This window comes from Salmo salar, chromosome 12, assembly GCF_965601325.2.
Source record: "Salmo salar chromosome 12, fSalSal1, whole genome shotgun sequence".
Taxonomy (NCBI): Eukaryota; Metazoa; Chordata; class Actinopteri; order Salmoniformes; family Salmonidae; genus Salmo; species Salmo salar.
In genome coordinates this window covers 7,114,565-7,186,653 of record NC_138302.1, presented here as the reverse complement: position 1 = coordinate 7,186,653, position 72,089 = coordinate 7,114,565, and the positions used below count along the sequence as shown (strand labels likewise).

Genomic DNA, 72,089 nt, shown 5'->3' with positions numbered 1-72,089 from the left:
TTCCACAGGCCACAATCAACAGCCTGATCAACTCTATGTGAAGGAGATGTGTTGCGCTGCATGAGGAAAATGGTGGTCACACCAGATACTGACTGGTTTTCTGGAATTTATTTCAATTGACTGATGTTCTTTATATGAACTGTAACTCTGTAAAATCCTTGAAATTGTTGTGTGTTGCGTTTATATTTTTGTTCAGTGTATATAGCATTTGTAAGCACTGTTGGTCTACACCTGTTGTTTACAAAGCATGTGACAAATACAATTTGGTTTGATTTCGCCAAAAAACATGATTACTTGCCTCTGAAATTAAACCATCAAGTGATATATTTAAACAAATCCAAGTCTGTCATTGAACAACCCCATGCCACGATTAGATAGTAAAAAAAAGAATACATATCTTTCATAAGTTTCTTTAAACGACAAAAAGAAGCGGTCGCTGATTGGTTGAATTTCTGAAAATTGATATATAGCGTTTTGGAAAGAAGCGGTCGCTGATTGGTTGAATACCAGGGGCGCAAGATGTAGTAGTCAACAAATCACATGACAGAAATATGATGCCAAGTTTAAGATAAAGTGATCTGTGCATTTGAACAACAGCATAAATACACCTATTTCACAATTTTCATGTCAACAACCGAAAGACCACTGTTGCATATGCTGCCACTGTTCTGAACAAAATAGATTATACTATTTAGAAGGAACAGCCAGGTCGAGAATGAACGAGTGCACCAGGCAGAACGCAACCAGCATGCACATGCAATAAGTCAACACACATCATCTAACTGGGGCTAGCTAGCTAACATAATGTCACAAAGCATGATGCGCTAACCAGCTAATGTTCATTCTAAAATAACGTAATATTTCCCGAGTTAGATATGAGTTTAGAAAGACTTGATATTGGCATGGGAGCTAACTAGCTATCAGGCTGCAAAATAATCGACCAAAGTATTTCTCGATGTTTCTCAAAATTACTGTAGCTGGCTAATTAATTTGATCATGCTTTGTCATAGACCCGGTTTTATGCTGTTTTTGTCCACAAAATATGTCGCCCTGTCAACATCTGATCCTGGGCTGAATCAAAACCGGCCGTGATCGGGGCTTCCACTGGGCTTTCTGTCCTACCAGATCCGTAATGAGATGGTTCTAGCTAGTGTAAGCATCTGTCCTTTTTGGATGTAGTTGTCCGGTTTCTCAGGTCCCAGGTTCCTATAATGAGGTACTAGGTTTTAAATCAGACATTCAACAGACATTCGCCATTAGCCTATTTAAAGGTTGACAACAATTTACATCCCTCTATGATTACTACGAAGGATCGTTCACGAGCAAATGTTTTTGTTAGGGACCGGACATATAAAGTCAAGTGGTTGATTTGATAGAAATAAACGAATCAGAAACAATTTCATTTAAATATCTTGTTCGCCATAACTATTGTATTGAAATGCATAAAACAACAAGTGTTGATTTGATAGAAATAATCAAATCATATAAAAATGCATTTCAATCTTTTGTTCGGAGTAACTTTTTAATTGGTTGTGATAGAAACATCAAAACAAGTGCAAAATATTCTAAAAACATCTGGGAAAGATACTCAAAGAAGAAACGTATACTTTAGTTGGAGAAACAGAAAGTAAACAGGAAGGAAGATAACAGGGCGGATTGACATCAAGAAGAGGACAACAGAATGCAGACAATATTTAAACATTCAATGATTAATCCTGTCGTCATGGCTTCACCCTTTATTAAATAGAAAACCCCTGTCTCCTTCCTAGAAAACGTCAACCTTCTAAACGGTAAACCATTAGTCAACAGTATCTATTGAATCTAAATTGCTCAAACAGTATGCCAGATTAGGCTATACACTACACAGCACATTTCCAAAGCTTTGTGGAAAAGGAATTGAACCCCAGTGTGACGTTTGACAATGTCAACACTTCATTTTATAATCCACTGACAGGGCAGTTTCTGATACATTTCAACATTTATTTTTCAATATTTTCAATAAACTACTAACCTAAATAGTCCATATGCCACTGGGTGAGATACGTTTTCATTGTTTTTAGGCATAATTATGTCAGGTTTTATTATGTGTTGTTGCCTGTGTGTCTTGGTCAAAGTATTACTAGTCGATTTGCAGACTCTTATCCAGAGCGACTGATAGGAGCCATTAGGGCTAAGTACCTTGCTCAAAGCCACATCGGCAGATTTGTCACCTCGTCGGCTCGGGGATTCGAACCACCAACACTCTTAGCCACTAGGCCACCTGCCACCGGATTTATTTCCAGAAAATGTCGCCCTCATCAATCTGTCACCTAATGCTGCCCAATGGGCAGGTCAGCCCTGGATTAAAGTATCGGCTGTAAGAAGTAAGAGAAAACATTAAATTTATATTTTCATTTACATTTACGTCATTTAGCAGACGCTCTTATCCAGAGCGACTTACGAATTGGTGCATTCACCTTACGATATCCAGTGGAAAAACCACTTTACAATAGTACATCTATATCTTTTTTTTAACATCTGGTTGTTTTTAAATTACTTCTTATGACATTGCTTGCCAGAATAAACATTGTAATGGAGATTTCGTTCCAAACTGCGTTACCCACTCCAGTCAGCAGATGGCGATGTGCGTATTTCAGGTAATGCTTCTTGCGTGACGTATAATCTAGTGGACAGGAGGCTTCTTCAACAGCGACAACAGGATTGGATTCAACCACCTCGGTAGATTGCCTAGCAAACATAAAACCCGAAACGTTGAAGTGATTTAGACCATCTTGTGTATATTCATCTGTGTTTTTGACATTCTGTTTACGTATTTACTAGTTAACAAACCTAATTTGCTTGTTATATGACATTTGTTAATTTGTTAAATTGACTCTATCACTATTCTAGTCGCTAGCTAGCTAACATCCCCGACCATGAGTTCACAAAATTTCTCGCCCCTCGCTAAAGAAGATGTCTGCTGGACGGAGAAAGAAGCTCTGGGGCTGAACATCATCGTAAAAGAAGAAGAGGAGGACATTCCAGTGGATGGAGAGGAAGAACATTTTGGAGTGAAAGTGGAAGAGGAGGTAGAACCGTTTAGAATTATGAAAGAGGAAGATGAGGCTATAGCATTGAGAGAAAAGGATGATGATGTAGTGAAAGAAGAGGAAGAACCTTTTGGAGTGAAAGAGGAAGAGGAGGCTATCGCAATAAAAGAGGAGGACGTTTTGGGAGTGAAAGAGGAGGAGACTGAAGACGAGGAGACTGAAGATGAGGAGACTGAAGACCTGAATAACACCAGTGAGTATTATCTTTAAAAACAGAGGCATAAACTCTGGACTTGTTTAACTAATGTGTTTTTTAAGGGGTATTCTACTGTAGTTCTACACAGGAATATGTTCAGTACTGTAGGAATTGTTGAATAAGCAATCTTTGATTCAGCTTTAATATTCTAGATTGTGGCTTTTATCAATGTAACCGTCTGCATCATTTCCAATCCCCCATATATGTTCCTGTAAATGTATATAATATATACCCACACACACACAGTACCCTGTCAAAGGTTTGGACACACCTAGTCATTCCAGTTTTGTTTTTTTATTTTCTACCTTGTAGAATAATAGTGTGCCTTGAATTCTAAATAAATCACAGACAGTGTCACCAGCGAAGCACCCCACACCATCACACCTCCTCGTCCATGCTTCACGGTGGGAACCACACGTGCAGAGATCATCCGTTCACCTACTCTGCGTCTCACAAAGACACGACCGTTGGAACCAAAAATGTCAAATCAGACCAAAGGACAGATTTCCATCAGTCTAATGTCCATTGCTCATGTTTCTTGGCCCAAGCAAGTCTATTCTTCTCATTGGTGTCCTTTAGTAGTGTTTTTTTTGCAGCAATTCGACCATGAAGGCCTGATTCATGCAGTCTCCTCTGGGTCTTCCTTTCCTGTGGCGGTCCTCATGAGAGCCAGTTTCATCATAGCGCTTGATGTTTTTTGCGACTGCACTTGAAGAAACTTTGAAAGTTCTTGAAATGTTTCGGATTGACTGACCTTCATGTCTTAAAGAAATGATGTACTGTCATTTCTCTTTGCTTATTTGAGCTGTTCTTGCCATAATATGGACTTGGTATTTTACCAAATAGGGCATCTTCTGTATATCACCCCTACCTTGTCACAACACAACTGATTGGCTCAAATGCATTAAGAAGGAAAGAAATTCCACAAATTAACTTCTAACAAGGTACACCTATTAATTGAAATGCATTCCAGGTGACTACCTCATGAAGCTGGTTGAGAGAATGCCAATAATGTGCAACGCTGTCATCTAGGCAAAGGGTGGCTACTTTGAAGAATCTAAAATATATTTTGATTTGTTTAACACTTTTGGTTACTACATGATTCTATATGTGTTATTTTATAGTTTTGATGTCTTCACTATTATTCTACAATGTAGAAAATGGTAAAAATATAGAAAAACCCTAGAATGAGTAGGTGTGTCCAAACTTTTGACTGGTCCTGTATATTTAAACAAATATTTTTTCCTTCATTATTATTTTCCCTTAACTCTACCACTCCTCCATTGAAGTAAACTAATGGACAACAATAATTAGGCTTCTACTCACAGCTTCTACAATATACATTTTACTGACCGTATATTTTACTTTGGTTATCTTTCTTTAGTTATCCCCCGTTGTGACACATCTTCCCAAGCACCTCTGTGCAGTCAGACCGTTTTGATTATTCTGTGCCACCTGGGCCACAATAATATGCCCCCCCTCTCTCTGATTCTCTTAGTGTGACCCCCACCCCAGATGCTACTGCAGCCGGTGTTGCCAGCACTGCCACTACCTGGGTGGGTGGGGGGGGGGGGGAGTACCCCACCGGAATCCCCTCCGGCTAGATACGAGGTCGTCAAGGTTCTCTTTAACAGCTTTGAGAAAATCCTTGTATATTATGCTCTCCCATCCGGGGGCTTCGACTTTGTAGGACCAAACCTGCCAGGAAGCTCAGACTATTGAGTGGGTGGTGCTGCTTTAGTGGGTCTCTGACAGCGTTCACCTTTTTGTCTTGGCTGCGTAGACTACATTCATTAGGCCTGTAAAACGGATGAGGACTTCACCTTGGTGGGTGGGTCAGGTTGGTGTCTAGGATATAGGGTTGGCAGCATTCCTTCAGGACAAAAAATAAACCAACGTTCTATAGTTATTTAAAAAAGTATATCCCATCTCTGTGCAAAAGTGAAGACTCTCGCTCTGTCACGACTTCTGCTCACAGACACACATGGGCTCTGGCAATTGCAGCCATTTTCCATACTCACTCATCACACTTTCCCAATCACACAAACACACGGGCACCCCATCTTCCAACACACCCACACTCGCCACACACACACAGTGTATTCGGAAAGAATTCAGACCCTTGACTTTTTCCACATTTTGTTACGTTACAGCCATATTCTAAAATTGATTAAATTGTTTTTCCCCTAATCAATCTACACACAATACCCCATAATGACATGACAATACCCCTTAATGACATGACAATACCCCATAATGACATGACAATACCCCATAATGACATGACAATACCCCATAATGACATGACAATACCCCATAATGACATGACAATGCCCCATAATGACGTCAAAATACCCCATAATGACATGACAATACCCCATAATGACATGACAATACCCCATAATGACGTCAAAATACCCCATAATGACATGACAATACCCCATAATGACATGACAATACCCCATAATGACATGACAATACCCCATAATGACATGACAATACCCCATAATGACATGACAATACCCCATAATGACATGACAATACCCCATAATGACATGACAATACCCCATAATGGGAAAAAAAACCTGAAACTGAAATATACTGTTTACATTAGTATTCAGACCCTTTACTCAGTACTTTGTTGAAGCATCTTTGGCAGCGATTACAGCTTCAAGTCTTCTTGCTTATGACGCTACAAGCTAGGGCTGGGCGATATGGCAAATAAATTATCACAAAAAAGAAAATGGTGCAAGTCAATAAGCATTATAACTGTTAGCCTAATGGCACGTCACAGTTGAGGTTGGCGTAGGTGTTGTCTTACAAGTTACAAGCAAGAAAGACAAGTCTGTCTACGGTCTCCGGCTTTAAAGCTGCCCTATGGCAGGTCACTACGCTGCAACCTGTGCTAAAAACACGCTCTGAGGGGGAGCTGGTGGCAGGAATGCACAGGTAGTGCTTTACCAGGTGGCTGACTTGGGGATTATTTTTAAATGTTTTTGTGGATCTTCCACCAGTCCAGTGGATTGGTTTCACTGTCAGCATCAGGAGACTGAAGGTAGCAGCTGAGTTCCTTGTCTACCAGCTGGATTTCAGTATGACCTGTGGTGGTGGAGCATCGCTTCTTGAAAAAACTGCCCAGTGACTTTCTTTTTAGCTGTCAGTTGAGGTGAAGCAGCAGCAACGTCTCCCTGAGCTGGGCTTGGGTTTTATGTCCCTCATTGACCATCTCTGAGACAGCTCTTATGTGGCCCACCTTCTCCTCTTTGATGTAATGTGTTTTAAACGGAGGGTCGACCAACGAGGCTATGTCCAGGAGGTCATCTCTGGCTAGGCTAGGTCATCATATTTCTCATTCAGATAGTCCATGACTATCGTTTTGATGGTTTGGCTGAGCTCTGTTTCACCATCATCAGGTTTCATGACATCTGTATTGAACAGGTGTAGTACTGACTTCATAGAAGACACTGACATAAGACTCACCAGACAGAGCATCAGTGAATTCTAGGAGTGGGGTCAATGCCTGGTTGATGGACTCAATAACATCTATATCTGTATCGGTGGGAGCTAAGTGCCAGGTCTTCTGGTCTCTGGACAAGACCTGTGAAATGTCTTTCTCCTGCTCCAGTACTCTGTGCACCATGTTTTGACGTGATCCCCAGCTGGTAGGTGACTGTCACCAACTTGTGCTGGGGTAGGTGGTGTTCTTTTAGAGCAACTGTCAGGTCTCTCTTCTTTTTCCACCAATAGGAAAAGGCACCTACCACTTTCTTACACACTCCAATTGCTCGATCCACCCGTTTGTCTCTACTCACTCTCTCTAAGAGGAATCAAGAGATTTTAATAAAATGTTAATTACAATAATCCCTTTAGTTATGTACAAATGTAATATTTAACTTTCAGTTGGTGAAAAAAAAATGCACATTTAGTTTCATCTAACCAATCACTTCAATATACACAATTGACAAGGTTACTTACCAATGGCCAAGTGCAGACGATGTCCAAAACATTGCAGTCGGGTCCGTTTGTTGATTTGAGCGGCCTTCACCACGTTCGCACCACTATCCGTTGTAATGCAGACCTGTCTGTCTTGACTGAGTCCCCAGGAGGCGAGAGCGTCAATGAGCCCCTCTGCTATAGCTTCACCCGTGTGGTCATCGGGAAAGTATGATGTTTGAAGGCATTTATTTAGAAGATTCCAGTCTTTGCCAGTAGAGTGGGTAGATTCCAGTCTTTGCCAGTAGAGTGGGTAGATTCCAGTCTTTGCCAGTAGAGTGGGTAGATTCCAGTCTTTGCCAGTAGAGTGGGTAGATTCCAGTCTTTGCCAGTAGAGTGGGTAGATTCCAGTTTATGTCAGTAGAGTGGGTAGATTTCAGTTTATGTCAGTAGAGTGGGTAGATTCCAGTCTTTGCCAGTAGAGTGGGTAGATTCCAGTCTTTGCCAGTAGAGTGGGTAGATTCCAGTCTTTGCCAGTAGAGTGGGTAGATTCCAGTCTTTGCCAGTAGAGTGGGTAGATTCCAGTCTTTGCCAGTAGAGTGGGTAGATTCCAGTCTTTGCCAGTAGAGTGGGTAGATTCCAGTCTTTGCCAGTAGAGTGGGTAGATTCCAGTCTTTGCCAGTAGAGTGGGTAGATTCCAGTCTTTGTCAGTAGAGTGGGTAGATTCCAGTCTTTGTCAGTAGAGTGGGTAGATTCCGGTCTTTGAGAGTAGAGTGGGTAGATTCCGGTCTTTGCCAGTAGAGTGGGTAGATTCCGGTCTTTGCCAGTAGAGTGGGTAGATTCCGGTCTTTGTCAGTAGAGTGGGTAGATTCCGGTCTTTGTCAGTAGAGTGGGTAGATTCCGGTCTTTGCCAGTAGAGTGGGTAGATTCCGGTCTTTGCCAGTAGAGTGGGTAGATTCCGGTCTTTGCCAGTAGAGTGGGTAGATTCCGGTCTTTGTCAGTAGAGTGGGTAGATTCCGGTCTTTGTCAGTAGAGTGGGTAGATTCCGGTCTTTGTCAGTAGAGTGGGTAGATTCCGGTCTTTGCCAGTAGAGTGGGTAGATTCCGGTCTTTGTCAGTAGAGTGGGTAGATTCCGGTCTTTGTCAGTAGAGTGGGTAGATTCCGGTCTTTGTCAGTAGAGTGGGTAGATTCCGGTCTTTGCCAGTAGAGTGGGTAGATTCCGGTCTTTGCCAGTAGAGTGGGTAGATTCCGGTCTTTGCCAGTAGAGTGGGTAGATTCCGGTCTTTGCCAGTAGAGTGGGTAGATTCCAGTCTTTGCCAGTAGAGTGGGTAGATTCCAGTCTTTGCCAGTAGAGTGGGTAGATTCCAGTCTTTGCCAGTAGAGTGGGTAGATTCCAGTCTTTGCCAGTAGAGTGGGTAGATTCCAGTCTTTGCCAGTAGAGTGGGTAGATTCCAGTCTTTGCCAGTAGAGTGGGTAGATTCCAGTCTTTGCCAGTAGAGTGGGTAGATTCCAGTCTTTGCCAGTAGAGTGGGTAGATTCCAGTCTTTGTCAGTAGAGTGGGTAGATTCCAGTCTTTGTCAGTAGAGTGGGTAGATTCCAGTCTTTGTCAGTAGAGTGGGTAGATTCCAGTCTTTGTCAGTAGAGTGGGTAGTGTGGCTAATATAAGACTCTGATGTGCGACTAGACCACCGATCAGTATTAGTAGCAATTAAGTCAAATCTGGCTTGAGCTGTTCCTCAACCTTTTCCCTACACTCGGCGTAGAGTGCGGTGTGAGAGAAATGTTTGCTGCCAGGGAGCACGTACCCGGGGTCAATTAAATTCATAAGCCTCTTGAAACCTTCCTTTTCGACTGTGTTAATTGGTAGCATGTCCTTAGCAATGCAATGCATAGCGGCATGTGTGATGTCTTTTGTGTCTTTTCGATGTTCGCTCGTAGGGCATAAACACTGTCAGTGTTGACTGCTTCGGGTGAACATCCCTAGATTGGCTGGTGCTTGAGGGCCGTTTATCAATACCGTGGCGCAAACTCAAACTTTCTGCATGTTCCAAAGAGTGATTTTGCTTCAGATGGTGAAAAAGGTTTGTCGTATTACCAGACTTGGTAGCCGCCTGTCAACGGCACAATTTGCACCGGACATTGCTCTGCTCTTTGTCAGACTTCAAAAAGCCAAACCACTTCCAAATAACTGAAACAGTTTAACCCTTTTTTTATCAATCATTTCTTTGTTGGAAGCTGCTCCTTCTCCATGGCTATCACTGCCACCGTTTTCGCCTACATCACTCATTTTTCCTTGTTAATAGTGGCGACTCCACTCGGTGCTAAGTGGTTTTTAGTGGGTGTATACCTCTCCACGTGCATATTGTCACTTCTCCGCACGTTTCTGCTGTGTCACAGAGGTGAAATGGACTGCTGTATCTACGTTTTCCATAATGTCGATATAGAATAATTATCTAAATGTTTTTATATCGTTGTTGAGGGAAGTGATTACCTGTTATTGATATTGATTTATCGCCCAGCCCTACTACAATACACACCTGTATTTGGGGAGTTTCTCACATTCTTCTCTGCAGATCCTCTCAAGCTCTGTCAGGTTGAATGGGGAGCGTCGCTGCACAGCTATTTTCAGGTCTCTCCAGAGATGTTCAATCGGGTTCAAGTCCGGGCTCTGGCTGGGCCACTCAAGGACATTGAGACTTATCCCGAAGCCACTCCTGCGTTGTCTTGGCTGTGTGCTTAGGGTCATTGTTCTGTTGGAAGGTGAACCTTCGCCCCAGTCTGAGCTCCTGAGCGCTCTGGAGCAGGTTTTCATCAAGGATCTCTCTGTACTGTGTTCGGTTCATCTTTCCCTCGATCCTGACTAGTCTCTCAGTCCCTGCAACTGAAAAACATCCCCACAGCATGATGCTGCCACCACCATGCTTCACCGGAAGGATGGTACCACGTTTACTCCAGACATGATGCTTGGCATTCAGGCCAAAGAGTTCAATCTTGGTTTCATCAGACCAGAGAATCTTGTTTGTCATGGTCTGAGAGTCATTTAGGTGCCTTTTGGCCAACTCGAAGCGGGCTGTCATGTGCCTTTTACTGAGGACTGGCTTCCGTCTGGCCACTTTACCATAAAGGCCTGATTGGTGGAGTGCTGCAGAGATGGTTGTCTTTCTGGAAGGTTCTCCCATCTCCACAGAGGAGCTCTGTCAGTGACCATTGGGTTCTTGGTCATGTCCCCGACTAAGGCCCTTCTCCCCCGATTGCTCAGTTTGCCCAGGCAGCCAGCTCTAGGAAGATCAATCAATCAAATGTATTTATGAAGCCCTTTTTACATCAGCAGATGTGAAATAACTGCCTTAATTTTTCTGGACCCCAGGAAGAGTAGCTAATGGCGATCCATAATAAATACAAAGTGCTGTACAGAAACCCAGCCTAAAACCACAAACGGCAAGCAATGGAGATGTAGAAGCACGGAGGCTAGGAAAAACTCCCTAGAAAGGCCAGAACCTAGGAAGAAACCTAGAGAGGAATCAGGCTCTAAGGAGTGGCCAGTTCTCTTCTGGCTGTGCCGGGTGGCGATTTATAAGAGTACACGGTCATTTAAGGCCAGGTTGTTCTTCAAGATGTTCATATGTTCATAGATGAACCAGCAGGGTCAAATAATAATCAGTGGTTGTAGAGGGTGCAACAGGTCAGCACCTCAGGAGTAAATGTCAGTTGGCTTTTCATAGCTGACCATTCAGAGGTCGAGACAGCAGTTGCAGTAGAGAGAGAGAGAGAGTCAAACAGCTGGTCCGGGACAGGTAGCACGTCCAGTGAACAGGTCAGGGTTCCCTAGCCACAGGCAGAATAGTTGAAACTGTAGCAGCAGCACGGCCAGGTGGACTGGGGACAGCCAGGAGTCATCAGGCCAGGTAGTCCTGAGGCATGGTCCCTGGGCTCAGGTCCTCAGTGAAGGGGGGGGAGAGAGAGAGAATTAGAGGGAGCATACTTAAATTCACACAGGACACAAGATAAGACAGGAGAATTGCACCAGATATATCAGACTGACCCCTGGCACATGGGCAGCTGTGGCCCCGTCTGATGATACCCCCAGACAGGGCCAACCAGGCAGGATATAACCCCACCCACTTTGCCAAAGCACAGCCCCCACACCACTAGAAGGATATTAACAGAGCAACAACTTTCTACCCTGAGACAAGGCTGAGTATAGCCCACAAAGATCTCCAACTACAACAACCTTAAATTACATACCAGCTAGACAAAAAAAGAGGCCTTCAGATTCAATTCCTCCAACAATAAACTCAAATAATCAAAAGGAAAACAAAATCTAAATTCAATTCTAGAATCTACAATGGACTATCATCCTCCAGTGATGACAGTACCCATTACATTATCACAGAAGAGAACTGGGTAATAATAATATATAGTACCCATTACATTATCACAGAAGAGAACTGGGTAATAATAATATATAGTACCCATTACATTATCACAGAAGAGAACTGGGTAATAATAATATATAGTACCCATTACATTATCACAGAAGAGAACTGGGTAATAATAATATATAGTACCCATTACATTATCACAGAAGAGAACTGGGTAATAATAATATATAGTACCCATTACATTATCACAGAAGAGAACTGGGTAATAATAATATATAGTACCCATTACATTATCACAGAAGAGAACTGGGTAATAATAATATATAGTACCCATTACATTATCACAGAAGAGAACTGGGTAATAATAATATATAGTACCCATTGCATTATCACAGAAGAGAACTGGATAATAATAATATATAGTACCCATTACATTATCACAGAAGAGAACGGGATACTAATTATATATAGTACCCATTACATTATCACAGAAGAGAACTGGATACTAATAATATGTAGTACCCATTACATTATCACAGAAGACTGGATAATAATAATAATATATAGTACCCATTACATTATCACAGAAGACTGGATAATAATAATAATAATATATAGTACCCATTACATTATCACAGAAGACTGGATAATAATAATATATAGTCCCCATTGCATTATCACAGAAGAGAACTGGATACTAATAATATATAGTACCTGTCACAGTTGTCTAAAGGAGCAGACCAAAGTGCAGCATGGTTGTAGTTCCACATTTTATTTAATCCGTGAAACTTTGCAAAACATAAATAACTGAAATGACAAAACAACAAACCGCGACGCAGAGAGAAACAAACACTACTCAAAATATCATAACCCACAAAAACCAGAAAGAAAAACCCCTACTTAAATATGATCTCCAATTAGAGACAACGAGGACCAGCTGCCTCCAATTGGAGATCAACCCCAAAAAACCCAACATAGAAATAGAAAAACTAGAACTTAAACATAGAAATACAAAACACCCCTTGTCACGCCCTGACCTCTTCTACCATAGAAAATAACCTCTTACTATGGTCAGGACATGACAGTACCCATTACATTATCACAGAAGACTGGATAATAATAATATATAGTACCCATTACATTATCACAGAAGACTGGTTAATAATAATATATAGTACCCATTAGATTATCACAGAAGAGAACTGGGTAATAATAATATATAGTACCCATTACATTATCACAGAAGAGAACTGGGTAATAATAATATATAGTACCCATTACATTATCACAGAAGAGAACTGGGTAATAATAATATATAGTACCCATTACATTATCACAGAAGATAACTGGGTAATAATAATATATAGTACCCATTACATTATTACAGAAGAGAACTGGGTAATAATAATATATAGTGCCCATTACATTATCACAGAGGACTGGGTAATAATAATATATAGTACCCATTACATTATCACAGAGGAGAACTGGGTAATAATATATAGTACCCATTACATTATCACAGAGGACTGGATAATAATAATAATAATAATAATATATAGTACCCATTACATTATCACAGAGGACTGGATAATAATAATAATAATATATAGTACCCATTACATTATCACAGAAGACTGGATAATAATAAAATATAGTACCCATTACATTATCACAGAGAACTGGATAATAATAATATGTAGTACCCATTACATTTTCACAGAGGACTAGGTAATAATAATATATAGTACCCATTACATTATCACAGAAGAGAACTGGGTAATAATATGTAGTATCCATTACATTATCACAGAAGAGAACTGGGTAATAATAATATATAGTACCCATTACATTATCACAGAAGACTGGGTAATAATAATATATAGTACCCATTACATTATCACAGAAGACTGGATAATAATAATAATATATAGTACCCATTACATTATCACAGAGAACTGGATGATAATAATATGTAGTACCCATTACATTATCACAGAGAACTGGATAATAATAATATGTAATACCCATTACATTATCACAGAAGACTGGATAATAATAAAATATAGTACCCATTACATTATCACAGAGGACTGGATAATAATAATAATAATAATATGTAGTACCCATTACATTATCACAGAAGACTGGATAATAATAAAATATAGTACCCATTACATTATCACAGAGAACTGGATAATAATAATATGTAGTACCCATTACATTATCACAGAGAACTGGATAATAATAATATATAGTACCCATTACATTATCACAGAAGAGAACTGGGTAATAATATATAGTACCCATTACATTATCACAGAGGACTGGATAATAATAATAATAATAATAATATGTAGTACCCATTACATTGTCACAGAGAACTGGATAATAATAATATGTAGTACCCATTACATTATCACAGAAGAGAACTGGGTAATAATATATAGTACCCATTACATTATCACAGAGGACTGGATAATAATAATAATAATATGTAGTACCCATTACATTTTCACAGAGGACTAGGTAATAATAATATATAGTACCCATTACATTATCACAGAAGAGAACTGGGTAATAATATGTAGTATCCATTACATTATCACAGAAGAGAACTGGGTAATAATAATATATAGTACCCATTACATTATCACAGAAGACTGGGTAATAATAATATATAGTACCCATTACATTATCACAGAAGACTGGATAATAATAATAATATATAGTACCCATTACATTATCACAGAGAACTGGATGATAATAATATGTAGTACCCATTACATTATCACAGAGAACTGGATAATAATAATATGTAATACCCATTACATTATCACAGAAGACTGGATAATAATAATAATAATATATAGTACCCATTACATTATCACAGAGGACTGGATAATAATAATAATAATATGTAGTACCCATTACATTATCACAGAAGACTGGATAATAATAAAATATAGTACCCATTACATTATCACAGAGAACTGGATAATAATAATATGTAGTACCCATTACATTATCACAGAGAACTGGATAATAATAATATATAGTACCCATTACATTATCACAGAGAACTGGGTAATAATAATATATAGTACCCATTACATTATCACAGAAGAGAACTGGGTAATAATATATAGTACCCATTACATTATCACAGAGGACTGGATAATAATAATAATAATATGTAGTACCCATTACATTGTCACAGAGAACTGGATAATAATAATAATATGTAGTACCCATTACATTATCACAGAAGAGAACTGGGTAATAATATATAGTACCCATTACATTATCACAGAGGACTGGATAATAATAATAATAATATGTAGTACCCATTACATTATCACAGAGAACTGGATAATAATAATATGTAGTACCCATTACATTATCACAGAGAACTGGAACATAATAATATATAGTACCCATTACATTATCACAGAAGAGAACTGGGTAATAATATATAGTACCCATTACATTATCACAGAGGACTGGATAATAATAATAATATGTAGTACCCATTACATTTTCACAGAGAACTGGATATTAATAATATGTAGTACCCATTACATTATCACAGAAGACTGGATAATAATAAAATATAGTACCCATTACATTATCACAGAAGACTGGATAATAATAATAATAATAATATGTAGTACCCATTACATTATCACAGAAGACTGGATAATAATAATAATAATAATAATAATATGTAGTACCCCCACCACCACAAACTCAACATCCTGGATAATGATCCTGCTGGAAACACTGTACCCTTTTTTTATAACCAACAACTAAAGTCAAAATATTCCACAAGAAACACATGCTGGAGAAACTGTGGCCAATCAGAAGCCAACCATTCACAGACTGTATCTGGACATGCCGCCAATATACAACCTTCTGGGGCAGCCGTCATCTCAGAACTCAAACAGATTTTTTGTAAAAGTGGACAACAAATAACAGATAACATAATATATCCTGGAATTACTCCAGAAACACTCAACAACACAGACAAACTGCTGTGTAATATCTTTCTAGCCGCAAGAATGAAAACAAAAACGAGACACTGACGATCACCTCCAATACCTCCTGGACTGAACCAACAACATCCATCACCTCAAATACCTCCTGGACTGAACCAACAACATCCATCACCTCCAATACCTCCTGGACTGAACCAACAACATCAACAACATCCACGACATGGAAAAAATGACAGCAACAATTTACTTGAAACTGGACCCCTTTATTAATAACTTTACAAAATGGACATCATATATTAACTAGAAAACAACGGAACCTGTCCAAGCAACAGACCATAGATAAATCAAACACATGAAGGATGCACATGGGAAGAGGAATAACACACCAGGGTGAAGATGGAGGACCTCCCATCATCCTAGACAAATTTTTATGTTTAAAAATAAATCCTATTTGTATTTTATTAAATAATATAGGGGAAATTCTATTATTTTATAGTAATTGCTTAGAAAACATATTTTTTAAAAAATGGGGGTTATTATTTTAAGCCCAATAGAAATGAATGGTAAATCATGTATTTAGCAGGTGGTGAGGTTTCATTCAGGGTCATGTTCGTTAGTCCACACAGTAGCAAAAGGTTTTGCAACAGAAGACAAAAACCCTCCCCATTTTGTCCCTCCCAGTTTCGGCCCCTTTGCTTCAGTTGAATTTCTATTGAACATGACCCTGATCTCTCTGTTATACTAAATGATCTGTTTTTGACAGGAGAGAGGCCAGACACAGAGGAACCAGAGCCAGAGACGTCCAAACCAGCAAGACCACACCACTGCTCCCTCTGTGGAAAGAGTTTTAGCCAGTTAATGAATCTGAAAAGACATGAGAGAACACACATAGGAGATAAGCCTCATCACTGCTCCCATTGTGGAAAGAGTTTTACCCGATTAGAACACCAGAAAAAACATGAGAGAACACACACAGGAGAGAAACCTTTCCACTGCTCCCAGTGTGGAAATAATTTTACCCGGTTAGGGAGCCTGAATGAGCATAAGAGAATTCACACAGGAGAGAAACCTTTCCACTGTTCCCTGTGTGGAAAGAATTTTACCTGGTTAGCGAGCCTGAATGAACACAAGAAAATTCACACAGGAGAGAAACCTTTCCACTGCTCCCAGTGTGGAAAGAATTTTGCCCGGTTATGGAACCTAAAGGAGCATGAAAGAATACACACTGGAGAGAAGATATACAAATGTTCTCAATGTGGAAAGAGTTTTACCTGGTTAGGTGATCTGAAAAGACATAAGAGGACACACACAGGAGAGAAGCCTTAGCAATGCTCACACTGTGGAAAGAGATTCACCCGGGTTGGGAGCATGAAAATACATTCGGGAGCGAAACCTCATCAATGCTCGCAATGTGGAAAGAGATTTACCTGGTAAAAGCGACTGAAAGAACATGAACGAATCCAGACCTGATAAAATGTTCTCAATGCTCCCAGTGTGGAAAGATATTACCCAGTTAGGGAAAGACCATGAGGGAACACAAAGACAAAAAGCCTTACCACTGCACCCAGGGTGGAGAGCGATATCAAATCACATGGACCTAAAGTTCACAAGAGCACACACTCTGCTCTGACATTTGTTTTCTATATTTTAAATGTTTTTTTTTATGCCACATTAACTCAATTATACAGAATGTAATAAAGCATATATTGTATGTCTGTTTTAAATGTAGAGTATGTCAGTCTGAATGAAGACACTCTCAAACTCTGTCTCTGTGTGTTTTCTCTGTGTGTGTTTCGTCTGAGTGTCATTCCTCCAGCACTACAGATAATCAAGTGATATTTGGATGTGATGCATTTGCTCTATTGTTTACATCTGTATCCTATAGAGTGGCTATAAGGGAATAGTCTGTTCACATCTAGACAGGACATACAGGTAGTGGAGGAGTATTAATACCTGGGTGTTGTACAGGGACATAGAGGTTGTGGAGGAGTATTAATACCTGGGTGTTGTTCAGGGACATAGAGGTAGTGGAGGAGTATTAATACCTGGGTGTTGTTCAGGGACATAGAGGTAGTGGAGGAGTATTAATACCTGGGTGTTGTTCAGGGACATAGAGGTAGTGGAGGAGTATTAATACCTGGGTGTTGTTCAGGGACATACAGGTAGTGGAGGAGTATTAATACCTGGGTGTTGTACAGGGACATAGAGGTAGTGGAGGAGTATTAATACCTGGGTGTTGTTCAGGGACATAGAGGTTGTGGAGGAGTATTAATACCTGGGTGTTGTACAGGGACATACAGGTAGTGGAGGAGTATTAATACCTGGGTGTTGTACAGGGACATAGAGGTAGTGGAGGAGTATTAATACCTGGGTGTTGTTCAGGGACATAGAGGTTGTAGAGGAGTATTAATACCTGGGTGTTGTTCAGGGACATAGAGGTAGTGGAGGAGTATTAATACATGGGTGTTGTTCAGGGACATACAGGTAGTGGAGGAGTATTAATACCTGGGTGTTGTTCAGGGACATAGAGGTTGTAGAGGAGTATTAATACCTGGGTGTTGTTCAGGGACATACAGGTAGTGGAGGAGTATTAATACCTGGGTGTTGTTCAGGGACATAGAGGTAGTGGAGGAGTATTAATACCTGGGTGTTGTTCAGGGACATACAGGTAGTGGAGGAGTATTAATACATGGGTGTTGTTCAGGGACATAGAGGTAGTGGAGGAGTATTAATACATGGGTGTTGTTCAGGGACATACAGGTAGTGGAGGAGTATTAATACATGGGTGTTGTTCAGGGACATACAGGTAGTGGAGGAGTATTAATACATGGGTGTTGTACTTGACCAGGCTACAGTGGGGAGAAAGGCACAGATAAAGGCAGCACAGGCTCTACAGTTTTTTTCCAGAAAATAATCTGATCGGATCATTCTGATCCAGATGCCACAATATCACAGAATCCCAGAGGCTGTCACAGTGGAAGAGGAGGTAGAAGCTTTCAGAATGAAAAAGGAGGAAGAGGAGGCTGTTATAGTGAAAGAAGAGAAAGGACCTTTTAGAGAGGAAGAGGAGACTGGAGATCTGATTAACACTAGTGAGTACTATATTAAAAACAGAAGCACCAACTCTGCAGTTCAACTAATGTATGATTTTTAAGAGGCTTTCTACTGACGTTTTACACTTGAATATGTTATTCAGGGGTGCGTTCAGTACGACAGAACAGTGTTCAGCGTTTAGTTAAACAGTGTGATTGGTGTCCCAGAGATTGTGCTTTCAATTGGTCACATCCATATTAAAGGAGAATTGTGCTTTTCTTTTTTTTTACAACCAAATGTATATTTTTGATGTAAATGCCATGTTATAGAAGGGTCCAGACACTTGTTCTTGAGAAACTTACCCCAACCATTGATTAGGGATGGACACAGTTATTTGAATATTCTCAGCATTAAATAACCTTACATTCTCTGTAACATTTCTCCATACAAGGATACAAGGCTACAAGGATAGACCACGACAGTTTTTATGACAGTATTTCTGAGTGCACCCTGTAAAATAGACATACCGGTGGCCAACACACTTTTCATGCGTGTAGCTTCTTGTTGTCAGCCAATCAGAGCAGCTCTACAGTCAGAGACTCCATGTGTAAAAATCTGGATATTAGTCCTATAGTGAAATGTGTTTTACAGTTACAGTTAAGTTGGCTAAATGACAAGGAGACGGCTACAATTATCAACCAACAGGTAGGCTGTTGTAGACATGGACAGGTAATGCAGAAAAATAGCCTCAATTAGTCTTGCTAATTAGCCTTGCTAACACTACCAGATGAGATGATAGATAACCTATTGGGGCAGGTAACCTAGTGGTTAGAGCGTTGGGCCAGTAACCAAAAGGTCGAATCCCTAAGCTGACAAGGTGAAAATCTTTCATTCTGCCTCTGAACAAGGCAGTTAACCCACTGTTCCCCGGTAGGCCGTCAATCGTAAATAAGAATTTGTTCTTAACTGACTTGCCTAGTTAAATAAAGGTTATATGGAAAAACACGTTTGCTCAAGTCGGTTTGGCTTCTCTCTCTCTCTGTGTCAGAGAGACCGGTCCCTCTGCTCCTCCCCAATCCTTCTGTGCTGAAACAACAAGCAGAGTGCAACCACATTGAAGTAAAATATAAATAAGTTGCTCTTTAAAACGCATGTATTTCCACTATCCTGATATTAGATATTAATCCAATAGTGAAATCATTTCAAATGCCCTCTGCCATCAGTTCATTTCCTCCTCCTTGTTGTGCAGTATGGGAACCAACAACATCCATCACCTCCAATACCTCCTGGACTGGACCAACAACATCCATCACCTCCAATACCTCCTGGACTGAACCAACAACATCCATCACCTCTAATACCTCCTGGACTGAACCAACAACATCCATCACCTCTAATACCTCCTGGACTGAACCAACAACATCCATCACCTCTAATACCTCCTGGACTGGACCAACAACATCCATCACCTCCAATACCTCCTGGACTGAACCAACAACATCCATCACCTCCAATACCTCCTGGACTGGACCAACAACATCCATCACCTCCAATACCTCCTGGACTGGACCAACAACATCCATCACCTCCAATACCTCCTGGACTGGACCAACAACATCCATCACCTCTAATACCTCCTGGACTGGACCAACAACATCCATCACCTCCAATACCTCCTGGACTGAACCAACAACATCCATCACCTCCAATACCTCCTGGACTGAACCAACAACATCCATCACCTCCAATACCTCCTGGACTGGACCAACAACATCCATCACCTCCAATACCTCCTGGACTGGACCAACAACATCCATCACCTCCAATACCTCCTGGACTGAACCAACAACATCCATCACCTCTAATACCTCCTGGACTGGACCAACAACATCCATCACCTCCAATACCTCCTGGACTGGACCAACAACATCCATCACCTCCAATACCTCCTGGACTGAACCAACAACATCCATCACCTCCAATACCTCCTGGACTGGACCAACAACATCCATCACCTCCAATACCTCCTGGACTGAACCAACATCATCCATCACCTCCAATACCTCCTGGACTGAACCAACAACATCCATCACCTCCAATACCTCCTGGACTGGACCAACAACATCCATCACCTCCAATACCTCCTGGACTGAACCAACAACATCCATCACCTCCAATACCTCCTGGACTGAACCAACAACATCCATCACCTCTAATACCTCCTGGACTGGACCAACAACATCCATCACCTCTAATACCTCCTGGACTGAACCAACAACATCCATCACCTCTAATACCTCCTGGACTGGACCAACAACATCCATCACCTCCAATACCTCCTGGACTGAACCAACATCATCCATCACCTCCAATACCTCCTGGACTGAACCAACATCATCCATCACCTCCAATACCTCCTGGACTGGACCAACAACATCCATCACCTCCAATACCTCCTGGACTGAACCAACAACATCCATCACCTCCAATACCTCCTGGACTGGACCAACAACATCCATCACCTCCAATACCTCCTGGACTGGACCAACAACATCCATCACCTCCAATACCTCCTGGACTGGACCAACAACATCCATCACCTCCAATACCTCCTGGACTGGACCAACATCATCAACAACATCCACGACATGGAAAAAATGACAGCAACAATTTACTTGAAACTGGACCCCTTTATTAATAACTTTACAAAATGGACATCATATATTAACTAGAAAACAACGGAACCTGTCCAAGCAACAGACCATAGATAAATCAAACACATGAAGGATGCACATGGGAAGAGGAATAACACACCAGGGTGAAGATGGAGGACCTCCCATCATCCTCGACAAAAGCTCTTCAGGGTCCTGTTGGTTCTAGACGTTGTGCATCGGTACCACTTGCCGTCTGGTAGCAGAGAGAACTTTCTATTATTTGGGTGGCTGGGCTCGCGAGGGCCTCCTCGACCCGCCTGGGCAGGGCGTCTTGTCGGGGGAGCGCGGGGCCTTTCCTCTGACACCGCCTGCTATAGAGGTCCTCCATGTGAATGGGGGAGTGCTCGGCCCTCCGTTCCCGTTTCCTGTAGTCCATGATCAGCTGAAAGAGAGGTTGTAGAAGTGTTTTAGAAACATATTCTTATTTAAAATAAAAGTTAGACTAGAATGACACAATACATTATTTATCATTCATTTCTATTGGGCACAATATAATCTGAAACACAACCAAAACAAACCGGAAATGCGTACAACAAGTTTGTAGAGTAACAAGCTTAATGTAATCATTACGTGCTAGGAATATGGGACCATGTACTAAACACATACTAACCTTTAGACAACGGGGGTGCCAATAATTTGAACCCCTGTCTTTTTGAGAAGAAAACATATTACATGTTAAACAAAATCTCTTTCTCTGAACAATTGTATTTGTATAAAATAATATAATTTTCTTTGAGACTATAGTATAGCTCAGTATTTGCATAATTTATTTCATAGTATTTTTCTACTCATCTTTATCGAGGGTGCCAATCATTTTGGAGGTGCCCCTGTCTAAAAATGAGCAAAATCAAAAAGGGTTACTTTTGAGATATTCATATTTTTTTTGTTTAATAAAAGTATGTGCCAAATTGTGTCCATATGAGGAGTATAATTACTAGATGATGTCTGTATCATGTAGGGGTCATGGGGTCTGACAGTATAATGACTAGATGTTGTCTGTATCATGTAGGGGTTCATGTAGGGGTCAGAGGTCATGGGGTCTGACAGTATAATGACTAGATGTTGTCTGTATCATGTAGGGGTCAGAGGTCATGGGGTCTGACAGTATAATGACTAGATGTTGTCTGTATCATGTAGGGGTCAGAGGTCATGGGGTCTGACAGTATAATGACTAGATGTTGTCTGTATCATGTAGGGGTCAGAGGTCATGGGGTCTGACAGTATAATGACTAGATGATGTCTGTATCATGTAGGGGTCAGAGATCATGGGGTCTGACAGTATAATGACTAGATGTTGTCTGTATCATGTAGGGGTCATGGGGTCTGACAGTATAATGACTAGATGTTGTCTGTATCATGTAGGGGTCAGAGGTCATGGGGTCTGACAGTATAATGACTAGATGTTGTCTGTATCATGTAGGGGTCAGAGGTCATGGGGTCTGACAGTATAATGACTAGATGTTGTCTGTATCATGTAGGGTTCAGAGGTCATGGGGTCTGACAGTATAATGACTAGATGTTGTCTGTATCATGTAGGGGTCAGAGGTCATGGGGTCTGACAGTATAATGACTAGATGTTGTCTGTATCATGTAGGGTTCAGAGGTCATGGGGTCTGACAGTATAATGACTAGATGTTGTCTGTATCATGTAGGGTTCAGAGGTCATGGGATCTGACAGTATAATGACTAGATGTTGTCTGTATCATGTAGGGTTCAGAGGTCATGGGGTCTGACAGTATAATGACTAGATGTTGTCTGTATCATGTATGGGGTCAGAGGTCATGGGGTCTGACAGTATAATGACTAGATGTTGTCTGTATCATGTAGGGTTCAGAGGTCATGGGGTCTGACAGTATAATGACTAGATGTTGTCTGTATCATGTAGGGGTCAGAGGTCATGGGGTCTGACAGTATAATGACTAGATGTTGTCTGTATCATGTAGGGGTCAGAGGTCATGGGGTCTGACAGTATAATGACTAGATGTTGTCTGTATCATGTAGGGGTCATGGGGTCTGACAGTATAATGACTAGATGTTGTCTGTATCATGTAGGGTTCAGAGGTCATGGGGTCTGACAGTATAATGACTAGATGTTGTCTGTATCATGTAGGGGTCAGAGGTCATGGGGTCTGACAGTATAATAACTAGATGTTGTCTGTATCATGTAGGGTTCAGAGGTCATGGGGTCTGACAGTATAATGACCAGATGTTGTCTGTATCATGTAGGGTTCAGAGGTCATGGGGTCTGACAGTATAATGACTAGATGTTGTCTGTATCATGTAGGGGTCAGAGGTCATGGGGTCTGACAGTATAATGACTAGATGTTGTCTGTATCATGTAGGGGTCAGAGGTCATGGGGTCTGACAGTATAATGACTAGATGTTGTCTGTATCATGTAGGGTTCAGAGGTCATGGGGTCTGACAGTATAATGACTAGATGTTGTCTGTATCATGTAGGGGTCAGAGGTCATGGGGTCTGACAGTATAATGACTAGATGTTGTCTGTATCATCTAGGGGTCATGGGGTCTGACAGTATAATGACTAGATGTTGTCTGTATCATGTAGGGTTCAGAGGTCATGGGGTCTGACAGTATAATGACTAGATGTTGTCTGTATCATGTAGGGGTCAGAGGTCATGGGGTCTGACAGTATAATAACTAGATGTTGTCTGTATCATGTAGGGTTCAGAGGTCATGGGGTCTGACAGTATAATGACCAGATGTTGTCTGTATCATGTAGGGTTCAGAGGTCATGGGGTCTGACAGTATAATGACTAGATGTTGTCTGTATCATGTAGGGGTCAGAGGTCATGGGGTCTGACAGTATAATGACTAGATGTTGTCTGTATCATGTAGGGTTCAGAGGTCATGGGGTCTGACAGTATAATGGCTAGATGTTGTCTGTATCATGTAGAGTTCAGAGGTCATGGGGTCTGACAGTATAATGACTAGATGTTGTCTGTATCATGTAGGGGTCAGAGGTCATGGGGTCTGACAGTATAATGACTAGATGTTGTCTGTATCATGTAGGGGTCAGAGGTCATGGGGTCTGACAGTATAATGACTAGATGTTGTCTGTATCATGTAGGGGTCATGGGGTCTGACAGTATAATGACTAGATGTTGTCTGTATCATGTAGGGTTCAGAGGTCATGGGGTCTGACAGTATAATGACTAGATGTTGTCTGTATCATGTAGGGTTCAGAGGTCATGGGGTCTGACAGTATAATGGCTAGATGTTGTCTGTATCATGTAGGGTTCAGAGGTCATGGGGTCTGACAGTATAATGACTAGATGTTGTCTGTATCATGTAGGGGTCAGAGGTCATGGGGTCTGACAGGAGGCATGTAGAGGTCTAAAATGGGCCTAAAATGGCCACTTTCATCCTGATTTTCTCAGAAAGAGAATCTGAGATAACAAAAATATTCTCCGGGGGTGGAATCTGCCTTTTATCGTGTGGAGGTTTCATTCAGGGTCATATTCATTAGTCTACACTGTAGCAAAATCTGTTGCAAACAGAAGACAAAAACCCTCCCTGTTTCTTCCCTCCCCATTTCAGACCATTTGCTTCTGTTTCATTTCTATTGAATCGACCCTGATCTCTCTGTTAAACTAAATAATCTGTCTTTCGCAGGAGAGAGACCAGACTCAGAGGAACCAGAGCCAGAGGTGTCCAAACCAGCAAGACGACTCCACTGCTCTCTGTGTGGAAATAGTTTCACCCGGTTAGACAGCCTGAAACGACATGAAAGAACACACACAGGAGAGAAGCCTCATCACTGCTCCCACTGTGGAAAGCGATTTAGCCAGTTAGTGAACCTGAAAGAGCATAATAAATTGCACACAGAGGAGAAGCCTTACCATTGTTCCCTGTGTGAACAGAGTTTTAAACGGTTAGGGCACCTGAAAAGACATGAGAGAACACACATAGGAGATAAGCCTCATCACTGCTCCCAGTGTGGAAAGAGTTTTACCCGATTAGAACACCAGAAAGAACATGAGAGAACACACACAGAAGAGAAACCTTTTCAATGCTCCCAATGTGGAAAGAATTTCACACGTTTAGAACACAAGAAAGAACATGAGAGAACACACACAGGAGAGAAACCTTTCCACTGCTCACAGTGTGGGAAGAATTTTACCCGGTTAGGGAGCCTGATTGAGCATAAGAAAATTCACACAGGAGAGAAACCTTTCCACTGCTCCCAGTGTGGAAAGAATTTTACCCGGTTATGGAACCTGAAAACGCATAAAAGAATGCACACAGGGGAGAAGGCTTACAATTGCGCCCAGTGTGGAAAGAGTTTTAGGTGGTTATGGAACCTAAAGGAGCATGAAAGAATACACACTGGAGAGAAGATTTACCAATGTTCTCAATGTGGAAAGAGTTTTACCTGGTTAGGTGACCTGAAAAGACATGAGAGGACACACACAGGAGATAAGCCTCATCAATGCTTCCATTGTGGAAAGAGTTTTACAGAGTTAGGTAGCCTGAAAAAACACAGGGGACTGCACACCGGAGAGAAGCCATACCACTGCTCCCAATGTGAAAATGCTTTTACCCAGGTAAGACATCTGAAAAGACATGAGAGGACACACACAGGAGAGAGGCCTTTCCACTGCTCTCTGTGCAGAAATAGTTTTTCAGAGTTAGGGAATCTGAAAAGACATGAGAGGACACACACAGAAGAGAAGCCTTAGCAATGCTTTCAATGTGGAAAGAGATTTACCCTAGTTGGGAGCATGAAAATACATAAGAAAATTCATTCTGGAGAGAAGCCTCATCAATGCTCTCTGTGTGGAAAGAGATTTACCTGGGTAAGGCGACTGAAAGAACATGAAATAATCCAGACCTGATAAAATGTTCTCAATACTCCCAGTGTGGAAAGAGATTTACCCAGTTAGGGAAAGACCATGAGGGAACACACAGACAAGAAGCCTTACCACTGCTCCCAGGGTGGAAAGAGATTTCAAATCACATTGACCTAAAGTTCATGAGAGCACACCCTCTGCTCCGACATTTGACTTCTATTTTTTAAATGTGTTTTTTTTATTCCACATGAACTAAATTATTTATTTATTTAATTAATTACCATGAATTGAATATATAGTATGTCTGTTTAAATGTAGAGTATGTCAGTCTGAATGAAGACACTCTCAAACTCTGTCTCTGTGTGTTTTCTCTGTGTGTGTTTCGTCTGAGTGTCATTCCTCCAGCACTACAGATAATCAAGTGATATTTGGATGTGATGCATTTGCTCTATTGTTTACATCTGTATCCTATAGAGTGGCTATAAGGGAATAGTCTGTTCACATCTAGACAGGACATACAGGTAGTGGAGGAGTATTAATACCTGGGTGTTGTACAGGGACATAGAGGTACTGGAGGAGTATTAATACCTGGTTGTTGTTCAGGGACATAGAGGTAGTGGAGGAGTATTAATACCTGGGTGTTGTTCAGGGACATACAGGTTGTAGAGGAGTATTAATACCTGGGTGTTGTTCAGGGACATAGAGGTAGTGGAGGAGTATTAATACCTGGGTGTTGTTCAGGGACATAGAGGTAGTGGAGGAGTATTAATACCTGGGTGTTGTTCAGGGACATAGAGGTAGTGGAGGAGTATTAATACCTGGGTGTTGTTCAGGGACATACAGGTACTGGAGGAGTATTAATACCTGGGTGTTGTTCAGGGACATACAGGTAGTGGAGGAGTATTAATACCTGGGTGTTGTTCAGGGACATAGAGGTAGTGGAGGAGTATTAATACCTGGGTGTTGTTCAGGGACATAGAGGTAGTGGAGGAGTATTAATACCTGGTTGTTGTTCAGGGACATAGAGGTACTGGAGGAGTATTAATACCTGGGTGTTGTTCAGGGACATACAGGTAGTGGAGGAGTATTAATACCTGGGTGTTGTTCAGGGACATAGAGGTTGTGGAGGAGTATTAATACCTGGGTGTTGTTCAGGGACATACAGGTACTGGAGGAGTATTAATACCTGGGTGTTGTTCAGGGACATACAGGTAGTGGAGGAGTATTAATACCTGGGTGTTGTTCAGGGACATAGAGGTACTGGAGGAGTATTAATACCTGGGTGTTGTTCAGGGACATAGAGGTACTGGAGGAGTATTAATACCTGGGTGTTGTTCAGGGACATAGAGGTACTGGAGGAGTATTAATACCTGGGTGTTGTTCAGGGACATAGAGGTAGTGGAGGAGTATTAACCTGGGTGTTGTACAGGGACATAGAGGTTGTGGAGGAGTATTAACCTGGGTGTTGTACTTGACCACAAGCTACAGTGGGGAGAAATGCACAGAGCACATCTATAAGAAAAGGACAGCAGTGGCTTTACTGTTTTCTACAGAAAATAATCTGATAGGATCATTCTAATCCAGATGCCACAATATCAAGATCACAGAATCTGTGTTTTCAGAGCTTTGGCCTCCACTTCTCCATCTACTGGACAGGTTGTGTTACTACTTCTACACTGGAAACAGATGAGTAAACTACATTTACATTTACATTTACATCATTTAGCAGACGCTCTTATCCAGAGCGACTTACAAATTGATGCATTCACCTTATGATATCCAGTGGAACAACCACTTTACAATAGTACATCTATATATTTAATTTTTTTTTGGGGGGGGGGGGGTTAGAAGGATTACTATATCCTATCCCAGGTATTCCTTAAAGAGGTGGGGTTTCAGGTGTCTACGGAAGGTGGTGATTGACTCCGCTGTCCTGGCGTCGTGAGGGAGCTTGTTCCACCATTATGGTGCCAGAGCAGCGAACAGTTTTGACTGGGCTGCGTGGGAACTGTGCTTCCGCAGAGGTAGGGGGGCCAGCAGGCCAGAGGTGGATGAACGCAGTGCCCTTGTTTGGGTGTAGGGCCTGATCAGAGCCTGAAGGTACGGAGGTGCCGTTCCCCTCACAGCTCCATAGGCAAGCACCATGGTCTGGTAGCAGATGCGAGCTTCAACTGGAAGCCAGTGGAGTGTGCGGAGGAGCGGGGTGACGTGAGAGAACTTGGGAAGGTTGAACACCAGACGGGCTGCGGCGTTCTGGATGAGTTATAGGGGTTTAATGGCACAGGCAGGGAGCCCAGCCAACACCGAGTTGCAGTAATCCAGACGGGAGATGACAAGTGCCTGGATTAGGACCTGCGCCGCTTCCTGTGTAAGGCAGGGTCGTACTCTGCGAATGTTGTATAGCATGAACCTACAGGATCGGGTCACTGTCACTGGAGTCAATTTAACACAATGAACCTTTGGTTTTCAGATGTAAGAATGTTTTCTAAACCTCCTCACCTTAGTTACATAGAAATGTATTGGTATCTGACCGTCCGACTGGACCCATCTGACCGTCCGACTGGTCCCATCTGACCGTCCGACTGGTCCCATCTGACCGTCCGACTGGTCCCATCTGACCGTCCGACTGGTCCCATCTGACCGTCCGACTGGTCCCATCTGACCGTCCGACTGGTCCCATCTGACCGTCCGACTGGACCCATCTGACCGGCCGACTGGACCCATCTGACCGTCCGACTGGTCCCATCTGACCGTCCGACTGGACCCATCTGACCGTCCGACTGGTCCCATCTGACCGTCCGACTGGACCCATCTGACCGTCCGACTGGTCCCATCTGACCGTCCGACTGGTCCCATCTGACCGTCCGACTGGACCCATCTGACCGTCCGACTGGACCCATCTGATCGTCCGACTGGACCCATCCGGTTGGCTGGCCGACTGGTCCCATCTGACCGTCCGACTGGACCCATCCGGTTGGCTGGCCGACTGGTCCCATCTGACCGTCCGACTGGACCCATCTGACCGTCCGACTGGACCCATCTGACCGTCCGACTGGACCCATCTGACCGTCCGACTGGACCCATCTGATCGTCTGACTGGTCCCATCTGACCGTCCGACTGGTCCCATCTGACCGTCCGACTGGTCCCATCTGACCGTCCGACTGGACCCATCTGACCGTCCGACTGGACCCATCTGACCGTCCGACTGGACCCATCTGACCGTCCGACTGGTCCCATCTGATCGTCCGACTGGACCCATCCGGTTGGCTGGCCGACTGGACCCATCTGACCGTCCGACTGGACCCATCTGACCGTCCGACTGGACCCATCTGACCGTCCGACTGGTCCCATCTGATCGTCCGACTGGACCCATCCGGTTGGCTGGCCGACTGGACCCATCTGACCATCCGACTGGTCCCATCTGACCGTCTGACTGGACCCATCCGGTTGGCTGGCCGACTGGACCCATCTGACCGTCCGACTGGTCCCATCTGACCGTCCGACTGGTCCCATCTGACCGTCCGACTGGACCCATCTGACCGTCCGACTGGTCCCATCTGACCGTCCGACTGGTCCCATCTGACCGTCCGACTGGACCCATCTGACCGTCCGACTGGACCCATCTGACCGTCTGACTGGTCCCATCTGATAAGGCTGAATGATCATCACTAGTGGGTCCAGCGGCACAATAAGGCTGAATGATCATCACTAGTGGTTCCAGCAGCACAATAAGGCTGAATGATCATCACTAGTGGGTCCAGCAGCACAATAAGGCTGAATGATCATCACTAGTGGGTCCAGTGGGACAATAAGGCTGAATGATAATCACTAGTGGGTCCAGTGGGACAATAAGGCTGAATGATCATCACTAGTGGGTCCAGCAGCACAATAAGGCTGAATGATCATCACTAGTGGGTCCAGCAGCACAATAAGGCTGAATGATAATCACTAGTGGGTCCAGCGGGACAATAAGGCTGAATGATCATCACTAGTGGATCCAGCGGGACAATAAGGCTGAATGATAATCACTAGTGGATCCAGCGGGACAATAAGGCTGAATGATAATCACTAGTGGGTCCAGCAGCACAATAAGGCTGAATGATCATCACTAGTGGGTCCAGCGGGACAATAAGGCTGAATGATAATCACTAGTGGGTCCAGCAGCACAATAAGGCTGAATGATCATCACTAGTGGATCCAGCGGGACAATAAGGCTGAATGATCATCACTAGTGGGTCCAGCGGCACAATAAAGCTGAATGATCATCACTAGTGGGTCCAGCGGCACAATAAGGCTGAATGATCATCACTAGTGGGTCCAGCAGCACAATAAGGCTGAATGATCATCACTAGTGGGTCCAGTGGGACAATAAGGCTGAATGATAATCACTAGTGGGTCCAGCAGCACAATAAGGCTGAATGATAATCACTAGTGGGTCCAGCGGCACAATAAGGCTGAATGATCATCACTAGTGGGTCCAGCGGGACAATAAGGCTGAATGATCATCACTAGTGGGTCCAGCGGGACAATAAGGCTGAATGATCATCACTAGTGGGTCCAGCGGGACAATAAGGCTGAATGATAATCACTAGTGGGTCCAGCAGCACAATAAGGCTGCTGAATAAGGCTGCGGAGTCCAGCAGGCCTGTCTACACTGGACATTGTGGTTGACAACGTACTGATGTGTAAATATTCTCATATTTATTGTCTGCAGTTGTATTGATGGCATTTATATGCTTGTTATGTGTTTTATGTACATAGATCCGCATACAGAATTTCCCAGTGGGCATGATAAAGTCATGATCTTATCTTGTGTAGAGGAAAGTCTTGGCTGTAAGAGGTAAGAGAAAACGTATTTGTTCATTTTTCTAATGATTTGTTATGGTTTTCTTTTCTCCAGAATAAACACTGTAGTGAATAACGGCGTTACCAACTCCAGTCAGCCGATGGCGATGTGAGAATTTCAGTTGATGCTCCTTGTGTGACGTCTAATCTAGTGGACGGGACGCTTCTTCAACAACAACTCGGCTACTGATGCAGCCAGTTCCTTATCTTGCTAGTCAACATAAAACCGACAAAAATTCAAGCTCTTTTGTCCGTATTTGTATATATTAATCTGTGTTTTTAACGCAATTTTGTTTGCATATCTCCTAGTTAAATTGTGAAATAGCTTGTTAGATTTACTAATTCGTTAAGATTGACGCTGAGCCTAGTACTAGGCTAGTCGCTAATTCTAACTAGCTAGCTAACATCCCCGACCTAGGACTGAAGTTTAGTCCGCTATCCTCGCTCGACCATGAGCTCACTAAGCTACTCCCTCCCTGCTAAAGAAGAGGAGGTCTGCTGGACGGAGAAAGAAGATCTGAACATTGTCGTGAAAGAAGACGAGGAAGTGAAAGGCGAGAAAGAACCTTTTGGAGTGAAACACGAAGAGGGGGTAGAGGCTGTCACAGTGGAAGAGGAGGAGGTAGAAGCTTTCAAAATGAAAAAGGAGGAAGAGGAGGATGTTATAGTGAAAAAAGAGGAAGAACCTTTTAGAGAGGAAGAGGACGATATCGCAATGAAGGTAAAAGAAGAAGATGTTTTGGGAGTGAAAGAGGAGGAAGGAGAGGAAGAGGAGGATGTTACAGTAAAATACGAGAAAGAGCCTTTAGGAGTGAAACACGAAGAAGAGATAGAGGCTGTCACAGTGGAAGAGGAGGAAGAAGCTTTCAGAATGATAAAGGAGGAAATCACATTGAAAGAAGAAGATGAGGATTTTACAGTGAAAGGACCTTTTGGAGTGAAAGAGGAAGAGGAGGCTGTTATAGTGAAAGAAGAGAAAGGACCTTTTAGAGAGGAAGAGGAGACTGGAGATCTGATTAACACTAGTGAGTACTATATTAAAAACAGAAGCACCAACTCTGCAGTTCAACTAATGTATGATTTTTAAGAGGCTTTCTACTGACGTTTTACACTTGAATATGTTATTCAGGGGTGCGTTCAGTACGACAGAACAGTGTTCAGCGTTTAGTTAAACAGTGTGATTGGTGTCCCAGAGATTGTGCTTTCAATTGGTCACATCCATATTAAAGGAGAATTGTGCTTTTCTTTTTTTTTTACAACCAAATGTATATTTTTGATGTAAATGCCATGTTATAGAAGGGTCCAGACACTTGTTCTTGAGAAACTTACCCCAACCATTGATTAGGGATGGACACAGTTATTTGAATATTCTCAGCATTAAATAACCTTACATTCTCTGTAACATTTCTCCATTCAAGGATACAAGGCTACAAGGATAGACCACGACAGTTTTTATGACAGTATTTCTGAGTGCACCCTGTAAAATAGACTTTTCATGCGTGTAGATTCTTGTTGTCAGCCAATCAGAGCAGCTCTACAGTCAGAGACTCCATGTGTAAAAATCTGGATATTAGTCCTATAGTGAAATGTGTTTTACAGTTACAGTTAAGTTGGCTAAATGACAAGGAGACGGCTACAATTATCAACCAACAGGTAGGCTGTTGTAGACATGGACAGGTAATGCAGAAAAATAGCCTCAATTAGCCTTGCTAGCTAGCTAGCTTCTTTACACCGATTTGATGTAGTCAAAACAGACACTACCAGATGAGATGATAGATAACCTATTGCGGCAGGTAACCTAGTGGTTAGAGCGTTGGGCCAGTAACCGAAAGGTTGCTGGATCAAATCCCTGAGCTGACAAGGTGAAAATCTTTCGTTCTGCCCCTGAACAGGGCAGTTAACCCACTGTTCCCCGGTAGGCCGTCAATCGTAAATAAGAATTTGTTCTTAACTGACTTGCCTAGTTAAATAAAGGTTATATGGAAAAACACGTTTGCTCAAGTCGGTTTGGCTTCTCTCTCTCTCTGTGTCAGAGAGACCGGTCCCTCTGCTCCTCCCCAATCCTTCTGTGCTGAAACAACAAGCAGAGTGCAACCACATTGAAGTAAAATATAAATAAGTTGCTCTTTAAAACGCATGTATTTCCACTATCCTGATATTAGATATTAATCCAATAGTGAAATCATTTCAAATGCCCTCTGCCATCAGTTCATTTCCTCCTCCTTGTTGTGCAGTATGGGGGTTCTGAACAAACATGGACAAAAGCTCCAAAAACACCCAAAAGGAAAGGTCTTTAGATGTTGGACACATGAACTTTATCCGCAACTTTATATTCCATTTTGTTGCGACTCGAGCGATACCTCTCCGTCCATTCTACAGGTAACTGCCAAAGTAAGGAAACACTTGAGTAAATGAGAGATACAAAGTACACTATATATACAAAAGTATGTGGACACCCAGTCAAATTAGTGGATTTGGATATTTCAGCCACCTTTTGCTGACAGGTGTATAAAATCGAGCGAGCACACAGCCATGCAATCTCCATAAACAAACATTGGCAGTAGAATGGCCCTACTGAAGAGCTTAGTGACTTTCAACGTGGCACCATCATAGGATGTCACCTTTCTAACAAGTCAGTTAATCAAATTTCTGCCCTGCTAGAGCTGCCTCGGTCAACTTTAAGTGCTGTTATTGTGAAGTGAAAATGTCTAGGAGCAACAACGGCTCAGCCACGAAGTAGCAGGCCACACAAGCTCACAGAACGGGATCACCGAGTGTTGTAGCGCGTAAAAATCCTCTGTCCTCGGCTGCAACACTCACTACTGAGTTCCAAACTGCCTCTGGATGCAACATCAGCACAAGAACTGTTTGTTGGGAGCTTCATGAAATGGGTTTCCATGGTCGAGCAGCCGCAGCCAAGCCTAAAATCACAATGCGCAATGCTAAGCGTTGGCTGGAGTGGTGTAAAGCTCGCCGCCATTGGACTCTGGAGCAGTGGAGACACATTCTCTGGAGTGATGAATCACGCTTCACTATCTGGCAGTCCGACGGACAAATCTGGGTTTGGCAGATGCCAGGAGAACACTACCTGCCTGAATGCATAGTACCAACTGTAAAGTTCGGTGGAGGAGGAATAATGGTCTGGGGCTGTTTTTTATGGTTCGGGCTGGGCCCCTTAGTTCCAGTGAAGGGAAATCTTAATGCTACTGCATACAATAACATTCTAGATTATTCTGTGCTTCCAACTTTGTGGCAACAGTTTGGGAAGACCCTTTCCTGTTTTCAGCATGACAATGCACCCGTGCGAAGTCCATACAGAAATGGTTTGTTGAGATCGGTGTGGAAGATCTTGACTGGCCTGCACAGAGTCCTGACCTCAACCCCATTGAACACCTTTGGGATGAATTGGAAAGCCGACTGCGAGCCAGGCCTAATCGACCAACATCGGTGCCTGACCTCACTAATGCTCTTGTGGCTGAATGGAAGCAAGTCCCTGCAGCAATGTTCCAACATCTCATGGGAAACTCTTCCACTAGATGGAAGGCTTTCGAAGAGGCTTTTATAGCAGCAAAAGGGGGACCAACTCCATATTAATGCCCATGATTTTGGAATGATGTTGGATGAGTAGGTGTCCACATACCTTTGGCCATGTTGTGTATGTATTTTTTTGTTGTTGGTCTGTGTATGGTTTTACACATCGGAATGGTGGGACATAAAAGATACCTCAATTGGTGGGTCACGAAGCAAAAAAAGTTTATTTAAGCATTAACAAACACACTCTGTGTGACAGACAGACACTTTGGCTGGATCAGAGTACCCCAAAGGAAGGTTCCTTAGTGGCTAGATTATTAGAACCATAATCTACAGGTAAAGTTACAAGGTAAGGAAAAATGCTGCATCTTTTTGACTATTCGGATTCAGCCACTCACCATAAAGCCCAGGAATCCCTCAAGGTCGCTGATGAATTCTCTTGCAAAATTGGCATATATTCTGACTCCTAAAATCTCCCAGGTGGGCCATTCCATCAAACCTCATATATTCTCACTCCTAAAATCCCCCCAGGTGGGCCATTCCATCAAACCTCATATATTCTCACTCCTAAAATCCCCCAGGTGGGCCATTCCATCAAACCTCATATATTCTGACTCCTAAAATCCCCCAGGTGGGCCATTCCATCAAACCTCATATATTCTGACTCCTAAAATCCTCCCAGGTGGGCTATTCCATCAAACCTCATATATTCTGACTCCTAAAATCCTCCCAGGTGGGCCATTCCATCAAACCTCATATATTCTCACTCCTAAAATCCCCCAGGTGGGCCATTCCATCAAACCTCATATATTCTCACTCCTAAAATCCCCCAGGTGGGCTATTCCATCAAACCTCATATATTCTCACTCCTAAAATCCCCCAGGTGGGCCATTCCATCAAACCTCATATATTCTCACTCCTAAAATCCCCCAGGTGGGCCATTCCATCAAACCTCATATATTCTCACTCCTAAAATCCCCCAGGTGGGCTATTCCATCAAACCTCATATATTCTCACTCCTAAAATCCTCCCAGGTGGGCCATTCCATCAAACCTCATATATTCTGATTCCTAAAATCCTCCCAGGTGGGCTATTCCATCAAACCTCATTGTACATATTTGTTAATATGGTCCTCCTGACTACCAAATAAGATTGAGGTCAGAGAAGAGTTGATATCGCAAATGTTTTTCAATCCAATAAAACTTGATTTTCCCAAATCAGTTTTTGTAGCAGAAAATGTATGTAGGTGCTCTCTATTGCCTCGGAATTGATGCACCTGTTTATATGTTTAGATATACAGTGGGGTCCGAAATGATTGACTCTTGATAAAGATGAGTAAAAAAGATTGTAAAATAAATAATACAGATATTGAGCTATATTGTATGCAAAAAATTGGGTAATGATATTATTTTATACTAATACAATTGTTCGGAGAAAGATAATTTGATAAATGATTGAATCCCATGTTTTCAGTACCTTTCAATACCTCACCTTATGAGGGAAACAGCACTGAGACTTTTTCAAAAAAAAATGTATGTGATTGGAAAGGATCTTAGACTGTCTTTCCAGCTTCAGTTTGAAGGGACTGTGTTATCTGTGTTGGCTGTGTTGGCTGGCTCCTCTGAACAGTGTCCTGACGAGAGCACATTTTCCATGCCAGGCAAAATCACGCATCATTAGCTTATTGTTATGGATGTATCCAAATAAATGTCACTAGAAAACATCTTATCAAACGCAAACGCAGCTACTTTGCTGTCATTCTGTTTGACGTGACGGTGTTAGCCATAGTTGGCTAGCTCGCAAGCAAGGGATAAGAACGTTGCCAGCCAGCAGGGCAACGGAACATTTCAATTGACCGACTGGGTTGCATCCATAGATATCCAACTCAAAGACTTCAGAAGTGGGTGGCGTCTCCGGCAACTGAACCGATAGAATGAATGACCAGTCGGCTTGTCTAGCAGCCACGGATTTGTGTCGGGATTATATCTCATGGAAGGATTAAACAGAATGAAGAAATTCATTTAAAATAAATATTTTTATGAAAATATATCAATCATTATTTGAATATGTTGGTAACCCGTTGTATAAATGTGATGATGCCCTCGAAGCCAGTGTTTGGAGGATATATTGGCACGGTTTAGACAGAGCAACTGCGCCAATATAACTTTCAAACACCGTCTTCTCAGGCATTATCACTTTAACACTACAGCCACTCTGTGATGATGCACTCTGCTGTTCTACCTTTACATTTCAGTCATTTAGCAGACGCTCTTATCCAGAGAGACTTACAGTAGTGAGTCATTTAACAGATGCTCTTATCCAGAGAGACTTACAGTACTGAGTCATTTAGCAGACGCTCTTATCCAGAGAGACTTACAGTACTGAGTCATTTAACAGATGCTCTTATCCAGAGAGACTTACAGTACTGAGTCATTTAGCAGATGCTCTTATCCAGAGACTTACAGTACTGAGTCATTTAGCAGATGCTCTTATCCAGAGACTTACAGTACTGAGTCATTTAGCAGACGCTCTTATCCAGAGACTTACAGTACTGAGTCATTTAGCAGACGCTCTTATCCAGAGAGACTTACAGTACTGAGTCATTTAGCAGACGCTCTTATCCAGAGACTTACAGTACTGAGTCATTTAGCAGACGCTCTTATCCAGAGAGACTTACAGTACTGAGTCATTTAGCAGATGCTCTTATCCAGAGACTTACAGTACTGAGTCATTTAGCAGATGCTCTTATCCAGAGACTTACAGTACTGAGTCATTTAGCAGACGCTCTTATCCAGAGACTTACAGTACTGAGTCATTTAGCAGACGCTCTTATCCAGAGAGACTTACAGTACTGAGTCATTTAGCAGACGCTCTTATCCAGAGACTTACAGTACTGAGTCATTTAGCAGACGCTCTTATCCAGAGACTTACAGTACTGAGTCATTTAGCAGACGCTCTTATCCAGAGACTTACAGTACTACATTCATATTATTAAGATAGCTGGGTGAGACAAGAACATATCACAATCATAGCAAGTACATTTTCCCTCAACAACGTAGTTATCAGCAAAGTCAGTAGGGAGAGGAGGGGACATGGGGTTTATTTAAGATAGTCTTTAAAGAGGTAGGGTTTCAGATGTTTTCAGAAGATGGGGAGGGACTCCGTTCTGACATCAGGGGGAAGCTAGTTCCACCAATAGGGTGCCAGGACAGAGAAGAGCTTTGACTGGGCTGAGTGGGAGCTGCCCTCCAGTAGGGGTGGGAGGGACAAGACACCAGAGATGGTAGAATCAGAACGGAGTGCTCTGGTTGGGTTGTTAAGAACACTATTCTGATGATAATCCCCTATTGGAATTTGGCCTATAGGTATCCTCTATAAGGTCAGAGGTCACCATAAAGCAGGTCTTACTGATTGGTACATCAACCCATGGGTGTCCTGAAGTGATTCAAATGTAAAGTCTATTCAACCTCCAAGTCAGCCTTGATTTAGTGTTTTAACCCAGGGAAGGATGAAACAAGGAACAGTTAAGGCCAGAGTATTTAGGTCTGCCCTCCCTCCAGGAGGGTGGCACAGTGTTACAACCATGTAGAAGAGTCATTTAGTCTCTGCGGTCTCCCTGTGCACATCTAGGTTTAATACAACTCTTAAATATACAAGTTGTTCAGTAAAACTCTTAAATATACAGGTTGTTCAGCTAATTTCTTGCATCCATCATAGCCTGGAGGAAGGGGAGGAGCAGTTCCCCTTAATGCTCCATAACCAAGCACCAGGGTCTTGAAGATGAATCATTTTATTGAGGGATCTAGTCTAGATTAAACCTTGTAGAAAGACAGTTGTATCATATAGAGTTTTCATTCAGGTCTCTCTGTTTAAGCAAATACTCTGTTTGTCTTTTTAGCAGGAGAGAGACCAGACTCTCACCCTGACCGTGGGAAGAGCCCAGACCCAGAGACGACCAAACCAGCAAGACCATACCGTATGGTTTGTGGAAAGCGTTTTGGACACTCAGGGCATCTGAAAGTGCATGAAAGAACACACACTGGAGAGAAGCTTTATCAATGCTCCCAGTGTAAAAATACATGTTTCTCACCAGGGGACCTGAAATCACATGAGAGAACACACTCTTTAGAGAGGCCTTTCCAATGCTCTCAGTGTGGAAAGAGATTTATCCAGTCATCACATTTGAAAGAACATGAGAGAATACACACAGGTGAACAACCATTCCAATGTTCCCAGTGTGGAAAGAGTTTTACAAATGTAGGGAACCTGAAAACGCATGAGATGACACACACAGGCGAGAAGCCTTTCCACTGCTCCCAGTGTGGAAAAAGGTTTACCCAATTAGGGAACTTGAAAACACATGAGATGACACACACAGGCGAGAAGCCTTATCACTGCTCCCATTGTGGAAAGTGTTTTAGACACTCAGGGCATCTAAAAGTGCATGAAAGAACACACACTGGAGAAAAGCCATATCAATGCTCCCAGTGTGGAAAGGGTTTTGGACACTCATGGCATCTTAAAGTGCATGAAAGAACACACACTGGAGAGAAGCCGTATCAATGCTCCCAGTGTGGAAAGGGTTTTGGACACTCAGGGCATCTAAAAGTGCATGAAAGAACACACACTGGAGAGAAGCCGTATCAATGCTCTCACTGTGGAAAGAGATTTATCCAGTCATTGCACCTGAAAGAGCATAAGAGAAAACACACAGGAGAGAAGCCTTTCCAATGCTCTCAGTGTGGAAAGAGTTTTATCCAGTCATCGCATCTGAAAGAGCATAAGCGAATACACACTGGAGAGAAGCCATTCCAATGCTCTCAGTGTGGAAAGACTTTTAGCCAGATAGGGCAGCTGAAATATCATGAAAGAAAACATACAGGGGAGAAGCCTTATCACTGTTCCCAGTGTGGAAAGGGTTTCAGATACTCGGGGCATCTAAAAGTGCATGAAAGAACACACACTGGAGAGAAGCCATATCAATGCTCCCAGTGTGGAAAGGATTTTAGACACTCAGGGCATCTTAAAGATCATGAGAAAATACACACAGGAGAACAACCATTCCGATGCTCTCTGTGTGGAAAGAGTTTTACCCATTTAGGGAACCTGAAAATGCATGAGATGACACACACAGGAGAGAAGCCTTTTCACTGCTCCCAGTGTGTAAAAAGTTTTACCCAGTTAGGGAACTTGAAAACACATGAGATGACACACACAGGAGAGAAGCCTTTCCACTGCTCCAAGTGTGAAAAAGGTTTTAGAACCTCGGGGAACCTGAAAACGCATGAAATGTCACACACGGGAGAGAAGCCTTTCCAATGCTCCCAATGTGGAAAGAGTTTTACCCAGTTAGCGAGCCTGAAAAGGCATGAAGGAACACACACAGGATAGAATCCTTTCCAATGTTCTCAGTGTGGAAAGACATTTTCCTGGTCAGAAAAACCTGAAAATCACATGCGAGAAGAGAGACACTGTTGTGGGTGGCAGAATTTGGGGTGAGCTGTTGTAACTTCTCCAGGTTGATGCTCTGTTCTGTGATGAACTGCATTTCATAGACTACTACGCCTATTACCTGTCTGCACCCTAACACATTGTTGTCTGTAAGTGTTGCATTAAAAAGTACTATTATCACCTTCCTCTATATGAGGGGACATGCAACTATCTGCGTTATCTTTTTTTAGTTCTTCCCTGACTGTGATCAGCGAGACAGATCTCGCTTGCTTGTATTTAAGATATATTATTATCACACCTTAAATAGTCTCTGATCTTTGAAACTCCAGAATCAGTTCATAAAACACAGGCTTGATTTAGAAATGCATGAAAAAGACACCTGACTTGCTTTGGGTTTCTTTGGTTTATGGCCACATGAAATCAAATTGTATGAACGCTTACTCAAAAAACAGGCCTACTTTGTTAGCCGGACCTTTACGTCTCAGTGCAAAAAAAAAAAAAAAAACGGAACATATTTTAAATGTATTTTACTTTGATTCCTTTAGTCATTGTGTTGTATTTAGTTAATTTGTGTAGAAGTTATCAAGCTAAACGTGTATGAAAATGTGATGACATTGTTATGATAACAGTTGTTGACTGGGAAACCCAGAACCGAGCTGCCAGTGACGAGAGCCTACCAGACGTGCTAAATGCCTATTTATGCTCGCTTCGAGGCAAGCAACAATGAAGAATGCACGTCAGCACCAGCTATTCTGGATGACTGAGTGATAACGCTCTCGGTACCCGATGTGAGCAAGACCTGTAAACAGGTCAACATTCACAAAGCCACGGGGCCAGACGGATTACCAGGACGTGTACTCAAAGCATATGCGGACCAACTAGCTAGTGTCTTCACTGACATTTTCAACCTGTCCCTGACCGAGTCTGTAATACCTACATGTTTCAAGCAGACCACCATAGTCCCTGTGCCCAAGGAAGCGAAGGTAACCTTCCGAAATGATTACCACCCGTAGCACTCACGTCAGTAGCCATGTTTTTCTTCTTTGTATTATCTCTTACCAGATCTTTTGTGTTATATTCTCCTACATTCCACATTTCCACAAACTTCAAAGTGTTTCCTTTCAAATGGTACCAAGAATATGCATATCCTTGCTTCAGGGCCTGAGTTACAGGCAGTTAGATTTGGATATGACATTTTCGGCAATTTTTAAAAAAAAGGGGCAGATCCTTAAGAGGTTAATTATTACCTTTGATCTGATACATGTATAAACCCTCAGATATTAAGAGGTTAATTATTACCTTTGATCTGATACATGTATAAACCCTCAGATATTACTCGTTATATGATTTGTAAAGTATTCAATAGATTCATATAATTTGCATTTCTTGATTCTAACATTGAATGTAGTCGTTTTCTTTCATTCAGTAAATTTGTCGACGTGTTAGCGAGTACCGCACCACTTGCTTAGCGAGTACCGCACCACTTCCTCCAGATTTTGCTCACACCAAGGATCAAATTACTAGCCTGTTCAACCTCTATTTTGTATCGTCTGAGATCCCCAAAGATTGGAAAGCTGCCGCGGTCATCCCCCTCTTCAAAGGGGGAGACACTCTAGACCCAAACTGTTACAGACCTATATCCATCCTGCCCTGCCTTTCTAAAGTCTTCAAAAGCCAAGTTAACAAACAGATCACCAACCATTTCGAATCTCACCGTACCTTCTCCGCTATGCAATCTGGTTTCCGAGCTGGTCATGGGTGTCCCTCAGCCACACTCAAGGTCCTAAAAGATATCATAACTGCCATCGATAAAAGACAGTACTGTGCAGCCGTCTTCATTAACCTGGCCAAGGCTTTCGACTCTGTCAATCACCGCATTCTTATCGGCAGACTCAACAGCCTTGGTTTCTCAAATGACTGCCTCACCTGGTTCACCAACTACTTCTCAGATAGAGTTCAGTGTGTCAAATCGGAGGGCCTGTTGTCCGGACCTCTGGCAGTCTCTATGGGGGTGCCACAGGGTTCAATTCTCGGGCCGACTCTTTTCTCTGTATATATCAATAATGTCGCTCTTGCTGCTGGTGATTGTCTGATCCCACCTCTATGCAGATGACACCATTCTGTATACTTCTGGCCCTGCTTTGGACACTGTGTTAACAAACCTCCAAACAAGCTTCAATGCCATACAACACTCCTTCCGTGGTCTCCAACTGCTCTTAAATGCTAGTAAAACTAAATGCATGCTTTTCAACCAATCGCTACCAGCACCTGCCCGCCCGTCCAGCATCACTACTCTGGACGGTTCTGACTTAGAATATGTGGACAACTACAAATACCTAGGTAGTCCCGTGTGGCTCAGTTGGTAGAGCATGGTGTTTGCAACGCCAGGGTTGTGGGTTCGATTCCCACGGGGGACCAGTACGGAGAAAAAAATGTATGCATTCACTACTGTAAGTCGCTCTGGATAAGAGCGTCTGCTAAAATGACTAAAATGTAAAAAATGTAAATGGTTAGACTGTCAACTCTCCTTCCAGACTCACATTAAGCATCTCCAATCCAAAATTAAATCTAGAATCGGCTTCCTATTTCGCAACAAAGCCTCCTTCACTCATGCTGCCAAACATACCCTCGTAAAACTGACTATCCTACCGATCCTTGACTTCGGCGATGTCATTTACAAAATAGCCTCCAACACTCTACTCAGAAAATTGGATGTAGTCTATCACAGTGCCATCCGTTTTGTCACCAAAGCCCCATATACTACCCACCACTGTGACCTGTATGCTGTCGTTGGCTGGCCCTCGCTTCATATTCGTCGCCAAACCCACCCAGGTCATCTATAAGTCTTTATTTGGTAAAGCCCAGCCTTATCTCAGCTCACTGGTCACCATAGTAACACCCACCCGTAGCACGCACTCCAGCAGGTATATTTCACTGGTCATCCCCAAGCCAACACCCCCTTTGGCCGCCTTTCCTTACAGTTCTTTGCTGTCAATGACTGGAACAAATTGCAAAAATCACTGAAGCTGGAGACCTATATCTCCCTCAATAACTTTAAGCGTCAGCTGTCAGAGCAGCTTACCGATCACTGCACCTGTACACAGCCCATCTGTAAATAGCCCACCCAACTACCTCATCCCCATATTGTTATACGGTACGGTATAGAACAGAACCATTAACTCATGTTCTGGAATGCTCTTTAGGTTTTATCACCCAAAAGACATTGTAAATCTCCTGTCAGTGTTATCTCCCAGAGGCCCATCGTCAGTAGAACACAGACACAATAGTTAACAGAATCCTCTATTATGTTGAATAAAACAACCATTTGATGTAATAAAAGTATTATAACATAATCGTGCAATTTTTCCTCTGACACTGTATATATGTATTTTTCTATTGTGTTATTGACTGTACGTTTGTTAAACCCATGTGTAACTCATGTGTTGTTTTTGTCGAACTGCTTTGCTTTATCTTGGCCAGGTCGCAGTTGTAAATGAGAACTTGTTCTCAACTAGCCTACCTGGTTAAATAAAGGTGAAATAAATAAAAAATGTTTAAAAAAAAAAAAAAAACAGGACTGCTCTGTCTTGATAGCACACGTGACCCTCCTCCTGAATCGTCTTACCAGTCGACGCCGCCGGAAAGCTAGAAATTCCTCGGAGTAAGTGGAGACATTTCAGGCTGAGGAGTGAGTTTCACACATCCCCATGTGCTACATATAGAAAATATATTGTAAAAGAATGGAATTATACATACTTAATAATGAATGGGAAGGCTTTTATGGTGATTGTGACACCTGGTGGAAACTTGTCGTTTACCTTTAGAATAGCATAGAGAGTTATGGGTAAGATGTCATCAGTAGTACTACTTAGGACAGGTGATTGAAGCCTGATAGGAACTGGAAGACGCCAAGTAGAGCTACAGTTTAGTACCGTTTTCATTTGGATTTAAGTTACCTGCTACTTTATAATTTGTGTACCTTTTTAAAGGTGACCATTTTGCCATTCATATCAGTTGGAATCTGTTATACCTCACCTGGATTACAGTTCTTTCTTTTACCACTTACCATCCAGGAATCTGTGAGACAAACAATGGACATTCAATTCCAAATGTGATTTTCCTGTGTTTTATTTATATTTCCACACTGAGGTTGGAATAATACTGTGAAATTGTGAAAAAATGTGATAATGCCCTTTTAGTGTAAAAACTTTTTGAAAAGATGGCCTGAAATTTCAGCTTGTTTTAGTGGGAAGGAGTTTTGGCCTGAGTGGTGACATCACCAAGGTGTAAATGAGTTAATAGACCAATAAGAAAGAGTTCCAAATCTCTTTGCCAATAACAGCTATTTTTCTGTTTTCCCCTCCCCACTCAGACCACTCCTAGACAGTCATATTTTTCTGTTTTCCCCTCCCCACTCAGACCACTCCTAGACAGTCATATTTTTCAGTTTTCCCCTCCCCGCTCAGACCACTCCTAGACAGTCATATTTTTCAGTTTTCCCCTCCCCGCTCAGACCACTCCTAGACAGTCATATTTTTCAGTTTTCCCCTCCCCGCTCAGACCACTCCTAGACAGTCATATTTTTCTGTTTTCCCCTCCCCGCTCAGACCACTCCTAGACAGTCATATTTTTCAGTTTTCCCCTCCCCGCTCAGACCACTCCTAGACAGTCATATTTTTCTGTTTTCCCCTCCCCACTCAGACCACTCCTAGACAGTCATATTTTTCTGTTTTCCCCTCTCCACTCAGACCACTCCTAGACAGTCATATTTTTCTGTTTTCCCCTCCCCACTCAGACCACTCCTAGACAGTCATATTTTTCAGTTTTCCCCTCTCCACTCAGACCACTCCTAGACAGTCATAGGTAAATTGTTGCTTGAGAAATTGTTCTTTGCTAAGAAGCTATTTTTGTTTATTTTTGACCATTTTAATTGAAAACAATCCCACTAAGGTACTTCATTGTTACTCAGAAAGAATTTGATATAGAGAGAAAATGGCTGCATTGGATCTTTTAATACCGAAACACTGGCAGTGTGCCTGTTTTGTTGTTGTTTGAACCGCAGATTGCCCTTTTAAGTGTAGTAGCCTACCAAATAACAATAATGCACAATTAAAGTATATCCTACGAAGCACTACAGCCACTCTGTGATGATGTGCTCTGCTCTTTTATTGAAGGATCTAGTCTGGATTAAACCTCATAGGAAGACAGTTTTATCATGTGGGTGGAGCAAGGATGGAAAATATTTTTGGTAGCACAGATTGTTCTGGCAATTCTCACATAGAAACTTAATTGGGAGGAAGGATGTTTGACATGCTTTTTACATTTATATTCCAATTATTTGGGGTGAGAATCATGATGGAAGTGGAAGGTTTAGGTAATTTTTAGGCCCATGCAGAGCCTTTAGAAAGTATTCATACCCCTTGACTTATTCCACATTTTGTTACGTTACAGCCGGAATTCAAAATGGATTTTTTTAAAAGAATTCTCACCAATCTACACACATTTTTTTTAACGATTTATTGAAAATTAAATACAGAAATATCTTGAAAGTATGCATTATCACAGTTTTTGATTTCGGTTTCAATTTAATTTTAAACATGAAATTAAGAAATATGTATGTATTTCTAGCTTTTTAATAAAAATGCAAAAATAAATATTTGCTGTTGGGACAGCATTATGTAGGCCCTAACAGTTTGTCACTGTTATAGTGCAATTCATGTATTGTTTAGTGCTGTGTTGTGTAGTGGCTTTGCTGGCATGTATCTAAAAAAACTATTCTTTTATTTTGCCCCACCCAGATTTACATGCTAAAATCGCCACCCGCGCATCACCAACGGTCACATCACGTCTAGATGTGAAGGAAAAAAAGACAAAAACAATAATGAATGATTCCTATTCTAACAGTATTTATTCATAATGTACACACTCAGGTCTGCGTCTGCGTAGAAGACAGTATTGGCTGTAAGAAATAAAGACAAAACAAAATGACGACATTGTTTGCAAAATAAATAATGTAGTGAATCTTTTTATAAACTGCGGTACCCACTCCAGTCAGCAGATGGCGATGTGAGTCTTTCAGGTGATGCTGCTTGCGTGACGTATAATCTAGTGGACGGAACGGGACGCTTCTTCAATAACAACAGGTTACTGAGACTAACACCTCGGTAACGTTAGCTTCCTAGCCAGTATAAAATCAAACATTTTGACAAATGTTGTGTAGCTACACGAATTGCAGTGTTTTAAACATGATTACGTTAACGTTTCTAGCTACTAGTTGATTAAAAGTTAATTTGCTTGCTAAATTTGCACCCAAAAAGAATTCATACTGAGACGAGCACTAGCTAGCTAACATCTCAGCTACTTCTCCCCTGCTAAAGAAGAGGAGGTCTGTTGGACAGAGGAAGAAGCTCTTGTGAAAGAGGAAGACGAGGCTGTCACAGTTAAAAACAATAAGTAGCGGGTGAGGCTGTTAGAGTGAACGGGAAAGACGTTTCAGTGAAAGAAAAGGAAGACGCGTTCAGAGTGAAATAAGAGGAGGAGGAGAAAGATGAGGCTGCAGTTTTTGGAGTCGAAGAAGGAGAGGACTGTCACGGTGAAAGAAGAGAAAGACGTTTTTGGAGTTAAGGGGGAGGTTATTGTCACATTGCAAGAGAAGGAAGAAGAGAACAACGATGAAGATCTGATTAACACCAGTGAGTACTGTCTTAAAAACAGAGGCACAAACTCGACATTAAACCTATATGTGTTTCCGTTTAACTGTCACTTCTTGAAAAATATGTTGAAAAACAATATTTAACAGTGGTTTTCTGTGGTTGTTACTGAGTAGGCTGATACTCCATTTCATTGATCCACAATCCATAGTCAAGGCTGGGAAATATAAGAATGCCCACAATGCAATTCTGAAGTCTAATATATTCACAGTGTGATTAATATATATATATATATATATATATATATATATATATATATTATTTTTGTTGTTGTTGTCAAATTAACAAATTATTGTTTTCCAGGTGATGCTGATTGAGAGAAAGCCAAGAGTGTGCAAAGCTGTTAAGGCAAAAGGTGGGTATTTGAAGAATCTCAAATATAACAAATATTTTCATTTGTTTAACACTTATGTTGGTTACTACATGATTTCATATGTCTAATTTTATAGTTTGATGTTTTCACTAGTGTAGATCGTTCAATTTGGTAATTTTTCTATAAAGAAGTGTTATTTTGAGAGTGAAAACCTGACATAATTTTTGAAAATTTTCAAAATCTGCTGTTTTCCAAAGGCCTACTTGTCGTCCTTTATTTATGATTAATCTATAAGATAATATTATTATTTTTACCTAGACTGCCAGAATACATTGTTAGACAGTTTTAAAATACACTTTTAATGCTTTGTGTGTTGTATTTACAATAAAATGTTATTTGGAATTTTACAGGTTCAAAACTCAAAGTTGCATAATGGCCAAGAAAAAGCTGCCATACAAGCTACGTATAAGATGCAATAAGGATGAACGAGTCCCATCCTCTCCAAGAATAAACAGTGGAACCATAAAGCCAAGTTGGAGAACCAGCATAAAGAATAAAGACCCCCAAAAATATGAGGAAATATTAAACAAAGGACGAAACTACAACAGAACATGTAGACATGAGATGTCCCTTGCTGATAGTATCCTAAAAAATAGGAACATTTCAAGCAAAGAGAGGGAGAAGGCAGAAAAGCTGCGGCAGCATGAAAAATATATAACGCCAGTGCTTCCTGGAGAATGAGGAAGATGAGCAAAGCGAAGAGAGGAAGACCGGAGCGACCAGAAACGTGTTAAGAAAAGGCAAAGAAGAACTGAATTGCAGAAGAACAACAGAGAGAAGAATGCAAAGCTTAAAGAAAACGTCAACAGAGAGCAGCTAGGTCAAAAGAGGAGCATGAAGGAGAAAAAGCAAAAAGATGGGAAAAATATAGTCAGAACAAGGAAAAGGCAACGCAGCATGAACAGGCAACGCAGCATAACAAGATAATATGGGAGCAGAGAGAATTAGTCTCAAGAAACAAGAGGATAAAGAACCTAGAAAGCAACTTGAACATTGTAAAAGAGCCTTGCAGATAGCAGGGCAAGATGTACGGAGTCCAGAAGGAAGAGCCTCAAGTGGCTGAAGCCTGTATGTCAAAACAGGCAGCACAGTACGTCACTGCTATCATGGAGCTCATTGACAAGGCCTCACAGAGGAAGGCAGTCATTTTCCCTCAGAGGAACATCGGAACCACAACAGAAGGGGACGTTGGAAGTGGCAGTTGTTGAAGCAGTAGCCTAAGGCCTATCAAAAGTCCAGACCATCTGCAACTAGGAAGGCTTTGGCTTGTTCACTGAATATGATTAAGAACTACAAACTACAGAGACAGTTTGCAAAAAGATGTTGGGGTCAGTAGAAAACTCTTAAGGCAAAGCAAGAACAAAAAAAAGGCCATGAGGTCTACGTAGATTATTACCTCCATCGACAGTCACACACACTGGGTGCTGGAGGAGTATTGATGGTGTGCCTTTTATTCCCTTTACTACACATGTGAAACTGCAAGAAAATCATATTTAAATGTATGTTAAACCATTTTTTTTTTTTAAATGTTGACCCTGATGTCACACATTGGCCCTTTATTTATAGAAATACCCGTATCTAACCTGAAAAGACATCACACACAGGAGAGAAGCCTAACCATTACTCTCTGTGTGGAAAAAGTTTCGCACAGTTAGGGAACATGAAAAGACATGAGGACGCACACAGAAGAGAAGCTTTACCACTGCTCTCTGTGTGGAAATAGTTTTACCCAGTTAGGACACCAGAAAGTGCATGAGAGAATACACACAGGGGAGAAGCCTTAACAATGCTCAGACTGTGGGAAGACATATTCCTCATCACAGCCACTTAATGTGAGAATCGACATAGGAGGGAAGAAGCCTTACTTCTCCTAGTGTGTAAATTGATATTTCACATCACATTGACTTAAAGTTAATCAGAGATCATACACAGTGCTCCTGTTGTCTTATATTGTTGACTGAGAATGTGTTTACTTGTTTACACCATATGACATTTTATTGTACAAAATATACCCAAAAATATATTTGTATGTTTATTATTAGAAAATATAAGTTGAATATGGAGAATGTCCGTTCGATTATTGTATATGATTAAATGGTCCTGTTGTAACCTCTGACACTGTGTAGATCAGATTCCATGTGTTTAAATGGTCCTGTTGTAACCTCTGACACGGTGTAGATCAGATTCCATGTGTTTAAATGGTCCTGTTGTAACCTCTGACACGGTGTAGATCAGATTCCATGTGTTTAAATGGTCCTGTTGTAACCTCTGACACTGTGTAGATCAGATTCCATGTGTTTAAATGGTCCTGTTGTAACCTCTGACACGGTGTAGATCAGATTCCATGTGTTTAAATGGTCCTGTTGTAACCTCTGACACTGTGTGTGTTTATCTGGGTGTGTCATTCCTCCAACACAGATAATCAAGTGATTTTTGGATGATTCATTCTCTCTATTGTTTACATTTAAATTGTTGGCTTTAAGGGAATAGTCTGGTCATATCTAACAGAGTGGCTTTAATAGCCTGGTCACATCTAACAGAGTGGCTTTAATAGTCTGGTCACATCTAACAGAGTGGCTTTAATAGTCTGGTCACATCTAACAGAGTGGCTTTAATAGTCTGGTCACATCTAACAGAGTGGCTTTAATAGTCTGGTCACATCTAACAGAGTGGCTTTAATAGTCTGGTCACATCTAACAGAGTGGCTTTAATAGTCTGGTCACATCTAACAGAGTGGCTTTAATAGTCTGGTCACATCTAACAGAGTGTCTTTAATAGTCTGGTCACATCTAACAGAGTGTCTTTAATAGTCTGGTCACATCTAACAGAGTGGAGTTAATAGTCTGGTCACATCTAACAGAGTGGCTTTAATAGTCTGGTCACATCTAACAGAGTGGCTTTAATAGTCTGGTCACATCTAACAGAGTGGCTTTAATAGTCTGGTCACATCTAACAGAGTGGCTTTAATAGTCTGGTCACATCTAACAGAGTGGCTTTAATAGTCTGGTCACATCTAACAGAGTGGCTTTAATAGTCTGGTCACATCTAACAGAGTGGCTTTAATAGTCTGGTCACATCTAACAGAGTGTCTTTAATAGTCTGGTCACATCTAACAGAGTGTCTTTAATAGTCTGGTCACATCTAACAGAGTGGAGTTAATAGTCTGGTCACATCTAACAGAGTGGCTTTAATAGTCTGGTCACATCTAACAGAGTGGCTTTAATAGTCTGGTCACATCTAACAGAGTGGCTTTAATAGTCTGGTCACATCTAACAGAGTGGCTTTAATAGTCTGGTCACATCTAACAGAGTGGCTTTAATAGTCTGGTCACATCTAACAGAGTGGCTTTAATAGTCTGGTCACATCTAACAGAGTGGCTTTAATAGTCTGGTCACATCTAACAGAGTGGCTTTAATAGTCTGGTCACATCTAACAGAGTGGCTTTAATAGTCTGGTCACATCTAACAGAGTGGCTTTAATAGTCTGGTCACATCTAACAGAGTGTCTTTAATAGTCTGGTCACATCTAACAGAGTGTCTTTAATAGTCTGGTCACATCTAACAGAGTGTCTTTAATAGTCTGGTCACATCTAACAGAGTGTCTTTAATAGCCTGGTCACATCTAACAGAGTGTCTTTAATAGTCTGGTCACATCTAACAGAGTGGCTTTAATACTCTGGTCACATCTAACAGAGTGGCTTTAATAGTCTGGTCACATCTAACAGAGTGGCTTTAATAGTCTGGCTTTATTAGTCTGGTCACATCTAACAGAGTGGCTTTAATAGTCTGGTCACATCTAACAGAGTGGCTTTAATAGTCTGGTCACATCTAACAGAGTGGCTTTAATAGTCTGGTCACATCTAACAGAGTGGCTTTAATAGTCTGGTCACATCTAACAGAGTGGCTTTAATAGTCTGGTCACATCTAACAGAGTGGCTTTAATAGCCTGGTCACATCTAACAGAGTGGCTTTAATAGTCTGGTCACATCTAACAGAGTGGCTTTAATAGTCTGGTCACATCAAACAGAGTGTCTTTAATAGTCTGGTCACATCTGACAGAGTGGCTTTAATAGTCTGGTCACATCTAACAGAGTGGCTTTAATAGTCTGGTCACATCTAAGAGTGTCTTTAATAGTCTGGTCACATCTAACAGAGTGTCTTTAATAGTCTGGTCACATCTAACAGAGTGTCTTTAATAGTCTGGTCACATCTAACAGAGTGTCTTTAATAGTCTGGTCACATCTAACAGAGTGGCTTTAATAGTCTGGTCACATCTAACAGAGTGGCTTTAATAGTCTGGTCACATCAAACAGAGTGGCTTTAATAGTCTGGTCACATCTAACAGAGTGGCTTTAATAGTCTGGTCACATCTAACAGAGTGACTTTAATAGTCTGGTCACATCTAACAGAGTGGCTTTAATAGTCTGGTCACATCTAACAGAGTGTCTTTAATAGTCTGGTCACATCTAACAGAGTGTCTTTAATAGACTGGTCACATCTAACAGAGTGTCTTTAATAGTCTGGTCACATCTAACAGAGTGTCTTTAATAGTCTGGTCACATCTAACAGAGTGGCTTTAATAGTCTGGTCACATCTAACAGAGTGTCTTTAATAGTCTGGTCACATCTAACAGAGTGGCTTTAATAGTCTGGTCACATCTAACAGAGTGGCTTTAATAGTCTGGCTTTAATAGTCTGGTCACATCTAACAGAGTGGCTTTAATAGTCTGGTCACATCTGACAGAGTGTCTTTAATAGTCTGGTCACATCTAACAGAGTGGCTTTAATAGTCTGGTCACATCTAACAGAGTGGCTTTAATAGTCTGGTCACATCTAACAGAGTGTCTTTAATAGTCTGGTCACATCTGACAGAGTGTCTTTAATAGTCTGGTCACATCTAACAGAGTGGCTTTAATAGTCTGGTCACATCTAACAGAGTGGCTTTAATAGTCTGGTCACATCTAACAGAGTGTCTTTAATAGTCTGGTCACATCTAACAGAGTGTCTTTAATAGTCTGGTCACATCTAACAGAGAGTCTTTAATAGTCTGGTCACATCTAACAGAGTGTCTTTAATAGTCTGGTCACATCTAACAGAGTGTCTTTAATAGTCTGGTCACATCTAACAGAGTGGCTTTAATAGTCTGGTCACATCTAACAGAGTGGCTTTAATAGTCTGGTCACATCTAACAGAGTGGCTTTAATAGTCTGGTCACATCTAACAGAGTGGCTTTAATAGTCTGGTCACATCTAACAGAGTGGCTTTAATAGTCTGGTCACATCAAACAGAGTGGCTTTAATAGTCTGGTCACATCTAACAGAGTGGCTTTAATAGTCTGGTCACATCTAACAGAGTGTCTTTAATAGTCTGGTCACATCTAACAGAGTGTCTTTAATAGTCTGGTCACATCTAACAGAGTGGCTTTAATAGTCTGGTCACATCTAACAGAGTGGCTTTAATAGTCTGGTCACATCTAACAGAGTGTCTTTAATAGTCTGGTCACATCTAACAGAGTGGCTTTAATAGTCTGGTCACATCTAACAGAGTGTCTTTAATAGTCTGGTCACATCTAACAGAGTGGCTTTAATAGTCTGGTCACATCTAACAGAGTGGCTTTAATAGTCTGGTCACATCTAACAGAGTGGCTTTAATAGTCTGGTCACATCTAACAGAGTGTCTTTAATAGTCTGGTCACATCTAACAGAGTGGCTTTAATAGTCTGGTCACATCTAACAGAGTGTCTTTAATAGTCTGGTCACATCTAACAGAGTGGCTTTAATAGTCTGGTCACATCTAACAGAGTGTCGTTAATAGTCTGGTCACATCTAACAGAGTGGCTTTAATAGTCTGGTCACATCTAACAGAGTGGCTTTAATAGTCTGGTCACATCTAACAGAGTGTCTTTAATAGTCTGGTCACATCTAACAGAGTGTCTTTAATAGTCTGGCTTTAATAGTCTGGTCACATCTAACAGAGTGGCTTTAATAGTCTGGTCACATCTAACAGAGTGTCTTTAATAGTCTGGTCACATCTAACAGAGTGGCTTTAATAGTCTGGTCACATCTAACAGAGTGGCTTTAATAGTCTGGCTTTAATAGTCTGGTCACATCTAACAGAGTGTCTTTAATAGTCTGGCTTTAATAGTCTGGTCACATCTAACAGAGTGGCTTTAATAGTCTGGTCACATCTAACAGAGTGGCTTTAATAGTCTGGCTTTAATAGTCTGGTCACATCTAACAGAGTGTCTTTAATAGTCTGGTCACATCTAACAGAGTGTCTTTAATAGTCTGGTCACATCTAACAGAGTGTCTTTAATAGTCTGGTCACATCTAACAGAGTGGCTTTAATAGTCTGGTCACATCTAACAGAGTGGCTTTAATAGTCTGGTCACATCTAACAGAGTGGCTTTAATAGTCTGGTCACATCTAACAGAGTGTCTTTAATAGTCTGGTCACATCTAAAAGAGTGGCTTTAATAGTCTGGTCACATCTAACAGAGTGGCTTTAATAGTCTGGTCACATCTAACAGAGTGTCTTTAATAGTCTTTTCACATCTAACAGAGTGTCTTTAATAGTCTGGTCACATCTAACAGAGTGGCTTTAATAGTCTGGTCACATCTAACAGAGTGTCTTTAATAGTCTGGTCACATCTAACAGAGTGGCTTTAATAGTCTGGTCACATCTAACAGAGTGGCTTTAATAGTCTGGTCACATCTAACAGAGTGGCTTTAATAGTCTGGTCACATCTAACAGAGTGTCTTTAATAGTCTGGTCACATCTAACAGAGTGTCTTTAATAGTCTGGTCACATCTAACAGAGTGGCTTTAATAGTCTGGTCACATCTAACAGAGTGGCTTTAATAGTCTGGTCACATCTAACAGAGTGGCTTTAATAGTCTGGTCACATCTAACAGAGTGGCTTTAATAGTCTGGTCACATCTAACAGAGTGGCTTTAATAGTCTGGTCACATCTAACAGAGTGGCTTTAATAGTCTGGTCACATCTAACAGAGTGGCTTTAATAGTCTGGTCACATCTAACAGAGTGGCTTTAATAGTCTGGTCACATCTAACAGAGTGGCTTTAATAGTCTGGTCACATCTAACAGAGTGGCTTTAATAGTCTGGTCACATCTAACAGAGTGGCTTTAATAGTCTGGTCACATCTAACAGAGTGGCTTTAATAGTCTGGTCACATCTAACAGAGTGGCTTTAATAGTCTGGTCACATCTAACAGAGTGTCTTTAATAGTCTGGTCACATCTAACAGAGTGTCTTTAATAGTCTGGTCACATCTAACAGAGTGTCTTTAATAGTCTGGTCACATCTAACAGAGTGGCTTTAATAGTCTGGTCACATCTAACAGAGTGTCTTTAATAGTCTGGTCACATCTAACAGAGTGTCTTTAATAGTCTGGTCACATCTAACAGAGTGTCTTTAATAGTCTGGTCACATCTAACAGAGTGTCTTTAATAGTCTGGTCACATCTAACAGAGTGTCTTTAATAGTCTGGTCACATCTAACAGAGTGTCTTTAATAGTCTGGTCACATCTAACAGAGTGTCTTTAATAGTCTGGTCACATCTAACAGAGTGTCTTTAATAGTCTGGTCACATCTAACAGAGTGTCTTTAATAGTCTGGTCACATCTAACAGAGTGTCTTTAATAGTCTGGTCACATCTAACAGAGTGTCTTTAATAGTCTGGTCACATCTAACAGAGTGTCTTTAATAGTCTGGTCACATCTAACAGAGTGGCTTTAATAGTCTGGTCACATCTAACAGAGTGGCTTTAATAGTCTGGTCACATCTAACAGAGTGGCTTTAATAGTCTGGTCACATCTAACAGAGTGACTTTAATAGTCTGGTCACATCTAACAGAGTGTCTTTAATAGTCTGGTCACATCTAACAGAGTGGCTTTAATAGTCTGGTCACATCTAACAGAGTGGCTTTAATAGTCTGGTCACATCTAACAGAGTGGCTTTAATAGTCTGGTCACATCAAACAGAGTGGCTTTAATAGTCTGGTCACATCTAACAGAGTGGCTTTAATAGTCTGGTCACATCTAACAGAGTGGCTTTAATAGTCTGGTCACATCTAACAGAGTGGCTTTAATAGTCTGGTCACATCTAACAGAGTGTCTTTAATAGTCTGGTCACATCTAACAGAGTGTCTTTAATAGTCTGGTCACATCTAACAGAGTGTCTTTAATAGTCTGGTCACATCTAACAGAGTGGCTTTAATAGTCTGGTCACATCTAACAGAGTGTCTTTAATAGTCTGGTCACATCTAACAGAGTGTCTTTAATAGTCTGGTCACATCTAACAGAGTGGCTTTAATAGTCTGGTCACATCTAACAGAGTGGCTTTAATAGTCTGGTCACATCTAACAGAGTGGCTTTAATAGTCTGGTCACATCTAACAGAGTGGCTTTAATAGTCTGGTCACATCTAACAGAGTGGCTTTAATAGTCTGGTCACATCTAACAGAGTGGCTTTAATAGTCTGGTCACATCTAACAGAGTGGCTTTAATAGTCTGGTCACATCTAACAGAGTGGCTTTAATAGTCTGGCTTTAATAGTCTGGTCACATCTAACAGAGTGGCTTTAATAGTCTGGTCACATCTAACAGAGTGGCTTTAATAGTCTGGTCACATCTAACAGAGTGTCTTTAATAGTCTGGTCACATCTAACAGAGTGGCTTTAATAGTCTGGTCACATCTAAGAGTGGCTTTAATAGTCTGGTCACATCTAACAGAGTGGCTTTAATAGTCTGGTCACATCTAACAGAGTGGCTTTAATAGTCTGGTCACATCAAACAGAGTGTCTTTAATAGTCTGGTCACATCTAACAGAGTGGCTTTAATAGTCTGGTCACATCTAACAGAGTGGCTTTAATAGTCTGGTCACATCTAACAGAGTGTCTTTAAGGGAATGGTATGGTCATGTCTTATAGAGTTTGGTTTGAGATGTTACAATCGGTATATAGGCACCTATAACGCCCCATACTAGTGGACGGGACTCTTAGTCAAACAACAAGAACAACCAGAACATCAGGACATCAGAACACCTTAGTAGCTCTCAGCCGGTGTATCTGGTAAGACAATTTCACATTCTAAATTGGTCAAAAACTGGGAGGCTCTTTTTGTTGCATTTCCTGTCTCTGTTAAAAAAAGGTTTTCCCTACAGGATGTTTCTGATCTACAATCACATGCAGGACCTGGGGAAGTGAGAATGATGAAAGAAAGGTTCCAGGTTTTACTGTATTTGCGGAGAAATTTTGTGCAAAAAAGTGTGTAAACCCTACAGAACAGATTGACCCTGATGGGCTGTGAAGACCGAATGGTAAGCTGCTGTACTGCTCTGAACAATGTTCTGAAGTCTATTTTCCCCAGGGTGAAAGCTGCTCTGCTCCAGCCTCTGGTGGGGATCCTGCACAAACTGCAACCAGCCTACTGGGTGGTGGTGAAAGACCTGAGATGAAGGCATTTGAACCAGCAGATGTGGACTGGACCATACCAGGTGTTGCATGATTACACCCCCACTGCTGTTCGCGTAGCTGAGAGGTCTACTTGGATCCACTCCAGCCACTGCAGGAAGGTGCCATACTGCCCACCAGACCCTGAGGATGGAGGACCCGAGACGCCGGAAATCACCGACTAGGTCGCTATGGGAGAATCAGGCCCAGACTCTATGCATTGTTTTTTTTGCTTTTTTTGTCTTGAGCCTTCTCATTACAGTTGCCATATGGACAGTGACTCAAGGACAACCTCCTGGAAGAAGGACAAAATGGTAGATGACCGTTCAGTCTCATGGCGGGACTTAAATAACAGCCGCTCCAGCCAACGGGAAGCTCAGGACAGGAGTCCAGCAAACAATAACAGCCCCAATAACAATAACCGCCCCCTGTTGTTAAAGAAGACGGAGACGTGATCACTGTCCTCTTTGTACAGATTTAGAGTGTACTTTTGTATAATGTTTAATTGTTTAAATTATTCCCTTAAAACCTGTTGGGGCTACAGGTTAGCAATGAACCCCGAGTCGGGATTGCTAACAAGGCTGGAAATTCAAAACATCAAAAATCTAATAATTTCAATTTCTCAAACAATCAACTATTTTACACAATTTAAAAGATAAACATCTCCTTAATCTAACCACATTGTTCGATTTTCAAAGAGGCTTTACGGCAAAAGCATAAAGTTAGATTATGTTAGGACAGTACATAGCCACTAAAGTACAAACATCCATTTTCAATTCAAGGTCAGGCGTCACCAAAAGCAGAAACCAGCTAGAATTATGTACTAACCTTTGTCAATCTCCATCAGATGACACTCCTAGGACATTATGTTATACAATACATGCATTTTTTGTTCCATCAAGTTCATATTTATATCCAAAAACAGCATTTTACAGTAGCGTGAAATTCAGATTTTTTTCTTCTCTGAAATGCTTCCGGTGAACATAACAAAATTACTATTCGAAAACATTGGTAAATTATAATATTGTCATTCAAAGAATAATATATTATCATCTCGTAATTGCTACCGAATGGCCAGATCTCAAAATAACTTTACTGGGAAATCACATTTTGCAATAAACGGGGTGTTATGCTAAGAACACTAAGCTATGCTATACAGTTAGCATCATCTAAAATCGATAATAACATTGTAAATATCCCCTTACCTTTGATTATCTCCATCAGAAGGCAGGCATCCCAGGTCCGGAAGGCATCCCAGGTCCGGAACAAATGTGGTTTCTTTTGACAAAGTTCATAATTTATGTCCAAATAACACCAAGTACTTAGCGTTCACTATGCTCCCACAAAACGTGGTGGGGGGAGTGTAAAATCACGCCGAAAAGCAAAAAAAAACTAGTAAATAATCTATTTATGTTCGTTCAAACATGTCAAATGTTGTTTAGCATTAATCTTTTGGTCCATTTTTAACGTTAAACATCAGTAATATTTTCACACAACCTATCCTATGTCTAGATAAACAATGATGACAAACTCACGCTTCTCAGATTTATGCGCAGGCGCAAAAAAATGAAGTGATGACATGTCAACTTCCTTGGATTCTAATTTGCTCTCTGTTTATCATAGACGCTTCAAACAACTTTATAAAGATCGTTGACATCTGGTGGAAGCCGTAGGTGTTGCGAAATGAATCCTTTCTCACTATGGTATCTATAAAACAATGACACTAAATAGTACAGTCACAAAATTCACATTTTTTTGGGATCTATTTTTCACAGGTTTTTGCCTGCAATATGAGTTTTGTTATACTTACAGACACCATTCAAACTGTTTTAGAAAATTCAGAGTGTTTTCTATCCGAATGTGTTAATAATATGCATATCCTAGCTTCTGAGTTGGTGTAGGAGGCAGTTAAAAATGGGCACATATTTTTTTCAAAATGTCTCAATACTGCCCCCGAGCCCCAACAGGTTTTAAGAATGTTTTGCACCATATGAAGGTGAAGTGAATTGGGAAGTGAATTGGGAAAGTGAATTTGGAAAGTAAGAAATTCACATTTGAAATGGTTTGGAGGGTGGATCATGCAACTGTGTCTGACTGTTGTTTTAGTCGTTGTATCGGTTTTGCTGCTCATCCTCACGTTGAAGTTTTTCTGCAATGTGTGTTTGAAACTGGTTCACAAATTCAAGGTCACATGTGATGTTAACTGTTGCCATGACAAGGGCCAGAATGCAGGATGTGAAGGAAGAGCTACCTTTTACTGCTGAAGACAGTGATGTTTGACCTGTTGCATACTTAGAAATGCGTCTGTTGCAGACAGGTTTGTCCTCACGAGGTCGGGTCAGTGGGATATTGTCTGAAGGCCCAGACTCTGTGATTGCTGAAAGGATCCACTGGGCTGTCATCAGCAGACACTGTTACAACTGTGTATGGTATGTGTAGAAGGTCAAAGGTTTTAAACTCAGTGGAACAAGAGAAGCCATTTTACAAAGACAATGTACTAGTGTGAGAATGCCCTCTCCTAAAATGTTTCATGTTTTGCGTGTTTGAAGTTCTGCTTAGATTATGACATAATTGGCTTACATTATGAACTTACATGCACTGTTTTATGTGTTAAATGTTTGCTTGTTGATGTCTATGAAGAGACAGCATTGAATGGTATAAACTGTATGTATCCTTGGGTTGTGCAGGGGACCGGGTATCATGACCACCGTCTTCTCAGACCAATTGGCAGAATGCCCAGAATATGTTTTAGAGGAAACAGTGCTCAGTTTCTTTTGGAGGCAAAGCACACGCGATAATGACCAGTCACAATGTAGGAATTATTTCCTTTAAGCTTCTTGTTTAGTGACTACATTGTTCATTATGTGGAGATAAATAATTGAATAACCCAAAGGAAGGCGATTTACTATTGAAGACGTCATGCCATCTAAGTCTTTCTATTGTGACCTTTTACATATGGTGTGAATTTGTCTTATTATTTTATAGAAGATTGTATCTTCTAAGAGGGGAATGTGATAGAAATCACGTATTTACCTTTTGTTTAGTATTAATAGTTAATAGTTATGCTGACAAATAATAAATACTTCTTTTTTTTTACTGCCAATGCTGTGCTTCTGAGAAAGGATGTTTCATCTCTTCCACATTCACTCCCCGCAGCTGGTCTGGACGTGTAGTCAAGGACATGGGATAGAGATCAGCTGGTCTGGACGTGTAGTCAAGGACATGGGATGGAGATCAGCTGGTCTGGACGTGTAGTCAAGGACATGGGATAGAGATCAGCTGGTCTGGACGTGTAGTCAAGGACATGGGATGGAGATCAGCTGGTCTGGACGTGTAGTCAAGGACATGGGATAGAGATCAGCTGGTCTGGACGTGTAGTCAAAGACATGGGATAGAGATCAGCCAGTCTGGACGTGTAGTCAAGGACATGGGATAGAGATCAGCCGGTCTGGACATGTAGTAAAGGACATGGGATAGAGATCAGCCAGTCTGGACGTGTAGTCAAGGACATGGGATGGAGATCAGCCGGTCTGGACATGTAGTCAAGGACATGGGATAGAGATCAGCCAGTCTGGACGTGTAGTCAAGGACATGGGATAGAGATCAGCCGGTCTGGAGGTGTAGTCAAGGACATTGAATAGAGATCAGCCGATCTGGAGGTGTAGTCAAGGACATGGGTTAGCGATCAGCCGGTCTGGAGGTGTAGTCAAGGACATGGGATAGAGATCAGCCGGTCTGGAGGTGTAGTCAAGGACATGGGCTAGAGATCAGCCGGTCTGGACGTGTAGTCAAGGACATGGGCTAGAGATCAGCCGGTCTGGACGTGTAGTCAAGGACATGGGCTAGAGATCAGCCGGTCTAGACGTGTAGTCAAGGACATGGGCTAGAGATCAGCCGGTCTGGACGTGTAGTCAAGGACATGGGATAGAGATCAGCCCGTCTGGACGTGTAGTCAAGGACATGGGATAGAGATCAGCCCGTCTGGACGTGTGGTCAAGGACATGGGATAGAGATCAGCCCGTCTGGACGTGTGGTCAAGGACATGGGATAGAGATCAGACGGTCTGGGCGTGTAGTCAAGGACATTGGATAGAGATCAGCTGGTCTGGACGTGTAGTCAAGGACATGAGATAGAGATCAGCCGGTCTGGACGTGTAGTCAAGGACATGGGATAGAGATCAGCTGGATGTGTAGTCAAGGACATGGGATAGAGATCAGCTGGTTGTGTAGTCAAGGACATGGGATAGAGATCGGCTGGTCTGGACGTGTAGTCAAGGACATGGGATAGAGATCAGCCGGTCTGGACGTGTAGTCAAAGACATGGGATAGAGATCAGCTGGTCTGGACGTGTAGTCAAGGACATGGGCTAGAGATCAGCTGGTCTGGACGTGTAGTCAAAGACATGGGATAGAGATCATCTGGACGTGTAGTCAAGGACATGGGGTCGAGATCAGCCGGTCTGGACGTGTAGTCAAGGACAATGGCTAGAGATCAGCCGGTCTGGACGTGTGGTCAAGGACATGGGGTAGAGATCAGCCGGTCTGGACGTGTGGTCAAGGACATGGGCTAGAGATCAGCCGGTCTGGACGTGTAGTCAAGGACATGGGATAGAGATCAGCTGGTTGTGTAGTCAAGGACATGGGATAGAGATCAGCCGGTCTGGACGTGTGGTCAAGGACATGGGCTAGAGATCAGCCGGTCTGGACGTGTAGTCAAGGACATGGGATAGAGATCAGCTGGTTGTGTAGTCAAGGACATGGGATAGAGATCAGCTGGTCTGGACGTGTAGTCAAGGACATGGGATAGAGATCAGCCGGTCTGGACGTGTCGTCAAGGACATGGGATAGAGATCAGCCGGTCTGGGTGTGTAGTCAAGGACATGGGATAGAGATCAGCTGGTTTGGACGTGTAGTCAAGGACATGGGCTAGAGATCAGCTGGACGTTTAGTCAAGGACATGGGATAGAGATCAGCTGGTCTGGACGTGTAGTCAAGGACATGGGATAGAGATCAGCTGGTCTGGACGTGTGGTCAAGGACATGAGATAGAAATCAGCCGGTCTGGACGTGTAGTCAAGGACATGGGATAGAGATCAGCTGGACGTGTAGTCAAGGACATGGGATAGAGATCAGCTGGTTGTGTAGTCAAGGACATGGGATAGAGATCAGCTGGTCTGGACGTGTAGTCAAGGACATGGGATAGAGATCAGCCGGTCTGGACGTGTAGTCAAAGACATGGGATAGAGATCAGCTGGTTTGGACGTGTAGTCAAGGACATGGGCTAGAGATCAGCTGGACGTGTAGTCAAGGACATGGGATAGAGATCAGTTGGTCTGGACGTGTAGTCAAGGACATGGGATAGAGATCAGCTGGTCTGGACGTGTAGTCAAGGACATGGGCTAGAGATCAGTTGGACGTGTAGTCAAGGACATGGGATAGAGATCAGCTGGACGTGTAGTCAAGGACATGGGCTAGAGATCAGCCGGTCTGGACGTGTAGTCAAGGACATGGGATAGAGATCAGCCGGTCTGGACGTGTCGTCAAGGACATGGGCTAGAGATCAGCCGGTCTGGACGTGTGGTCAAGGACATGGGCTAGAGATCAGCCGGTCTGGACGTGTAGTCAAGGACATGGGATAGAGATCAGCTGGTTGTGTAGTCAAAGACATGGGATAGAGATCAGCTGGTCTGGACGTGTAGTCAAGGACATTGGATAGAGATCAGCTGGTCTGGACGTGTCGTCAAGGACATGGGATAGAGATCAGCTGGTCTGGACATGTAGTCAAGGACATGGGATAGAGATCAGCTGGTCTGGACATGTAGTCAAGGACATGGGATAGAGATCAGCCGGTCTGGACGTGTAGTCAAGGACATGGGAGTCAGCGGCGGACGAGTCAGGCTGGGTGGCGCTGGCGGACATGAACAAACAAGAACAACAACAACAACAGAACAAGGCTCCGGGCAGCCGAGCGGAAATGGAGGAAAACTCGCCTCCCTGCGGACCTGGCATCCTTTCACTCACTCCTCTCTACATTCTCCTCTTCTGTCTCTGCTGCTAAAGCCACTTTCTACCACTCTAAATTCCAAGCATCTGCCTCTAACCCTAGGAAGCTCTTTGCTACCTTCTCCTCCCTCCTGAATCCTCCTCCCCCTCCCCCCCCCCCTCCTCCCTCTCTGCGGATGACTTCGTCAACCATTTTGAAAAGAAGGTTGACGATATCCGATCCTCATTTGCTAAGTCAAACGACACCGCTGGTCCTGCTCACACTGCCCTACCCTGTGCTTTGACCTCTTTCTCACCTCTCTCTCCAGATGAAATCTCGCGTCTTGTGACGGCCGGCCGCCCAACAACCTGCCCACTTGACCCTATCCCCTCCTCTCTTCTCCAGACCATTTCCGGAGACCTTCTCCCCTTCCTCACCTCGCTCATCAACTCATCCTTGACCGCTGGCTACGTCCCTTCCGTCTTCAAGAGAGCGAGAGTTGCACCCCTTCTGAAAAAACCTACACTCGATCCCTCCGATGTCAACAACTACAGACCAGTATCCCTTCTTTCTTTTCTCTCCAAAACTCTTGAACGTGCCGTCCTTGGCCAGCTCTCCTGCTATCTCTCTCAGAATGACCTTCTTGATCCTAATCAGTCAGGTTTCAAGACTGGGCATTCAACTGAGACTGCTCTTCTCTGTGTCACGGAGGCTCTCCGCACTGCTAAAGCTAACTCTCTCTCCTCTGCTCTCATCCTTCTAGACCTATCTGCTGCCTTTGATACTGTGAACCATCAGATCCTCCTCTCCACCCTCTCCGAGTTGGGCATCTCCGGCGCGGCCCACGCTTGGATTGCGTCCTACCTGACAGGTCGCTCCTACCAGGTGGCGTGGCGAGAATCTGTCTCCGCACCATGCGCTCTCACCACTGGTGTCCCCCAGGGCTCTGTTCTAGGCCCTCTCCTATTCTCGCTATACACCAAGTCACTTGGCTCTGTCATATCCTCACATGGTCTCTCCTATCATTGCTATGCAGACGACACACAATTAATCTTCTCCTTTCCCCCTTCTGATAACCAGGCGGCGAATCGCATCTCTGCATGTCTGTCAGACATATCAGTGTGGATGACGGATCACCAGCTCAAGCTGAACCTCGGCAAGACGGAGCTGCTCTTCCTCCCGGGGAAGGACTGCCCGTTCCATTATCTCGCCATCACGGTTGACAACTCCCTTGTGTCCTCCTCCCAGAGTGCTAAGAACCTTGGCGTGATCCTGGACAACACCCTGTCGTTCTCCACTAACATCAAGGCGGTGACCCGATCCTGTAGGTTCATGCTCTACAACATTCGCAGAGTACGACCCTGCCTCACACAGGAAGCGGCGCAGGTCCTAATCCAGGCACTTGTCATCTCCCGTCTGGATTACTGCAACTCGCTGTTGGCTGGGCTCCCTGCCTGTGCCATTAAACCCCTACAACTCATCCAGAACGCCGCAGCCCGTCTGGTGTTCAACCTTCCCAAGTTCTCTCACGTCACCCCGCTCCTCCGCTCTCTCCACTGGCTTCCAGTTGAAGCTCGCATCCGCTACAAGACCATGGTGATTGCCTACGGAGCTGTGAAGGGAACGGCACCTCCATAACTTCAGGCTCTGATCAGGCCCTACACCCAAACAAGGGCACTGCGTTCATCCACCACTGGCCTGCTGGCCCCCCTACCTCTGAGGAAGCACAGTTCCCGCTCAGCCCAGTCAAAACTGTTCGCTGCTCTGGCACCCCAATGGTGGAACAAGCTCCCTCACGACGCCAGGACAGCGGAGTCAATCACCACCTTCCGGAGACACCAGAAACCCCACCTCTTTAAGGAATACCTTAAAGATAGGATAAAGTAATCCTTCTAACCCCCCCCCCCCCCCCCCCCCCCTTAAAAGATTTAGATGCACTATTGTAAAGTGGTTGTTCCACTGGATATCATAAGGTGAATGCACCATTTTGTAAGTCTGCTAAATGACTTAAATGTAAATGTAATGTAAATGGACATGTAGTCAAGGACGTGGGATAGAGATCAGCCGGTCTGGACGTGTCGTCAAGGACATGGGATAGAGATCAGCTTGAAAAACAGATGGACCTGTATTGTTTCAATATATCTTTCACCTGAGTAACCTGGTCACACGGCATAAGACAAAAGAGCCTCTGAGAAGTGACCACAGTTCTTCAGCCCATCCTGTTATTTTACTATCTTCCAAGGGCACAGCTGTGGGTGAGCTAGAAGAGAACGGAGGCTAGCTTGGTAGAGAAGGGAGTAAAAACGGAACTAACGTTAACACTTGTTTGTCCGCTATGACCCGATACACTTGGCCACGAGAAGAAAACAAGGTAGCTTATAATTGCCCTGATCTGCCAGGGAGCGGTGGAAGCAAACATGACTAAGGTCTGATCTGCCAGGGAGGGGTGGAAGCAAACATGACTAAGGTCTGATCTGCCAGGGAGGGGTGGAAGCAAACATGACTAAGCTCTGATCTGCCAGGGAGGGGTGGAAGCAAACATGACTAAGCTCTGATCTGCCAGGGAGCGGTGGAAGCAAACATGACTAAGCTCTGATCTGCCAGGGAGGGGTGGAAGCAAACATGACTAAGCTCTGATCTGCCAGGGAGGGGTGGAAGCAAACATGACTAAGCTCTGATCTGCCAGGGAGGGGTGGAAGCAAACATGACTAAGCTCTGATCTGCCAGGGAGGGGTGGAAGCAAACATGACTAAGCTCTGATCTGCCAGGGAGCTGTGGAGGCAAACATGACTAAGCAGTTCTGTTTCTAAACCCCTTTGTCTCTGTATTATTTTAGCTCATGCTCCATTCACTCTGTGTGCATGTAGTGGCCCTTTGTCCCCTAATTAATAAGTGAATAAATATTTAGTTTAAGTATAACTCTGACTTGTGTGATAAGTTTGTCTCTCCTCATTTGATAATACAAATATAACAACCACACGTTACCCACTCCAGTCAGCAGATGGCGATGTGAGTCTTTCATGTGATGCTTCTTGCGTGAAGTATAATCTAGTGGACGGAACTGGAGGCTTCTTCAATGGCGACAAAAGGCTTCTGATTCAACCAACGCGGTGGTTTGCTAGCGAACATAAAGCTGAAACGTTGAAGATCTTTAGACCTATCTTGTGTATTTTACTCTTAGTGTTTGGAACATAATTCTGTTTACCTATCTACTAGTTCATTACAACGTAATTTGCTTGTTAAATTAGCAAATGTGTTAACTTGATACTGCACTGCACTAGGCTAATCTCCCGGAGCATGAGCTCACTAAGCAAGACGGAGAAAGAAGCTCTGGTGAAAGAAGACGAAGAAGCATTCAGAATGAAAAAGGAGGAAGAGGAGGCTATCACATTGAAAGACGAGAATGGATTGGAAGAGGAGGCTATCTCAATAAAGGAGAAAGAGGAGGAGGAAGACGTTTTGGGAGTGAAAGAGGAGGAGACTGAAGATCCGATTACCAGCAGTGAGTATTGTCTTAAAAACAGGGGTACAAACTATGCGGTTGTTGAACTAATGTGTGGTTTTAAATGGTCATTCTACTGAAGTTCTACACTTGAATATGTTGTTTTGTACTGTAGGAATTGTTAAAGGTGCAATCTGCCATTGGTACATATATTTTTGGGACTTTTCAATTAGATCTATTGAATTCTCCATATGGTCTACCTTAAAGTACACTAAATCTAATATAACAGGCTTTTGAAATATAATATTGGAGCATCATTTATACTTAAAATATCAAAGGGACACAAAAGGCACCCATTTAGTGGAACGATCCTTTTACATTCACAACACAAACAATATTTTATAAAATCATGATGAATGTGGCCATTTTAGGCCCTTTTTAGACATATTAATGCCTCTTGTAAGACTCTGTGATTGCAATAAAAAGTCATAAGTTTACCATCTGTTTGATGTTCTCATTTACACAGGAGAGAGACATGACTATTGTGGATCCTTTGGGGAGCATCAACAACATCCTGATGCTGACGAGGCAGAGAAGAGTCTCTCCAGATCAGAACACCAGATGGTACAGCTTGGTCTGGTCTAGCATACAGCTTGTTCTATCAGGGTCTGGGCTGGGTTTCTGTAAAGCACTTTATGACAACAGTGGCATCAGCATCCATAATGATATGTGTCTGTGTCCCCTCTTTATGGTTACCAGGACAACGCTAGGGCTTCCACCCTCCCGGAGTCCCCGTGTCGTGCCTCTCCCGGTAGCACCTTACTGCTGGGTATGAAGAGGTTGTCTGTGCTGCTGGTGGACTGCAGGAAAACAACGGGGCTGAGTGGAACTGTTAGAGGAGGAGAAGAGAAGAAAGGATCAGATTTGACACATCAAAGTAAGTGCTGTAGTTTAGTTTGAAGAAATACAATAGATCTGTCCACTGGTATCTGTTACCAGGACAACAAGCAGAGTTCTGTTAGTTGACATGAAGATAGACTGGTGGATATGGATGTTATGAATATTATAACACTGAAAAAGGATTCTGCCAATGAACAGAGAGAAACCAATAGACCATATAAAACCTTGATGAAAGTTAGATTTAGAGAGAAAGTTTCAAGATGATCTGATGTAAGGTGCATGTTTTACAAAAACCTTTCCTTAAAATATTATGGATGTTATTGTCTGTCCCAGTCAACCCCCCCTGTCTTTACAAGACTCTAGGACACACAAACTAAACTCAAGACACTTCAACCGATTGAGCTATACAGAAGGTACCAGTTGGATAGTTCCATCTGTGACGTTTCAAGCTAGCTGTGGAGTGAATTTACGGCACGTTCTTACCTCCGTTACACATGTTCAGGTTGACTTATCCACGGAATCGACCATATATGAACGCTGCCCTGCATCCCCACCATCACACAATTACAATGTATAAAATATTTAAAAAATAAACATCAAGCCTTTTCATACCTTATAATATGGCTTTATATTTGTACTGAACAAAAATATAAACCCTCACTGCAACAATTTCAACGATTTACAGTTCATATAACGCAATCGGTCAATGTAAATAAATTAATTAGGCCCTGATCTATGGACTTCACATGACTGGGCATGGGCGTAGGCATTGGTGGGCCTGGGAGGACATAGGCCCACCCACTGGGGAGCCAGGCCCAGCCAATGAGAATTTGTTTTTCCCCACAAAAGAGCTTTATTACAGAGAGAAATACTCCTCAGTTTCATCATCTGTCCGGGTGGCTGGTCTCAGACGATGTGGAGGTCCTGGGCTGGCGTTGTTAAACGTGGTCTGCGGTTGTGAGGCCAGTTGGATGTACTTCCAAATTCTCTAAAACAACGTTGGAGGCGGCTTTTGACTGGTACTGTACATTAAATTCCCTGGCACCAGCTCTAGTGGACATTCCTGCAGTCAGCATGCCAGTTGCACGCCCCCTCTGAGACATCTGTGGCATTGTGTTGTGTGACAACTGCATATTTTAGTGGCCTTTTATTGTCCCCAGCACAAGGTGCACCTGTGTAATGATAATGCCGTTTAATCAACTTCTTGATATGCCACACCTGTAAGGTGGATGGATTATCTTGGCAAAGAATACATGTTCACTAACAGGGATGTAAAATTTGTGCAGAATTTTGAGAGAAATATTTTTGTACGTATAAAAAAATTCTGGGGTCTTTTATTTCAGCTCATGAAACATGGGACCAACACTTTACATGTTGCCTTTATATTTTTGTTCTGTATAATTGCTATCAGTTTTAGGAACATATGTTGTCATAGTGAGTTCATGAGAATGAAAAAGCCTTTTCAGACTTTTATAATATAAATATATATATATATATATATATATATATATATATATATATATATATATATATATATACTGCTCAAAAAAATAAAGGGAACACTTAAACACATCCTAGATCTGAATGAAAGAAATAATCTTATTAAATACTTTTTTCTTTACATAATTGAATGTGCTGACAACAAAATCACACAAAAATAATCAATGGAAATCCAATGTATCAACCCATGGAGGTCTGGATTTGGAGTCACACTCAAAATTAAAGTGGAAAACCACACTACAGGCTGATCTAACTTTGATGTAATGTCCTTAAAACAAGTCAAAATGAAGCTCAGTAGTGTGTGTGGCCTCCACGTGCCTGTATGACCTCCCTACAACGCCTGGGCATGCTCCTGATGAGGTGGCGGATGGTCTCCTGAGGGATCTCCTCCCAGACCTGGACTAAAGCATCCGCCAACTCCTGGACAGTCTGTGGTGCAACGTGGCGTTGGTGGATGGAGCGAGACATGATGTCCCAGATGTGCTCAATTGGATTCAGGTCTGGGGAACGGGCGGGCCAGTCCATAGCATCAATGCCTTCCTCTTGCAGGAACTGCTGACACACTCCAGCCAAATGAGGTCTAGCATTGTCTTGCATTAGGGTGAACCCAGGGCCAACTGCACCAGCATATGGTCTCACAAGGGGTCTGAGGATCTCATCTCAGTACCTAATGGCAGTCAGGCTACCTCTGGCGAGCACATGGAGGGCTCTGCGGCCCCCCAAAGAATTACCACCCCACACCATGACTGACCCACCGCCAAACCGGTCATGCTGGAGGATGTTGCAGGCAGCAGAACGTTCTCCACGGCGTCTCCAGACTCTGTCACGTCTGTCACGTGCTCAGTGTGAACCTGCTTTCATCTGTGAAGAGCACAGGGCGCCAGTGGCGAATTTGCCAATCTTGGTGTTCTCTGGCAAATGCCAAACGTCCTGCACGGTGTTGGGCTGTAAGCACAACCCCCACCTGTGGACGTCAGGCCCTCGTACCACCCTCATGCCGTCATTACTGACCATTTGAGCAGACACATGGACATTTGTGGCCTGCTGGAGGTCATTTTGCAGGGCTCTGGCAGTGCTTCTCCTGCTCCTCCTTGCACAAAGGTGGAGGTAGCGGTCCTGCTGCTGGGTTGTTGCCCTCCTACGGCCTCCTCCACATCTCCTGATGTACTGGCCTGTCTCCTGGTAGCGCCTCCATGCTCTGGACACTACGCTGACAGACACAGCAAACCTTCTTGCCACAGCTCGCATTGATGTGCCATCCTGGATGAGCTGCACTACCTGAGCCACTTGTGTGGGTTGTAGACTCCGTCTCATGCTACCACTAGAGTGAAAGCACCGCCAGCATTCAAAAAGTGACCAAAACATCAGCCAAGAAGCATAGGAGCTGAGAAGTGGTCTGTGGTTATCACCTGCAGAACCACTCCTTTACTGGGGGTGTCTTGCTAATTGCCTATAATTTCCACCTGTTGTCTATTCCATTTGCACAACAGCATGTGAAATGTATTGTCAATCAGTTTTGCTTCCTATGTGGACAGTTTGATTTCACAGAAGTGTGATTGACTTTGAGTTACATTGTGTTGTTTAAGTGTTCCCTTTATTTTTTTGAGTAGTGTATATAGTTACTATCAGTTTTAGGAACATGTACCCAAAATATTTCACCTTATTTTTTTACTTTACCCAAAATGTCATGACATCAGCGATAGTCAAAATGTTGAAAATGTGTGAACGTCAAAAAAAAAAGAACCCTTTCAACAACGGGGAGGTGTTACTGATGTGCTTTGTGTCTTCGACTTAAAAACTAGTTTTTGACTTATTTTAGGTTTAAGGAAGTGTGTAGGTCACATCTGTATCATACAGCTATGAAGGTTATATATTTACAACCACCTGCTTGATAGGAATCCAGCGATGTCTGTGTCTTGAGTGTCGTAGAACTGTCTGGTGTTTTTGTGTTCTGACTTATAAAACAGAATTACGATTGTTAAAGCTGGCCTCAGATTATTGAACATAATGAATAAAATATGTTTACATTACCTATCAGTAATTACCAGTAAGCTCTACAACATAATTTGTTTTAAAATCACACCAAGATTGTTAAAACTTTGAACAGGTTATTGAGGGATCTGATTTAACCTCCTAGCAAGAGTTGTGGAGGTTTCATTCAGGTCTGTAGTTAAATAAACACTGTGTTTGGCAGGAGAAAGACCAGACTCGGAGGAACCAGAAACGTCCAAACCGACAAAACAACACGACTGCTCCCACTGTGGAAAGAGTTTTACAGAGTTGGGCAACATGAAAAGGCATGAAAGGACACACACAGGTGAGAAGCCTCATCAATGCTCTCACTGTGGAAAGACTTTTACCGAGTTATGGAGCCTGAAAACACATGAGAGAATACACACAGGGGAGAAGCTGTACTACTGCTCCCAGTGTGGAAAGAGTTTTACCCGGTCAGGGCACATGAAAGAACATAAGAGAACACACACAGGGGAGAAGCCATACCTCTGTTCCCAATGTGGAAAGAGTTTTACCCACTTATGTAACCTGAAAACACATGAGAGATTACACTTAGGGGAGAAGCCTTACCACTGCTCCCAGTGTGGAAAGAATTTTACCCGGGCAGGGCACATGAAAGAACATAAGAGAACGCACACATTGGAGAAGCCTTACCTCTGTTCCCAATGTGGAAAGAGTTTTACCCACTTATGTAACCTGAAAACACATGAGAGGTTACACACCGGGGAGAAGCCTTATGAATGCTCTCCATGTGGATTGAGTTTTACCACGTTAGGGTACCTGAAATCACATGAGCAAACACACACAAGAGAGAAGTCTTTCCACTGCTCACAGTCCAGAGAGGTTTTCACCCAGTTAGGGAGCCTGAAAAGGCATGAAAGGACTCACACAATTGAGAAGCCTCATCGTTGCTCTCATTGTGGAAAGACTTTTACCCAGTTAGGGAGCCTGAAAAGACATGAGAGAATACACACAGGGGAAAAGCCTCATCACTGCACTCACTGTGGGAAGACTTTTACCCAGTTAGGGGGCCTGTTAATGCACGAGAGAATACACACAGGGGAGAAGCCTTACCACTGCTCCCAGTGTGGAAAGAGTTTTACCCGGTCAGGGCACATGAAAGAACATAAGAGAACACACACAGGTGAGAAGCCTTATTGCTGCTTCCAGTGTGGAAAGAGTTTTACCCACTTATGTAACCTGAAAACACACGAGAGAATACACACAGGGGAGAAGCCTTACCACTGCTCCCAGTGTGGAAAGGGTTTTAACCAGTTAGGGGTACTGAAACGACATGAGAGAAAACACACAGGAGATAAGAATGTAGGATGTTGAACTGTAGAACATAGGACAGATGCAGGCTGCTGAACAGTAGGATATAGGACAGATATAGGCCTCTGAACAGTGTGTTTTCCATACTGCATGTATTATAGTGATTGTGTTTGTGGATTTGTTTGCTGACTTCACAAAATAAATTTCCATTTTAAATGGGCTAAGTATATTGTATTTTGTATATCGTACTTTGCTCTCATTTTGAGAGAAATAAAATCCAGTTAGAGCAGGGTCTCCCAACTCAGTAGCTCAGATCAGCTTTAATATTAAACATAGATTGTAACCCAGTCCTGGGGGGAAGATCAGCTTTAATATTGAACATAGATTGTAACTCAGTCCTGGGGGGAAGATCAGCTTTAATATTAAACATAGATTGTAACCCAGTCCTG

The 72,089-nt window shown here is 42.4% G+C and overlaps 2 protein-coding genes and 1 long non-coding RNA gene across 4 annotated transcripts; all 3 read left to right on the top strand.

Annotated features, from left to right (window-relative positions):
* Positions 1-2,698: 2,698 nt before the first annotated feature.
* LOC106564028 (uncharacterized) lies at positions 2,699-26,710 on the top strand. Of its 2 annotated transcripts, none has more exons than XM_045690554.2 (2): positions 2,699-3,282; positions 24,980-26,710. In XM_045690554.2, exons 1-2 carry the CDS (start codon positions 2,916-2,918, stop codon positions 26,044-26,046), a joined length of 1,434 nt encoding a protein of 477 aa, XP_045546510.1. In that variant the 5' UTR covers positions 2,699-2,915; the 3' UTR covers positions 26,047-26,710. The 2 variants fall into 2 exon arrangements, with proteins under 2 accessions (XP_045546510.1, XP_045546511.1); XM_045690555.2 differs by lacking the exon at positions 24,980-26,710 and adding an exon at positions 16,362-17,364.
* A 3,724-nt stretch (positions 26,711-30,434) lies between these two features.
* LOC106564020 (uncharacterized) lies at positions 30,435-71,874 on the top strand. Its single transcript, XM_082958396.1, has 6 exons — positions 30,435-32,028; positions 38,433-39,924; positions 65,762-66,015; positions 66,482-66,579; positions 66,715-66,892; positions 70,550-71,874. Exons 1-6 carry the CDS (start codon positions 31,455-31,457, stop codon positions 71,701-71,703), a joined length of 3,750 nt encoding a protein of 1,249 aa, XP_082814522.1. The 5' UTR covers positions 30,435-31,454; the 3' UTR covers positions 71,704-71,874.
* LOC106593047 (uncharacterized) lies at positions 46,129-49,181 on the top strand. The gene is made up of 3 exons (XR_001325769.3): positions 46,129-46,677; positions 46,999-47,050; positions 47,419-49,181. It is a non-coding gene; the product is annotated as an uncharacterized LOC106593047 (long non-coding RNA).
* Positions 71,875-72,089: the final 215 nt, after the last annotated feature.

Excerpts from the sequence above, each read along its gene's own strand:
- LOC106564020 (XM_082958396.1), top strand. The coding sequence starts at position 31,455 with ATGAGCTCACTAAGCTACTCCCTCCCTGCTAAAGAAGAGGAGGTCTGC. Across the intron at positions 66,580-66,714 it reads CCAGATCAGAACACCAGATG|GACAACGCTAGGGCTTCCAC; the intron begins GTACAGCTTGGT and ends TATGGTTACCAG. Across the intron at positions 66,893-70,549 it reads ATCAGATTTGACACATCAAA|GAGAAAGACCAGACTCGGAG; the intron begins GTAAGTGCTGTA and ends TGTGTTTGGCAG.
- LOC106564028 (XM_045690554.2), top strand. The coding sequence starts at position 2,916 with ATGAGTTCACAAAATTTCTCGCCCCTCGCTAAAGAAGATGTCTGCTGG. Across the intron at positions 3,283-24,979 it reads TGAAGACCTGAATAACACCA|GAGAGAGACCAGACTCAGAG; the intron begins GTGAGTATTATC and ends TGTCTTTCGCAG.